Below are 72089 nucleotides of genomic sequence, written 5' to 3' on the forward strand. Positions count from 1 at the left end.
ATTAAACAGACGTGTTACAAGGAATGAAAAAAAAAAAAAAAAAAGAAATTACCTTTCATTTTGCAAATCGCGGTTACACTGTGTTCTGCTCTAGTTTCTCCGTCTGTTTAAATATGTTTTCGTGAGGTATGGAAGTTGTTTCAGACGATCGTAAACATTTAAACTGTCAAATGGGTGGCCAGTTGCTATTCATACGACAATCTCAAGCTTCCATAAAAACTGAACCCTCCTTTGTACCCCAAACTGACCTGTTGTTTCAGACGATCATAAACATTTAAACTGTCAGATGGGAAGTCAGTAAAAACTGAACCCTGCTTTGTCCCCCAAACTGACCTGTTGATTCAAACGACCGTAAAGACCAGTTGCTACGTGACACTGTGTTCTGCGATAGTTTTTTCCATCTGTTTAAATATGTTTTCGTGAGGTATGGAAGTTGTTTCAGACGATCGTAAACATTTAAACTGTCAGATGGGTGGTCACATGCTGCTCAGATGACATTGCTTTCTTAAAAAACTGAACCCTGCTTTGTTCCCTCGCCAGGTCTTAACGATGTGTGCGTACGAATGTGTGTGTGTGTGTGTGTGTGTGTGTGTGTGTGTGTGTGTGTGTGTGTGTGTGTGTGTGTGTGCGTGTGTGTGTGTGTGCGTGTGTGTGTGTGTGTGTGTGCGTGTGTGCGTGTGTGTGCGTGTGTGTGTGTGTGTGTGCGTGTCCACCAATAACTTCCCAATCCACGGTAGATAACGATGAAAATATCGAGAAAGGGCTTCCGTCTCTTCTTTCTTTTAGCTGAAATAAGCAGATATCACCCATTTCGTATCTGAATACAAATCCAAAAGATCCCTCCATCCCGTACGCTTCCAAGTCCCATTTCTCACGCAAAGACTCGGTCGGCGGCATCTGAATACGATTTAGAAACACTCGACTTTTTTGCGGAGCGTCAATGTAAGTTTTATTATTTTTATAAATCGACACAGGCGTTTCACTAATCATGACCGAATCGAACAAAGTCTTTACGCTAACGTATAAAGCTCCAAATAATGACTAAGCCTTACACCGCCCTTTTGTACCCCTCCTCTGCGTGTGTGTGTGTGTGTGTCTGTGTGTGTGTGTGTGTGTGTGTGCGTGTGTGCGTGTGTGTGCGTGTCCACATCTCCACACGTAACATTCCCAGCCATCAATACATCGAAATCTGGAAGTTGTTTCAAACGATCGTAAACATTTAAACTGTCAAATATATGGTCACATGCTGCTCAGATGACATTGCTTTCTTAAAAAAACTGAACCCTCCTTTGTTCCCTGTCAGGTCTTAACTCCACCCTCTTCCTGGTTTAACCACTCCCACCGCAGGTCTTAACTCCACCCTCTTCCGGGTAAGCCACACCCACTTGACCTTGACATTTGAACCTGACCTTTGACTTTGACCTTTAACCTTGACCCCTCATAAATCATTAACCTTTGAACTTGACCCCTCATAAATCATTGACCTTTGACCTTGAGGGGTCATAAATCATTGATTTATGAGGGGTCATAAATCACTTTTGACTAAAGGTAGGGACTTAAATTCTCTAATAAGTTATCATTAAATGATAAGAAAACTAAATTTATGGTGTTTAGTGGTGCAAGGACAAATTGTGAAGTAAAATTAAAGTCAAATCATGTGGAAATTGATAGAGAATTGATAGAGTATATGAAACTAAATTCTTGGAAACCACATATTGAATATATAAAAGGAAAAATATCCAAATCTATTGCTATTCTTTATAAAGTAAGACACATGCTGAATAAGACACGCCTGCATATGTTGTATTATTCTTTTATTTTTCCATATTTAACGTATTGTGTTGAAATTTGGGGAAATGTTTATAAAACAAACATAGACCCAATCATAAAACTTCAAAAAAGGGTCATTAGAATAATACACAAAGCCTTCTACTATGAACATACCAATCCCTTATTTATGAGTTCAAATGTGTTAAAATTTTCCGACATTGTGTTTTTAAAAACAATGGAAATTATGTTTCGAGTAAAGAACAACAGCCTTCCAGCTTGTATTCGCAGGCTATTTCATTTAAGAGGAGAAAACTATAATTTGTGATGCACTCATGCACTTCTTTGGTAAGGTTTAAGAAAACATTGAAAGGTGAAATAATTGAAAATTATAAAATATAGTCACAATTACTTTCATCCCATTGATTTTTGATTTATCTATTTTTTTATGTTGATGTTCCAGGCAATATAATTTTCTTTGAAGGTATAGGATAGGCAAATATAAGCTTTGGCTTCAGCCTATTCCTTTGTTGGTCATTCTTTTTCTTTTCTTTCATGTGTAAATGTGCATTATTGTATACATATAACATGTACTGTAAAACTGATCACACACAATGGTTGATTGATTTGATTTGATTGATTATATGACCGAAATAAACTTATTTCATTCATTCATTCATTCATTCAACCTACGTACAGTTTACAACCTGGTAACCTTTTTTTTTCTCTCTCTCTGACATTCATCGGGGGTGGACGCTTCCCATTCCTCTCCCTTATCTCTCCTGCTTGCTTCTTTGTCGTGTCTTAACTTTTTTTGTCTCTTTTTGCACTACTCTCCAAATCGAAACATTGGAACTATTTAAATGGCTTCAACGAAACTGACAAAATCTTGAGTTTGTCGTGACGGAGCGGTTGTTTCTGGACACGCGACGGACTCTTGGGAGAAGTAGTAGTGCTGCGTTCCTAGCGACCCTTCAGTCGAAGATGTGAAGATATCTGCCTATTCGGAATTATAACACCAGGGCATCTGCTGATTAGAGAAAGCGTTGCTTTGGTTTGTAGACAAATTGGAAGTTGCTGGCAGTCTTTAAATAACCCCAAAGCTGCCACAAATTATTGGAGGATGCTGTAAGAACTCTGAACACTCATGTGATTTTGGATCACATCAGACCATCTGCACTGCTAGATTTTCAGGAACAGTCAGACAATTTTTAATGAAGAGCAAATTTTATTTTCAGTCGTATAAAAAACATTCCAACATGGATTATTTCCCTGGCTTCGAGACTCTCGAAGGACAGCGCGGCGAAGACGCAACACACTCCCTTCTTGTCTCTCATGGTCACACACCTGTTGTTGTTGTTGACTTAGGACTTATCGGCTGCACGACATCAAGGCCGCGGAACAGAGACACACAGCAGGCTTACACACAAACATGCATCCACAAAAATATATGCAACACCCCATCCAACGCCCTCGACACAAATCTCATAGGGGTGATAAAATGATGGGCAGGGCCACCATTACCCCGCACTCCCTTCCCTCGGTTGCTAGATATCTTGAGATGTATGTTGTAATATGTATATGTGCATTGCTATGGAGGTGTTTTCCCACTCCAGACTGGGTTCCCTTAGGAGACCAGTCTAGATTGTTGTTTTTTACTCATCCTTCCCTAGCGTTATATCTTTTTCCCCATCTTTTATGGGGCGCCTTGTGGCGACCCATCAGCGTTCCTGTTTTGTAACCCTGTACACTGTTTGTTTGTCTAATCTTGAACGGGTTTGTGCTAAAAACAAAGTTTTTTCGTACTTGTGCAATGACAATAAAGACCTATCCTATCTTCGTAAAATGATATGAAATCTTTTGTTAATCACAATTTTTTTTTTTTTAACACATGAACCTTATACTCAAGCTAAGTACTTACCAAATATACTCCTAAATAACTGATAAAAAAAAATACAATTAACGGTACATACAATTACGTTGTGCCAAAATAAACAAACAAAATTGATAGTGTACATTTTTCTTAATTAAACTGTTAAAGTGCAAAAAAAAATCACAGCTTCACCATTTTAGTCATCATTTTTGCACTTCTTTGGGGAATTTCGCTTATAATTCACAATCATTAAAGACAATAATACATCTTCCTTGTTTCGTTTTTTTTACAATTTTAAAGATGATAAAAAAAACGCCTCAAAAATTAGGTTAATGGGACTTCCCCTTCAAAGCAACTTCAAACCCCTCCATCAACATTTTGTTTACATATATATATATATATATATATATGTAGGTGTGGGAAAAAATCACAAGACTACTGAAGTAGTCTTGTGATTTTTTCCCACACCTACATATTGCGCTCTACCACGGTATCGAGCACTATTCTCCGGATAATCCAATCAAGACATATATATATATATATATATGTATATATATAGATAGATATAGATATGTATATATGTATATAGATATGTATATATGTATATATATACATATATATATGTATATATATACATATATACATATACGTTCATAACAATATGTAATATGTACAACATTTACCACATTTTGATCATTTCAGGGACTGAATTTTTCCGTGCATTGATTTCTGTTTCCACAGCAGCGCACATAAGACTTCTGGGCAGAATGTGTGTACTTACTTCCAAAATCAAACACGAGTATGTTTTGTAATCATGGCGGATTTGGTAACAGACAACAAAGACTACTCTTTTTGCATAAATGAGGATTCACAAACTTATCTTTTTAAAGCTAAATATACTGCTGCTTAACCTAGCCAACACGAAGAAAGAGTGAGATGTTGGAGCAGATAGAAGCTAAGAGAGGGAGATGAAAGAGGTTTCGACACCATAAATATGGAACTTGGAGTCAAGCTATTTTGACATAAATGGATTGCTTACCGGAAATCAACAGAAAACGTCCCCAGACAGCTGGACCCAGACGAACAACTGTCCATCGAGTGAGTTACTTCAATATTGATCATGATACACGCACCCCGCCATTCGTGATGTTACAACTATAGTACATACACTGTCTGGCTAGCTCAGCTGTGTACAAACAAAACATGAAATGTGGGCTAATACGTCATAGATACTGTAATATGATTGTTCATGTTTTTTAGTCAGTACAAATTGATGTTGTATCACATTGTTGTGCATTACAAACTGAAACGCATTACGTGCTGACGTAGAAGATAGGTTATCTCTTGCAGTAGTTAGTTTTTGCGGCTAATACCGAAGCACAACGATGTGTTAGTATGCTAGAAAAAGAGTTCCTCAGTGTTACATCTTACAATAACAATGTCGTTACAGTTTGGTTATTATACAGTTACGGAATGTAAATTAAGTATTGTTGACAGTTTTTAACCGCATTTTTAAAGTTATTGGGAGTTAGAATTGATTGCTCCCATTAGCTACATTGCTCGCCACCTCGAAGGAGCCGATGTTTTCATGTTAAAATGCAAAACAACAAAAACCTTTTGTCTTCTTGTCTCCCATAATGATTGTAAACAATAGGCAAAGTATAAAAAAATAAATAAATAAATAAGTGCAGTTCCCCTTTGGGAAACTTTTCTATGACTTTAGCTGCAGACTTCTTCTGTTTGTTTGAGATTGTCACTACTGCCATAAGTGGTGGAAAAGTGTATTACAACTGAGTTGTTTTTTTTGGCAGCCCTCTCGGGGGGGCTCATGCCTTAACAATGGACATATTGCGATGACAATAACCCTTTGGATAAGCACGTGGCAGAATCCATATCAACTGCTTGTTAGAAGTCTTTCAAAATATACTTAAATTTTATTTTATTTTTTTAACTTTAAATCTGATGATCAGTCCTCCCAGGATGTCCCTACGGTGTCAATTTACCTAAATTCCAGCAATCTATTAGGCAAGGCCCAGCAACTTTGATCCAAAGCCCTTTGTCATTCATAAAACCGAAATTTTATTTAATGTTATTAAATAAAAATCAGCCTCGAAACATCTCAACTTTTGCTGCAACTTTCTTACAAAGCTAATTTGAACTCATACCATTTCAGCCACAACAATCGCAAAAAGGATGATACTGGATGATACACATACTGAATTACATAAAATGTGTACTTTATTACATTTTCTGTCAATGTTCCAAAGCTGAAGATGATTTATTGGAGTATGAGCACTGAAAGTAGTAACAAGAGTGAATTTTTAGCATAGAATCAGCAAATTGTACATACAATATTATGTTGACATACCCAGCACATTATTTTGATTCAACAAAAATAAACAACTGAAAAAAATTAAACAATTAAAATTAAAAACAAGTAATATAGGTAACTGGACTGTGCTGAGATACTAACCATAATCGTGGAATATCCAAAATAATATTCCAAACAGTTTTGCCATGTTTGTGTTTTCCTGTGTTTGGCATTTTAATTATTGTCCAGTGCTCTTATTTCTACTTTCTACTCCCTGTGTTTTTTGATCACTTCCTGTCCCGGTGCTCTTGTTTTGTCAGTATTTCCTGTAAGGTCTCTGTGTTTCAAAGCACCTTGACTTTTTGTTCCATGTCCTGCCGGCCCACTTGATTCACATTAATTAGTTTTATATAGTTCCACCTGGGTCCTTCCTTCTGCGTTGGATCATTCTGCTTGTTCGACGGTTTCCTGTGCCTCTCCCTGTTGCCAATAAATATACTTCTACCTGCACGCCGTCTGCTATTTCTGCATCCTTGGGGTCACGCTACAAGCAAAGCTCACCAGATCGTGACAGGTCAATTGTTTTGTGTGTTTTTTATAATAAATGTAAATTTTAGTCGGGATAATGAATACGGAACACAAATATTTAAAGCAGGGGTGCCCATTACGTCGATCGCGAGCTACAGGTCGACCGCGGAGGATGTGCACTGCGATCACTTGTGCACGCCAGATTTCCGAGCGATCGCTTGTGCACGCCAGCTTTCCAAGACTCTTATTTCGTTAGTGCAGGCAGCATGAAGCAGGGCTTTTATTGGGAAAATAGGAAATGTGCAGTCGGCCTTTAGAGTTTTGACGGAAGGTACGGCGCGAGAGTCCGTTGAAATAAAAAAAAATTCTCGCCTATCCTCTCGGTCATTTTTTCTTAATAATGATCTCACAAGATCTTCGAGTGCCGTGAATGTCAATCAAGCAAGCTACGGAATTTGTCGCCAATGTTTTTCTTGTAAAGTGTATGGAAGCTGGATAAATAAGATGCCAAAAACCAACCACTTTCATGTGGTATCGTACGGATAGGGGGACTTTTATTCTCCTCCATTCAAAAATGTGGGCGTTATCATCACTACCAACTTATATTCTTGTCTTTGTGAAAGAAAGACATCTATATGTGTTACACATGCTTGTATTATCATTAAACACATTTAACTTGTTAACAAAACGTCTCTTTCATAAATAAATAATTCTTTACCATGCTTGCTTGATGTACAGCTTAAGTTGTTCAACAGTCCGTGGTCTTGTTGTGTTATTTTACGCTTCATAATGCGCCACAAATTTTCGATAGGAGACACTGCAGGCGGGTGAGGAAAGTACCCGCACTCTTTTACTACGAAGCCACGCTGTTGTAACACGTGGCTTAGCATTGTTTTGCGTAAATAAGCAGGGGCGTCCATGATAACGTTTCTTGGATGACAACATATGTTGCTCCAAAACCTGTATGGACCATTAAGCATTAATGGTGACTTCACAGATGTGTAAGTTACCCATGCCTAGGGCACTAATACACCCCCATACCATCATAGATGCTGGCTTTTGAACTTTGCGCTTATAACAATCCAAATGGTTATTTTCCTCTTTGTTCTGCAGGACACCACGTCCTTTGTTTCCAAATATAATTTGAAATGTGGACTTGTCAGACCACAAAACACTTTTCCACTTTGCATCAGTCCATCTTAGATGACCTCGGGCCCAGCAAAGCCGACGGCGTTCCTTTGTGTTGTTGATAAATGGCTTCCGCTTTGCATAGTAGAGTTTTAACTTGGACTTACAGATGTAGCGACCAACTTTACTTACTGACATTGGTTTTATGAAGTGTTCCTGAGCCCATGCGGTGATATCTTTTACACACTGATGTCGGTTTTTGATGCATTACAGCTTGAGGGATCAAAGGTCCGTAATATCATCGCTTACGTGCAGTGATTTCTCCAGATTCTCTGAACCTTTTGATGATTTTACGGACTGTAGATGGTAAAATCCCTAAATTCCTTGCAATAGCTCGTTGAGAAATGTTGTTCTAAAACTGTTCGACAATTTTCTTACAAATTGGTGACCCCCGCCCCATCCTTGTTTGTGAATGACATAGCATTTCATGGAAGCTGTTTTTATAACCAATCATGGCACCCACCTGTTCCGAATAGGCCTGCACACCTGTGGGATGTTCCAATTAGGTGTTTGATGAGCATTCCTCAATGTTATCAGTATTTATTGCCACCTTTCCCAACTTCTTTGTCACGTGTTGCTGGCATCAAAATTCTAAAGTTAATGATCATTTGCAAAAAAAAAAAAATGTTTTTCAGTTTGTTTTTTGTTTGTTTTTTGTCCTGTCCAGCTTCTCAGGCAAATCATATAGTTGATGTAGATGCCCATATCGGCTGTTCAGATTTACTTTACAAAAGAGAAGTGTAGGATACTTCTTTTGTTGCCTTATTTCAATTTGACTTTATTAAATGTATTTATATTATCATTTGGTGCAGCCGGGCCAGAGCAGGAGGGAATAGAAAGAGAAAAAACGGAAGACAGAGAGGGAAATTGTTGGGATAAGAGGGGGATTAGACAGAGAGATAAAAACAACAACAACAGCAAACAACAATAACAACAAAAACAACAACAACAATAGAACATCACCAGCACATACGATATGTACAAATATTATTGTAAAAGTAATAGCAAAGAAGCAGTTAGCAAAATAAATAAAGCTATAGAAATGACAATAAGCATTTTTACACTACAACTGAGGCAATACAAATACCAATAGAAAAAGCGCTATTGATCATGAGCAATACAAAAAGTTTACCTCTATTATCAATTATACAGTTGTTCAAATGCAACATACATATACATAATGATAACTAGAGATCAAAATAAAATAATAAAATAAAAAATAAAAAATAAAAAAGGAATACCGAAAGATGGAGGGGAAGAGAGAGAGGTAACCTATATTAAGCTTGTAGATTGTTATAGTAACAGTGGTTTAAGCTTTGTCAGTGTGCCATGTGTTACCCGGTTTACCCTAGGGCAACAGCATTGATATATGTTTGATGAAACGTGATTATGTGCATGAGTGTATGTATGTATATGTACTTGTATATGTACAGAATGTGTACATGAATGTTTGTACAGTAAATGTATATGTACAGTATGTGTATGTTTGTACCGTGAATGTGCGTGTAGATGGACAAACTTGGAGTATGTAGGTATGTACTGTATTTGTGTATGTATGTGGGACCGTAGGTACTTATGTACAGTATGTACGTTTGTATGTATGAATAACGGTGTGTGTGTGTGTGTGTGTGTGTGTGTGTGTGTGTGTGTGTGTGTGTGTGTGTGTGTGTGTGTGTGTGTGTGTGTGTGTGTGAGTATATCTGTGTTTGTATGTACAATATATTTGACTCCCAGTGTGCATGGGAGCCAGAGTACAGCCCCAGCCGCCCAGAGAGTCCAACCCAAACAGCAGGTGTGGTGCCCAGGGAGCCAGGGACCACCGGCCCCACGCAGCCAGGCCGGCCAGCCCGGAAGAGCCAGCAGCAGGCCGCTGACAGACGCGCCCGGCAGACGCGCCCGGCAGACGACAGGGCACGAGAGAAGCAGCGGACGGCCAAACCCCAAGCCAGCAAGAGACCACACCAGAAAGGCGAGATGCCCCGCTGGGGATACCCAGAGACTCCCCCCCCCCCCCCCCCACACACACACACACACCAGCACCGGGGCGCCCACGAGCCCACCCCCAACCCCGAAAAGCACGGTGCGATCCACGCCAGGACACCCAACCCAAGTCGGCCGCCACAGGACCACCCGGCGCAGGGCCACGGGAACCATCCACCCACGTCACCTTCAGGGACCCCAACGATGGAGATGGAACAACCAGCAACAGCCCTGTCGAGGTTCCCCCTGAGGGAGGGGAGAGAAAAAAAATAATGAATAAATAAAAAATACATTAAAAAAAAAAACAATAATAATAATAAAAATTAAAAAGGAAAATTTAAATAAGATCACAGACATGCTGACACCTAAGATCACTACCCCAGCAGCTGGCCGACTAGCAGCAGCTCAGAATACCCTGCAGCACCAAGCTACCACAATTGATGAGGGGACTGGACACAGCAGACCCAACCAAGACGAGCACCCGGAAGGGATGGACGGCGGGACCCAGGAGCTCTAGACATGCAGCCCGGATGGAGTAGCCTGAGGCGCCGACCCCCGATTGACCAGCAGGCCCAGAGCGTATCCCCAGAAATATACATACACATATATATTTATATTTATATATATGTATATATATATATATATATATATATATATACATATACATACACATACATATATATATACATATACGTATATATCTATGTGGGGGTCTCTGTCCCAGATCCTTGTTTGTGTCGCGGGAAAACACCACACCCTTGCGCAGTCGTTACAATCAATTTAATGTTTTTCAACAATCAATGTTCAAAGTCTTTGTTGGCTTTTCAGCTCATGACCCCGTCATGTAAAGTGTTGTGGCTTTTCAGTTCTCTTGTCTACCAGTCTCACTCGCCTTCTCCAGCCTCCTCTCATGGTTTCTAACGCTGCTGATAAAGGGAACAGGTGATTAGATAACTCGTTCCAGCTGAGGTATCTACTCACCTGCTGCTTCATGGCCTCCTGCACACACCCCGCCCGCAGGGAACACGTGGACCACGCCCCCTCTCCACAATCTAAATACACACACACACACACACGCGCGCATATACCCATATACATACATACACATCCATACATATTATACAGATCCATATACATACATATCATCATCGGCGGTCACTCGTGGTCGAGTATGACTGTCCTCCTTCCTGGTCCTTGTGGGTCTTCAGGTGGGCGTGGAGGCCGATTCTGGACCCGATTATTCTGGGGCAATGTGGACAAGGGAATGTAGTGGTGGTGGGTTTGGGTTGGGCCTGTTTGATGGATGCTCTCTCCTTTCTTAGTCTGCGCTTGTCTTGTGCAGCATGGCGGAGGTCGCCATTATATTGCGCGGCACCCTCACGGACAAGGTTTCTCCACATCGTCCTGTCTGTTGCCTTGACTTCCCAAGACTTAAGGTCTATGCGACACTTTGTCAGGTTTGCCTTGATGTTATCCTTAAATCTCTTCTTTTGACCTCCCGGGGCCCGTTTCCCTTCAACAAGCTGGGAATAAAGGACTTGTTTTGGGAGGCGAAAGTCAGGCATGCGGACTACATGGCCAGTCCACCTGAGTTGGTTTCGGGCAATCGTGACAGTGATGGTGGGCAAGCCAGCCTCCTCCAGGACGCTGGTGTTGGTGCGTCGGTCCTCCCATCTGATCCTGAGGATTTTTCTGAGACATCTTTGATGGTAGGTCTCCAGTGCCTTTAAGTGCCTGCTGTAGGTGGTCCAGGCTTCTGACCCATACATAAGGGTCGGGAGCACGACTGCTTTGTAGACCAGGATTTTGGTCTTTGCTTGGAGGTCACGGTTCTCGAAGACTCGCTTCCTCAGCCTTGAGAAGGCCCCGCTGGCACAGCTGAGGCGGTGGTGAATTTCATCATCAATGACAGCTTTAGATGACAGGAGGCTCCCGAGATATGGGAAGTGGTCCACATTTTCCAGTCGGATTTTGTCAATTGAGAGGTTTGGTGGCAGGACAGGTGCACTACTGTTTGGTGGTGGTTGGTGGAGGATTTGGGTTTTCTTTATATTGATGGCAAGACCAAGCTGTTTGTATGCCTTCGCAAAAGCAGACAGAGTGCACTGCAGGTCTTCTTCTGAGAGGGCTACGAGGGCATTATCATCTGCATACTGCAGCTCCATGATGGATATGGTGGTGGTTTGACCTTTAACCCTGAAACGGTTGATGTTGAGGAGTTGACCGTCTGTTCGGTACATTATTTCGACTCCCTGGGGCAGATGTCTGTTTGTGAGATGGAGGATAGCAGCAACAAAAATGGAGAATAGTGTTGGAGCGATGACATATCCCTGTTTTACACCTGTGTCTACCCTAAAGGGTTCTGTTTCATCTCCACTGCCACTGAGCACTGTGGCTGACATGTTATCATGCAGTAGTCTCAGTACCCGGATGTATTTGTCTGGGCAGCCAATCTTGGACAGAACCAGCCAGAGGGCCTGACGGTTAACCGAGTCGAAGGCTTTGGTGAGGTCTATGAAGGCCATGTATAGTGATTGGTTTTGTTCCCGGCATTTTTCTTGCAGTTGTCGTGCGATGAAAATCATGTCTGTGGTGCCTCTGCTTGGGCGAAATCCACTCTGAGACTCAGGAAGCACGCTTTCTGACAGGGGGGTGAGTCTGTTGGCCAAAACCCGAGCGAGGGCTTTCCCTATAGTGGACAGGAGAGAGATGCCACGGTAATTCCCACAGTCTGCCTTGTCTCCTTTCTTAAATATGGAGACAATTAGAGTATCTCTGAGCTGTGCTGGGATTTCCTCTTTTTCCCATATTTTGAGAAGCAGGGCATGGATGTGCTTGGTAAGATCGGGCCCGCCTTTCTTCAGGACCTCTGCTGGAATGCCATCAGGCCCAGCAGCCTTGTTGTTCCTCATCATCCCAATGGCATCCTGCAGCTCATCCAAGGTAGGTGGTTCTCCCATGCTTTCATCTGTGGGTTGTTCTGGGAGTTGGTCAAGAGCCTCCATCTCAGGTATAGTGTCCCTGTTTAAGAGGTCCTTATAGTGTTCTTTCCACCTGTTTGAAATTGCGTCTTTGTCCTTCAGCAGCAGCAGATCATCCTTTGAGCGAAGGGGGGTTAGGCAGCGGTGGCTGGGACCATACACCGCTCTTGTGGCAACGAACAAGCCTCTCGTGTCTCCAGAGTCAGCAAACTGCTCGATCTCCAGAGCCTTCTTTGTCCACCACTGGTTTTTCAGTTTCCTAACCTGTGTTTGGACAGCTGCCTTCGCTTTGGCATGGGCTACTCTTTTCACTTTGCAGTGGATGTCGTTTTGCCAAGTGATGAAAGCTTGCCGCTTGTTGTCAATTAGTTGCTGGATCTCAGTGTTGTTCTCATCAAACCAGTCTTGATGTCTCCGCTTTTTGAGACCAAGGATATCTTTGCAGGATTTCATTATGGCAGTCGAAAGCGTGCTCCAGTGTGTTTCCGTATCCTCTGGGTACTTATGGGCAATGTTGCGCTGAAGGCCTCCTGCAGCTGTTGTTGGTAGATGGTGTCACTCAACAGCTCGATGTTAATTCTTGGTCGGCACTGTCTTTTCTGCATCCGTCTTTTCCGCATTAAGCGGATGGACATGATGGAGCGAATGAGGCGGTGGTCGGGTCCAGCATTCGTCTGCACTGGTCATTGCTCTGGTGTTTAGGACGTCGTGATGGTCTTTAGAGCGGACAATAACGTAGTCAATGAGATGCCACGGTTTGGAGCGAGGGTGCATCCATGATGTTTTGAACTTGGTTTTCTGACGGAAAAGTGTGTTGGTGATGACCAGGTTGTGCTCCGAGCACTTAGTTAGCAGTAGTGTGCCATTAGAGTTTGTATTTCCGACCCCTTGTCTCCCCAGCGTACCCCTCCATAGGTGGTGGTTTCGTCCCACTCTGGCATTGAAGTCTCTGAGCAGGATTAACTTGTCCTCCTTGGGGACTTCAGATAGAACTTTGTCCAGGTCAGCATAAAAGGCCTCCTTAACTTCAACCTGTGCATCAAGGGTTGGTGCATAGGCACTAACTACCGTGGCCATATGACTGCTAGCAAGCATAAGGCGTAAGGTCATTAGGCGCTCGCTGATGCCCACAGGCAGTTCATGGAGGTGGTTGATGAGGCAGTTCTTAATAGCAAAACCCCCACTGTGGATTTGTGGCTCATTTGCAGGCTTTCCTTTCCAAAAGAAAGTATATCCGCCTTTTTCTTCCTTCAGCTGCCCTTCATCAGCCAGTCCGGTCTCGGAGAGGGCTGCGATGTCGATCTGGAACTTCCTTAGCTCTCTGGAGATGATGGCAGTTCACCTTTCAGGTCGATCGCTGGCTTGGTTGTCCGTGAGGGTTCGCACGTTCCAGGCTCCAATGTGTAATTTTTGTTTTTTTAGTTTCTGACCGCGTGGTGGTGATCCCTCTGGATGCGGTATTCCAGACAGGATGTTGCGAGGCAGGCTATTTTTAGGGTACCTTTTCTAACCCCCTCCCCTACTGGGGTGAGCAGAGTGGATCCTGAATAGGGCTGCTCAGTCATGGGTGCAGCTGCCGAGAAGCTCTTCTGCCTCAGTCCATGAGCTTAACGACTGAATCTAACACCCACCGCCTGTGTGCCAGGTTGTGGCTAGGGACTGCCAGACTTCACTGTCCTGCCCCCGTTACCAATTCCCGGTCGCCAAAGGACTTTGAAGTATCCGGGATGTAAAATGGATGGGTTCCCATTCGGGAGGACGCCTGCGCGTGACGTCTTTTAGCGTGGGGAGACTGATGCGCCTGCAGCCACCACACGGTCCTTGGCAGGGAGGGGCCTTGATCCAGTGGCATGGATCCATGACGACTGGAGACCACCCTCTGTTGCAGCCTTCATCCGCCTTCAGTGCCGTTGTGACATGCAGTGTCATCCTCCGCCACTTCCACCGTTGAGGTCTTTGGACCGCACTTTGTCTGGAACCTCCCCCTTGACCTTACCGCCATGGTTAAACCTACCAGGAGCAGAAGCTCCCAACGGCATCGCTCTTAGGTTCATTGGAACACGCGAGGCTCTCCACCACGGCAAGGTGGCGGTCCATGGAGAGCACATACATATACACATACATATACATACATATATATATACACATATATATGCATACATACATACATATATGTATACATACACACATACATACACATATATACATACATACATGCATAAATATATACATACATACATATACACGGATAAACATACATATACATGTATACATACCCACATATGCACATATACACACACATATACACATCTGTAAACACACACATACCTGTAACCATACATTCACACACATATACATACATACACACATTTACATTCATCCATACGCACACACACACACACACACACACACGTACAACAACAAATCCATACACAGGCCGGAGGGACAGTGATTAAGTCCCGGCACCCACTGCCCACTGAGAATTAGCCCATCCCCCAAGCCCCACAGGTCCCGCCGCGTACCCAGGCCACCTGGGGACAACCCCGACAAGCCTGCCCCAGACAACGGTGCGAAACTGTGCGCGGCAGGGTGCAAAGGCACCCCAGGCCCTCACCCGACAAGCCAACCAACAAGTATGAAGCCGTCCAGTCCGTCAGCCCCGACAAACCACCACGAGTGCCCGCTACCACCAGTCCCTACATCAGCCAACCCCCTGCACCGGACCCAGCAGCCACTGGCGCCCACACCACAAACAAACGGTAGCAGAAACAGCAGCTGCAATAGCCCCAGACAGACAGCACCACCCCATCAAATCAAAGTGATTGGGGAAAAAAAAAAAACTGCGACCGGCAACCACACGCGAACAGGATCATGGAGAGCAGACCGCGCCAGTCCACCAGTCAGTCCAAACGCCAATATGCAAACAAGAGACATCAACACCTCCCCCACAAATAGACCCCACCACCCAACCCAAACCCGCACAAACACACCACCGCCCAAACAACCGAGACACAGCATCCAGACCAGACAAAGGGGCCGCGCTTCCACCGCATCAAGTCACCAACACTAACCCCACAGCGCAAGGACGGGCCACACGGGCATGGACCCCACTCAACAGGAAGCGAGACCTGCGGAACGCCCCACACAAATAAATAATATATATATATATATTTTTTTTTTAATAAATTAAAAAATAATAATAACAATAAAAAAGTACATAATAATAATAATAATAATATATACATACACACATATATATACTCTATAAACATACAGTACATATATACATATAAACACATACATATATACATATACAGCACATATATACATACACACACATATATAAATATATACATACATATACATACATACACATATACACATGTACAGTTGTGATCAAAATTATTCAACCCCCACACAATTTTGGTGTTTTAGCAAGTAGGACATTTATTCCGTATTTTGTTTATAGTCATATCAAATAAAGATGCATTAAATAGACAAATGCAACTTGAATTACAACATTATATTTTGTAACATACCAAACAGGGTCATTTCTCTTAATATCTCATTGACAAAATTATTCAACCCCTTGAAGATAATAACTGAAGAACAGAATTTGAATAAGGGCTTTTCAATCAGGTGTTGAAAACACCTGTAGATGTGATTAGAACCATAACGAGCAACAATTAAACTGATTGAAAAAGACTGTGACGCTCAGCTTCTTGTAGATGGTCAATGGTGTATTTGCAACATGGTGTGAAGTCCAGGGAGTGGTCTAAGAAGTCAAGAAAGGAGGTAATTTCTCTTCATAAGATAGGATATGGATATAAGAAAATAGCAACGACATTACACATTCCAAGAGACACATTTGGGAGCATAATTTGCAAGTTCAAAGCTAAAGGCACAGTGGAAACACTTCCTGGGCGTGGTAGAAAGAGGATGCTGTGACAACTGCTGTCCGGTATTTGAAGCGTACAGTGGTGAAAACCCCCCGGGTAACAGCTGAGGAACTACAACAGGACACACTACGAGATGAAGGCCTCCATGCCAGGACTCACAGGCGTACCCCACTTCTGACTACCAGGCACAAGGAAAATAGACTCCAGTAAGCCAAAAATCATCTGGACAAACCCCAAAGGTTTTGGGAAACCGTTCTATGGAGTGATGAGACAAAACTGGAACTCTTTGGGCCTATGAATCAACGTTATGTCTGGAGGAGAAAAAATGAAGCTTACAAAGAGAACAACACCTTGCCTACTGTTAAGAATGGTGGGGGTTAATCATGCTCTGGGGCTGTTTCTCTGCCTCAGGTACCGGGAATCTCCAGCGCGTTCAAGGCATTATGAATTATATTTCCTACCAGGATATATTAGCTGCAAATGTTATGAAGTCAGTGACGAAGCTGAGGCTTGGGAGACGTTGGACCTTCCAACAGGACAACGATCCCAAGCATACCTCCAAATCAATATCAGAGTGGTTGCAGAAAAAGGGTTGGAAGACTCTGGAGTGGCCTTCACAGTCGCCAGACCTAAATCCTATAGAAAACCTGTGGTGGGACTTGAAGAAGGCAGTTGCAGCACGCAAGCCCAAGAATATGAATGAACTGGAGGCCTTTGCCCAAGAGGAATGGGCTAAAATACCTGTAGATGGTTGCAAGAAGCTTGTGTCCGGTTATGTATCACGTTTGAAGGATGTAATTACTGCCAAAGGGTGTTCTACTAAGTACTAAAGATGCATGTAACTAGGGGGTTGAATAATTTTTGTCAATGAGATATTAAGAAAAATGTCCTTTTTGGTATTTTGTAAAATACAGTGTTACAATTTAAGTTGCATTTGTCTATTTGACACATCTTTATTTGATATGACTATAAACAAAATATGGAATAAATGTCCAACTTGCTAAAACACCAAAATTGTGTGGGGTTGAATAATTTTGATCACAACTGTATATACACATATACATACATACATATATAAATATAAAAAATAAAATAAAAATAATAATAATAATAATAATAATAGAATAAACTCCCTCATGCATGTGTACAGCTATACAAGTACAACCCTATTACCATTCCTTAACGACAGATTTCTTGCCACTTTGTGGTATATTTTTATTGGAAATTTCCAGTTACTTTTATAATCTATTATTACTCCGACATATTGTTTTACTCTTTCAATGTCTACAGGCGCAAATCTCTCAAAGTGGCAAACGACATAAAACAAATGAAAGTGTGTGAAAGAAGCTATCTATTGCAAACTCTCTCTAAACATGTCACACTGCAGTGAGGGAGTTCTTGTCTTGGTTTTTGTCTTGGTAATTTCATGTTTTAGTTTGAAAAGTAACTCTCCTCTCGTTTCAGGTCAACTGCCCTCCCGTTTGTGTCATCAGTCTGACGTCATCCCTGATCCCTGATTGTTTCCACCTGTTCCCCATTACCCCCATATGTCTTGTAGTCCGCGTCTCCCTTTGTTTTATGCCAGAATGTCTTGTTGCATCATGCATTTCCACCCTCATGCCCAAGCCTTGTCTCGTCTTGGTTTTGAGTTATCCCTTATCCTGAAATTCATTGTTGGTATTTTGAGTTTCTTTTTCTCCTCTTAAGCAGAGTGATTTTTGGTTTATAAAGTTTTCAAGTCGAAGTGGTGAGTTTCAATTTCTTACAGTTCTTTCTTTTCCTCTTTTTAGAGTGATTTTTTTGTTAATTATTTTTCTAGACCAGAAACAGTGTAGAAGTTCTATAGTCCATTGTTTCTCCCTCCTTTTGGAGCGTTTGTTGTTGTTGTTGAATTTCATAGTTATATTCCTCGCTAAGTATATTTCCACCCATCCATCCATCCTTTTTCTACCGCTGGTGTCTATCTCAGCTACAATCGGGCGGAAGGCAGTGTACACCCTGGACAAGTCGCCACCTCATCGCAGGGCGCTAAGTATAGTTAGAGATTGATATTTTTTTGTTTCCTCCTTTCGGAGTGATTTTCGGTTTGTTCACTTTTTGTGAAACCTTTTCGCCTAATTGTCAGTTTATAGCCGTTGTTGTATTGCCCTGACTCAGGAGTTGAAAAGTAAACATTTCAAAATAAAAGCCTGCCGGATTGTTCTTCACTCTGTATCTGTGTCCTATTTGTGATCAAGTCCTGACAAAACAGAGGTTTGCACTAACCTGACTCTGGCCAGATCTTTGTAGTTTGCTGAGCTCCACACAAGGATCTGGGACTTCTCTATAGGAGCTATATATCAAAAGGTGGGGCCTTGTAAAAAAAAGTAATTGTATGTGATTGGATAAACCACTTGTCTGTTATCTTGAATGACGTGCGACTTTAACCACTCACATCGAAATCAACCTGTGACGCTGATGAGAGCGACGCTGGGAAATATAGAACAGAACAGTCGACATATTGGATAACGACAGAGCGAAAAGTTACAGAACTTTTACTGAAACAACGCAGATATGTTAGTAGACGATCGATGTCGTATGTGCAAAGAAAATATGCAAATAAAAGGCTTCATTGGGAACAGCAAAAAAATATTGCACTCGTCCCCTTTCATTCACCACCAGTGGAGCGATTTGGTAAAGCAAGCTCTTGCCAAAGAAGAGTTAAAACATTCTTGCCACCAATAAATGCCTTCAAAACCGTTCTCCGTTAATCTTTTAAAGAATTAATACTCGATGGATTCGACAAAACAGTTGCAATAGCACAATCAATGTCAGCACACGACTCCTCGCTGCGTGCCACCATTGTTGTTTGAATCAAACAGTTGCTTCGGCGCTATTTCACATCTATGAAATCCCGCCCGGCGATCCTGATTGGTTCGTTATATTTTGCTATCTTGAAGGAGTTTGCATTGCCCTCGATCCCATATCCTTGTGTGGAGCTCGGCGAACTACAAGGATCTGGCGAGAGTCAGGTTAGGTTTGCAACATCACCTAAAAATAATAATAGTGTTGGAGCCACTATGGTTTGAACTTTCACAGTATCATGTTAGACCTGCTCGACATCCATTGCTTTCGGTCCCCTAAAGGGGGGGGGGGGTTGCCCACATTTGAGGTCCTCTCCAAGGTTTCTCATAGTCATCATTGTCACTGGCGTCCCACTGGGTGTGAATTTTCCTTGCCCACTGGGTGTGAGTTTTCCTTGCCCTTATGTGGGTTCTTCCGAGGATGTCGTAGTCGTAGTGGTTTGTACAGTCCTTTGAGACATTTGTGATTTAGGGCTATATAAAAAAACATTGATTGATTGATTGATTGATAGTACACTTATTTTATACAGTAGAATGGACTACAATAGAATTGACTATATTGTCATTACATTTGCATACAACGAGATTAAGGACTTCAACTTAAGGTGCGTGAGTGGGAACAAATATGGGATAAAAATAAATTACACAAGAGGTAATAAAGATAAAACTAAGAATTAAAATAAACAGACTACTATCCAATAAAAATAAGCAATCCTGTATAAAATACTAAATACTGTACAATATACAGAACAAGACAAGACGGGCAGCACGGTGGGACAGGGGTTAGTGCCTCTACCTCAAAATATGAAGGTCCTGAGTAGTCCTGAGTTCAATCCCGCACTCGGGATCTTTCTGTGTGGAGTTGGTGTCATGATTTTGGACTCTTCCGTTCCCTGGTTTGTGCACTTCCTTGTTTTGTCTGGTTACCTTGGTTTCACATTGGTCCCACCTGCCCTTGTTTTTACGCACACCTGTTTTTCATTGATTGCTTTAGTATTTAGACCTGCCTGCTACCTCACTTCATTCCAGTTGGTTTGTTTGCTTCTTGCAACACGCACGTTTGTTCCTCGTTTTTGTATCTACTATTGCTAAGTTTCGCCTTAGCTTCGCGTGCGCTCTGCACGTCTATGTTTTGGACTCTGCTCTCGTTGCTAAGTTTTAGCTTAGCTTACAGTGTGTTCGGCACGCCTTTTCTTTGTCATTTTGTATCAGTGTTATTTTATGTTTGTATTAGTGAAGTGAAGTGAATTATATTTATATAGGGCTTTTCTCTAGTGACTCAAAGCGCTTTACATAGTGAAACCCAATATCTAAGTTACATTTAAACCAGTGTGGATGGCACTGGAGGCAGGTGGGTAAAGTGTCTTGCCCAAGGACACAACAGCAGTAACTAGGATGGCGGAAGCGTGAATCGAACCTGCAACCCTCAAGTTGCTGACGGCCACTCTACCAACCGAGCTATGCCTAAATCTAGTCTTACCTGCAATTCCTCCCTGTCTTGGTCCTCGTGCATCCCTGGGGTGACAACGCGCATCCACCATGTGTCGCCAACGTGTCAGTTTGCAAGTTCTCTCCGTGACTGCGTGGGTTCCCTCCGGGTACTCCGGCTTCCTCCCACCTGTGTGAATGTGAGTGTGAATGTTGTCTGTCTGTCTGTGTTGGCCCTGCGATGAGGTGGCGACTTGTCCAGGGTGTACCCCGCCTGTTGCCCAAATGCAGCTGAGATAGGCTCCAGCGACCCCAAAAAGGGACAAGCGGTAGAAAAATGGATGGATGGATACAGAACAAGACAGAGTACCGGAGTAATAAATAATCAGTGTCGGATATATTGCACTCGAAACTATTTAATCGTCTGCGTACAACACAGCTCATTCCACAGTAAGAGTAGTCACTAACCAGTTGACTGTCCTATTATGAAGGACGGGCAAATTTTACATATATATAACATTATACATATTTTATAATGTTGGTCTATTGTGAGAACACAATAAGCAGACACAAGCAAACAATGGGAGAGAAAATGATGAATTCCAAAAGTTGTTATTTTGCTTAGGCGGAACCAAACCCGTTGATTTGTGTGCACGCCTCCTTCCTCCTCGCACATTTCCCAAACTAATTGTCTGGTGTCGCCGTAGTTCGTTCCGGCCTTTGCCAAATCCATTATTCTGGGAGCGGCTTCATCCCGTCAAAGATGCGTTATTAATTTCAACATCCGCGCTAGCTGGAACACGTGTTGGCGTCGACACAAGACAAGCGTATTAATATCTCTGCTAACAAGATCCCGCCGTAATAAACAGCAGCTGCGTCCATGCATAAATAAAGGCGACTTGTCTCACTGAATGGCGGCGGATTCAAAGCAGACAAATAGAATTCCTGGTTTATTTTGACAGGCTAAATTATAACTCCGCTTCTTCGATGACGCGTACGCTACCTGGAGCGGTGGCAGCTGCGCTCGGTGAAAACGACGCTTGCTTTTACATTCCACACCCTTGGGGAAGGCGTGCGTGTGGTGAATGCGCTTGATAGCCGGTGAATGGAAGCTAAATGCGCCTCTTAAGCACCTGACTTCCCTCAAAGCGCTTTTTAATGCTCCCATTTGTAGGAATTCAGAGGTGGTTGTTGAAGGCGCTCTTAAGCATGCGCACTAAAACTACACAGCAGATTGCATTTCAACTCGACTTTGAGGCACCGTGCTGATCTGCTGGAATGTAACCAGGAAAGAAGAAGAGGACATTTTTTATAAGAAGTGCGGCTTAAACTTGGGTTTATGTCGGAACTCGCAAGGAAACGCGTCAAAAGCAACGTTGGACGATATTCCAGTGAGCTGTGATGTAATATGCATGCCAGGCCACTTGGTGGCAAGGACGGCAAAGGGCTGCGGGGCGTCTAATCAGAGGTCATCCATTAATCTGCATATTTGAACATGATGTAAAACCACTTGAGTGGGGAGGAAAAAACTGCGCATTATGTTTTGATTCATAAGAAATGTGCATTATTATAATTTTTTAAACCATATTACAGTTTTTACAACTTAACGTGATTAAAAGTATTCATTATTTTTCCTAGACCGATCCAAGTGTGTGCTGATTTTGAAGATAATTTACACACTCTGAAGTCCGATATCACAACTCTTTCAAATTTTTGGAATAAGCCACAAGCCAATGGAAAATGATTTAAAGAACATGAGGACTTATTATTTGACTCTTTAAAGGCCTACTGAAACCCACTACTACTGACCACGCAGTCTGATAGTTTATATATCAATGATGAAATATTAACATTGCAACACATGCCAATACGGCCTTTTTAGTTTACTAAATTAAAATGTTTAATTTCCCAGGAGTTTCTTGTTGAAAACGTCGCGGAATGATGACGCGTACGCGTGACGTCACGGACTGTAAGGAAATATTAGCGCTGCACCAAACACGGCTAAAAGTCTTCTCTGTTCATGGCGTAATTACACAGTATTTTGGACATCTGTGTTGCTGAATCGTTTGCAACTTGTTAATTTAATGATGGAGACTATAAAGAACAATGCTGTTGGTGGTTAGCGGTGGATTGCAGCTGCCTTTAGCACCGAGACACAGCCAGGGTTTCTTTGTTTGTTGCGGTCAAGCGAACATGTTTTCTCTACGTCAACCAGCATGTTTTTGGATGGGGAAATTGTGATATATATCTTACCGGAGACATCAATGGATTATTCGTCGTCCTGCAGCAGCTGTCATGTCAAAAAAGGCAACTGTGAGCTTGGCTCCTCGGCTTCTCTCTGAGACACTGCCCGTTCACCGCAGCCATCCGACCTCAAGGTATGTCTTTACAATCTTTAAAATCTCACTAAAACACTATTAAAACAATAAGCAGATAAGGGATCTTCCAGAATTATCCTAGTAAATGTGTCTAAAACATCTGAATCGCTCACAATGCAATCGCCTTTTTTTTTTTTAACTTTTTTTTTTTTTTTTTCTAGTCCTTCGCTATCAATATCCTCAGCCACAAATCTTTCATCCTAGCTCAAGTTGATGGGGAAATTGTCGTTTTCTCGGTCCGAATAGCTCTTTTTGTTAGAGGCTCCCATTATAAACAATGTGAGGATGTGAGGAGCCCTCCCAGGGGTGACGTCATCGTCTGCGACTTCCGGTACAGGCAAAGCTTTTTGATTTAGCGACCAAAAGTTGCGAACTTTATGGTCGATGTTCTCTACTAAATTCTTTCAGCAAAAATATGGCAATATCTCGAAATGATCAAGTATGACACATAAAATGGACCTGCTATCCCCGTTTCAATAAGAAAATCTCATTTCAGTATATAAGTGTTTATTGAATGTAATCAAATCTGATGTTGTGTCTTCATGGCATATATGGAGGGTCAAATGGGACAAAATAAAATTAATAAAAGTCTGTAAATAATCCAATTAATGGTCTAAAATTACATTTAAAAACAGATCTACATAAATGTGTTATCAAATGTATTATTACTTTATTTGAGGTGAAAGTACATTTATTATATAATCATTTAAGGGGGGCAGCTCGGTGAAACCGGGGTTAGTACGTCTGCGTCGCGATACTAAGGTCTTGGGTTTGATCCTGGGCTCAAGATCTTTCTGTGTGGAGTTTGCATGTCCTCCCCGTGACTGCGTGAGTTCCCTACGGATACTCTGGCTTCCATCCACCTCCAAAGACATGCACCTGTGGATAGGTTGATTGGCAACACTAAATTGGCCCTAGTGTGTGAATGTGAGTGTGAATGTTGTCTGTCTATCTGTGTTGGCCCTGTGATGAGGGGCCAACTTGTCCAGGGTGTACGCCGCCTTCCACCCAAATGCAGGTGAGATAGGCTCTAGCACTCCCTGCCATCTCAAAACGGACAAGCTTTATAAAATGGATGGATGGATGGATCATTTAAGTTCAAATATTAAACGCATGCTCACCTCACGGTGACTTCTAAAAATGCAGTCCTGTCACTTTCAGTCCTGTTACTCAAAAGACTCATCAAGTCAATAAAGTCATCTGAGACGGGTCAATACATTTAGGGCCCGATCTACTAAAATCTAAATAACACGCACCAAAAAGTGTGTATAAACTATACAATTGTTTGTAGTATTAGTGGGGGTGTTGCGTGTGATCTACTAAGACTGTGAGTACAATTGATAACAAGTGCATAAGTGGTGCAACCCACTTTATTTAAACGGAAACAAATGCGAAAACAAACTTCTCTTACCTATTGGTACCTGTTTTAGTGTATTTGTGTCTCCAAAATGTGAAATCAAACCATGGTGGCATTGCAGAGATATTTATAAAACAACGTTGCCTTCTTTAATACTTTCTCCAAAGGCACTGTGTGGAATTTGCCCGACTTGTGACATTCTTCCCAGTTGTGAAGTCAGCAGATATACAGAATACATATCTCCATATATGGTAAAGATTTACCAGAAGTGCTTTGTGCAAGTCTACCATCGTAGTCCGACCTTGTTGTCAATTTACTGCCACCTTTTCTCTATCCAATTGTTGTGGGGTATCCTGGCTCATATATGCAAATGCACCCTCTGCTTTTGCCATTTCTAACTCAATTTAGTGTATAGTTCTCTTTTATCTGTCAGTATACTCCATATGGAAGCACTGAAAACTACAACATGGCTGACAAGGAGGATACGCAGTCAAAATGGAGGCATGTAAATAGGATCACCCATGAAACGGCACCCTGAAGAGCCGGTTAGAAAGTGTCTTGAACATGGTCTGTAAAACAATCAATAATAAATGTTGACTAAAGAACCACCATTATATGTTATGGAGACCAAAAGTATGTGTTTTAAATGTAAAAAAGTAATCATGTTATGGTTATGACGCCTTTAAATTATGTTTTTGCATCTACTAAGCGGCTTTAACAATGAAGACATTGATTTTCTGAATATCTGTTATCATGCTCCTGGATGTGGTGTTTTTACTATGATTTGAAACATGATGCGGACTATAATGCACCACTTATTATGGGCTTTTTAGAAGCAGTCCCCATCTACAAAGGAGCACACTTTTTTTAGCGCACTGAAGATTTGATTATGTCATTGGGGGAAACTCCTCTGCACTCTGCCGATAGTCAGCAGATCAGTCATAGTGGAAATACGCAAACATGGGAAAGATGTACTGTTATCATTCAAAAATGCCTTTTTCAAGACAAGAACACATACTGTATGTTTTTAATTTTTTTATGCATTTTAAATCGTTAATAAATGTTGGCGAAAGTCAGCTAACAATGGAGTCAACGGGGGTTCTTGTATCCTGCCCACAAAGCCTTCTAAATAACCACCCAAAAAGAGTTGATTCTCTATTTACATGTTGTGACATGAATATCAACCAAGTATTAGTGACATTGTTATTATAAGCGCAAATGCAGACGATCTATTTTTGATCACAGAACACTAAATAGCTTATGCTGCTATGCTGAGCCGGCCCGTGACCTGCTGCTGCTTCGCCTCTGAGTTGGTGAATCATGGCTCTCAGCTGGATATCAGAAGTTTTTATCCATAAACCGAGAGTTGGTGAACGCTGACATTCAACTTCAACCTGGAGATGGCATGAAAGACAAAAAGATGCTCATTTAGTGTATATTTATGTTGCCAGTTCTTTTAGTTCTTCCATTCCTTGTTTACTTTCCAGTTTCTAGGAGCACTGAGCTTCCACACCAGGCTCTATTTGGTGATTAGGACACGCCTGTTGCTAATCCTAAACATACCCCTTTTTATGCCAGTTTGGGTGTTCATCCAGCGCAGGACCATTGTTCGCTTTGTGACAGTTTGCGTTCATGTTAGCTTCATGATTGTTTTCATGCTATATTAAAATCTACTAGTTTTTAATTTTATTTTTCCTGAAGGAACTCTCCTGAAGTAATCAATAAAGTACTATCTATCTATCTATCCATCTATCTATGTATCTATCTATCTATCTATCTATCTATCCATTTAGTTTGCCTTATTGAAGGATTAAAAGACTTTCTTTAGCTGCACGCTACTTCATGTTTGTCAGGCGCATCCAGGGAAACACAACAGTCACGACGATGCGACCGGAACGTAAAAAACATTTATGGTTTTTTAACACTTTGTAGGGATTATGATTATTTCTTATTTCAAACACAGACATCTCATCAGTTGGCATCCCAGTGAGATTGTACAGTATGTGGTTGTTCTTTTATGTTCATAGCTTGTACTGTATTTCTTGTTCAGCACTTAGCAATACTGCTACATGATGCATAGTGTTTCACTAGAACTGTGTCTGTTTAGCCCAAAGGTTACCAACCTTTTTGAAACCAAGAGCTACTTCTTGGGTACTAATTAATGCGTAGAGCTACCAGTTTGATACACTCTTAAATAAATTGCCAGAAATAAACAATTTGCTCATTTTATCTTTAATAAATAAAAATAAAAAATAAAAATTATATATATATATATATATATATATATATATATATATATATATATATATATATATATAAATGGGTATTTCTGTCTGTCATTCCGTCGTACACTTTTTTTCCTTTTAAGGAAGGTTTTTTGTAGAGAATAAAATGATGAAAAAACACTTAATTGAACGGTTCAAAAGAGGAGAAAACAGGAAAAAAATTGAAATCAAATTTTGAAACATAGTTTATCTTCAATTTCGACTCTTTAAAATTCAAAATTCAACAGAAGAAAAGAAGGGAAAACTAGCTCATTTGAAACTTTTTGAAAAAATAAAAAAAAGAATTTATGGAACAGCTTTAGTAATTTTTCCTGATTGAGATTAGAATTAGAATTTTGATGACATGTTTTAAATTGGTTAAAATCCAATCTGCATTTTGTTAGAATATATAACACATTGGACAAATCTATATTTCTAATAAAGACAAATCATTATTTCTTCTAGATTTTCCAGAACAAAAATTTTAAAAGAAATTCAAAAGACTTTGAAATAAGATTTAAATTTGATTCTACAGATTTTTTAAATTTGCCCAGAATATTTTTTTTTTATTTTAATCATAAAAAGTTCGAAGAAATATTTCACAAATATTTTTCGTCGAAAAAACAGAAGTTAAAATCAAGAATTAAATTAAAATGTAATTATTATTATTTACAATAAAAAAAATAAATGTACTTGAACATTGATTTAAATTGTCAGGAAAGAAGAGGAAGGAATTTAAAAGGTAAAAAGTATATGTGTTTAAAAATCCTAAAATCATTTTTAAGGTTGTATTTTTTCTCTAAAATTGTCTTTCTGAAAGTCAGAAGAAGCAAAGTAAAAAAATAAATGCATTTATTTAAACAAGTGAAGACGAAGTCTTTAAAATATTTTCTTGGATTTTCAAATTCTATTTGAGTTTTGTCTCTCTTAGAATTAAAAATGTCGAGCAAAGCGAGACCAGCTTGCTAGTAAATAAATAAAATTTAAAAAATAAAGGCAGCTCACGGGTAAGTGCTGCTATTTTAACTATTTTTAGAACAGGCCAGCGGGCAACTCATCTGGTCGTTACAGGCTACCTGGTGCCCGCGGGCACTGCGTTGGTGACCCCTGGTTTAGCACAACTTCTAAAACTTGTAGCTCATCCTCCTTAGATTCAGGCTCAAAACACAGAGTTTTGAATCATTTGTCCCAAATTAGTCTCTGTCGTCTCTCAAAAAGTGTGCTGCAAGTAGTTGGTTTGTTGTTGTTGAAGTAAACTGTGGTCCCCCATGCACGTCACAGATCACGGGACAGCTCATGCTCATTATGCCTGGGTAATCTACGTGAGATTTATTATTTTGATCATACCTATTTATTAACAAATTTTAATAAGTCTTTTGGTGTTATAAATCAGAACTATGTGATAATCGCTTTAATATAGTCAACATGTTTTTCCATTGTACTGGTGCTTTAAGTCATCCAGCAGCTATAAAATAACAAAACTATACTGCTGAAAAGACTATATGTCCAATATTTTCATTTTTGACAGTCTGTATTGGTTGACAAGCCTACGTAGGACAGAGCTGCAACACAGTCGCTTCCTTTCCGCACAACTGCCACATACTTTTGAGACGTACTGAATAAAAACGCAATGAGTGGATGAGTGCATGAACATTATTTGCATATTCATGATGACAGACACAGGAAATGGATTGAGCAGTTTATTATGCCCACTTAAGAGATGCAATCTTCAGGACAAGCTTTGTCAATCAGCTTTGTGTGTACTATCAAGTTTGCATATGTTTTAATACTGGAAAAACCTTTAGTAGATTAAGCCCATAGGGTGTATTTTGAGACCCCGGGGTACTTGAACTCCTTCAATTGGAGCAGGGTCTCCCCAACCAGGAGATGGCACTCCCCTCTTTTCCGGGCAAGAACCATGGACTCGGACTTTAAAGTGCTGATGTTCATCCTAGTCGCTTCACATTTAGCTGCAAACTGATCCAGAGAGAGCTTAAGATCCTGGCTAGAAGAAGCCATCAGGACCACATCATTTGCAAAAAGCAAAGACCTAAGCCTGCAGCCACCAAACCAGATCCCCTCAATACCCTGACTGCTGCTAGAAATTATGTCAATAAAAGTTGTAAACAGAATCTGTGACAAAGGGCAGCCCTGGCGGAGTTCAACCTTCACTGGGAACGGGTCCGACTTATTGCCCGCAACGCAGAACAAGTTGCTACACCGATCATACAGGGAGGGGACCACGACAACCAAACAGTCCATATACTCTCTGGGTACTATACACAGAACTTCCTGAGGGACACAATCGGATGCCTTCTCCAACTCCACGAAACACATGTAGACATTTGGGCCACAGTTCCAGGACCTAGACGAACACCACACTGCTGCTCCTGAATCCAAGGTTCGACTGTATGGCGTAGCTTTCTCTCCAATACACCTGAATCGACCTTAACAGGAAGGCTGAGAAGTGTGATCCCACGATAGTTGGAACACACCCTTCGATTCTCCCTTTATAGATGGATGGATGATGGATCTTTATTGTCAGTTGGATGGGTGGATGGATGGCTCTTTATTGTCATTGCACAAGTACAACAAAATTTGTTTTTCAGCACAAACCCATTCAAGATTAGACAAACAGTGTACGGAACAAGAACGCTGATGGGTTGCCACAAAGCGCCCTATTAAAGATGGAAAAAAAAGTTGAAGGGGATGAGAACTCATGACTTGTAAAAGGCAAGGCAAAGCAACTTTATTTGTATAGCACTTTTCATACACAAGGCAGACTCAAAGTGCTTCACAAATAACAAAGTGAAATGAAAGTAATAAATAAATGAGAAATGGGTTGTACTTGTATAGCGCTTTTCCGGAAAAACCTTCAAGGTACTCAAAGTGCTTTGACACTACTTCCACATTTACCCATTCACACACACATTCACCCACTGATGGAAGGAGCTGCCATGCAAGGCGCTAACCAGCAGCCATCAGGAGCAAGGGTGAAGTGTCTTGCTCAAGGACACAACGGACGTGATGAGGTTGGTACTAGGTAATAAAAGCAAAATTAAAATGCAGACAATAAAAATAAAACAGTGCGGCTGTTAAAAGTTAAAAGATTCAAAGATTTAGCTGAAAGCTAAGGTGAACATCAATCAATCAATCAATCAATGTTTATTTATATAGCCCCAAATCACAAATGTCTCAAAGGACTGCACAAATCATTACGACTACGACATCCTCGGAAGAACCCACAAAAGGGCAAGGAAAACTCACACCCAGTGGGCAGGGAGAATTCACATCCAGTGGGACGCCAGTGACAATGCTGACTATGAGAAACCTTGGAGAGGACCTCAGATGTGGGCAACCCCCCCCCTCTAGGGGACCGAAAGCAATCGATGTCGAGCGGGTCTAACATGATACTGTGAAAGTTCAATCCATAGTGGCTCCAACACAGCCGCGAGAGTTCAGTTCAAAGCGGATCCAAGACAGCAGCAAGAGTCCCGTCCACAGGAAACATTCCCAAGCGGAGGCGGATCAGCAGCATATAGATGTCCCCAACCGATACACAGGCGAGCGGTCCATCCTGGGTCCCGACGAGCGGTCCATCCTGGGTCTCGACTCTGGACAGCCAGTACTTCATCCATGGTCATCGGACCGGACCCCCTCCACAAGGGAGGGGGGGACATAGGGGAAAAAAGAAAAGAAGCGGCAGATCAACTGGTCTAAAAAGGAGGTCTATTTAAAGGCTAGAGTATACAGATGAGTTTTAAGGTGAGACTTAAATGCTTCTACTGAGGTAGCATCTCGAACTGTTACCGGGAGGGCATTCCAGAGTACTGGAGCCCGAACGGAAAACGCTCTATAGCCCGCAGACTTTTTTTGGGCTCTAGGAATCACTAATAACGCAGATTTCTTGCGGGGACATATGGTACAATACAATCGACAAGATAGGATGGAGCTAGACCGTGTAGTATTTTATACATAAGTAGTAAAACCTTAAAGTCACATCTTAAGTGCACAAGAAGCCAGTGCAGGTGAGCCAGTATAGGTGTACTATGATCAAACTTTCTTGTTCTTGTCAAAAGTCTAGCAGCCGCTTTTTGTACCAACTGTAATCTTTTAATGCTAGACATGGGGAGACCCGAAAATAATACGTTACAGTAATCGAGACGAGACGTAACAGACGCATGGATAATGATCTCGGCGTCTTTAGTGGACAAAATGGAGCGAATTTTAGCGATATTACGGAGATGAAAGAAGGCCGTTTTAGTAACGCTTTTAATGTGTGACTCAAAGGAGAGAGTTGGGTCGAAGATAATACCCAGATTTTTTACAGAGTCACCTTGTTTTATTATTTGGTTGTCAAATGTTAAAGTTGTATTATTAAATAGAGGTCGGTGTCTAGCAGGACCGATAATCAGCATTTCCGTTTTTTTGGCGTTAAGTTGCAAAAAATTAGCGGACATCCATTGTTTAATTTCATTAAGACACGCTTCAAACTGACTACAGTCCGGCGTGTTGGTCAGCTTTAGGGGCATGTAGAGTTGGGTGTCATCAGCATAACAGTGAAAGCTAATACCGTATTTGCGTATGACGTCACCCAGCAGCAGCATGTAGATGCTGAAGAGTACAGGGCCAAGGACCGAACCCTGGGGAATTCCACACGTTACCTTAACATAGTCCGAGGTCATACTGTTATGGGAGACACACTGCACCCTGTCAGTAAGATAAGAGTTAAACCAAGACAGGGCTGAGTCTGACATTAAAATGTGTGTTTTGATACGCTCTAATAAAATATTATGATCGACGGTATCGAAAGCAGCGCTAAGATCGAGGAGCAGCAACATAGATGACGAATCAGAATCCATCGTTAGCAATAGATCATTAGTCAATTTTGCGAGGGCTGTCTCAGTAGAGTGATTTGCCCTGAAACCGGAATGAAAGGTTTCACATAGATTGTTAAACGCTGAGTGTTCATTTAGCTGCTCTGCAACAATTTTTTCGAGGATTTTCGAAATAAAGGGAAGGTGAAACACCGGTCGGTAGTTTACCATGAGGTTAGGATCGAGGTTAGGTCTTTTAAGGAGAGGATGAATAACCACTTTTTTGAATGCTAGGGGAACAGTGCCCGAGGAAAGTGATAAGTTTATAATATTTAGCACTGATGGACCTAATAATACAAAAAGGTCCTTCATAAGTTTCCCAGGAAGTGGGTCAAGTAAACATGTTGTTTGTTTTATTCCATTTACACGTTGTAACAATTCTTCTAATGTTATTTCATTTCAAAAACCGAGAGAAACTATTTTGGATATTTGCAGTATCCGCCGTATATACAGTCGTATCTGTGTCACTAGAACCCAGTTGTAACTGGGACGCATTGTCTTTAATCTCCTTTCTAATAACTTTAATTTTCTTATGAAAGAACTTCATAAAATCATCTGCCGAATGGGTGGAGCTACTGGAAGGAGTCCCTTGTTGGGTTAGCGATGCTACTGTACTAAACAAAAATTTTGGATCGTTTTTATTAATGCGGATGAGATTTGAGTAATAATTAGTTTTAGCTAAGGTAAGCATGCGTTTATAACTTATTAAACTATCACTCCATGCTTGATGGTGCACCTCAGGTTTAGTCGTGCGCCATTTGCGTTCCAGCTTTCTACATAATAATTTCTGAGCTCTAGTTTCTTCTGTAAACCACGGGGTATGCCTTTTTGGAGCCTTTTTTAACTTCAGCGGTGCTATACTATCAATGGTTTCGCGCAGGGCCTTGTTAAAGTTGTTAGTGAGGTTATCAATAGAGCCCACATGCTTTGGGAATGGTGCCATTACCGAGGGCAAGTAGATCAGCAAGAGTCGTCGTTGTGGCAGCATTAATGTTGCGGCTGCTATAGCAGTTATTATTATTATTAGCTTGCCGAACATGAGTCCGAACTTCGAATTTTATAAGGTAATGATCGGACATTACTTTAGTATACGGGAGTATCATAACTTTGGAAATGGTGATACCTCTGACAAGCACTAGGTCTATCGTAATACCGCTGCGATGCGTCGGTTCATTTATTATTTGTGTAAGACCACAGCTATCAGTTATAGTCTGGAGCGCCACGTACGGTGGGTCCAATGGGGTATTCATATGGATATCAAAGTCCCCCATTATAATTACATTATCGGCGTGCGTCACTAGATCAGCAACAATCTCTGAGAATTCACTAATAAAGTCCGAATAGGGCCCTGGGGGCGGTAGATAACAGCCAGGCACAGAGGCAGCGGTGTGGCAGACTTCATAGAAAGCACCTCAAACGATTTATATTTATTATTTAAGTTAGGACTAAAGTTAAAGTTTTTGTTGTATATTATGCGACCCCCCCTCCCCTTTTAAGGGGACGGGCAATATGCGCATTCGTATAGTTAGGAGGGGGTGCCTCATTTATCGCAAAAAAGTCGTCTGGTTTAAGCCAGGTTTCGCTAAGACCGATGACGTTAAGGTTGTTGTCTCTAATGACCTCATTAACTAATAACGTTTTGGGAGACAAAGATCTGATGTTTAGAAAGCCCATATTATAAGTAGTGGGCTGTTTTAAGGAGTTGTTGATAAAATTATCCTTAGTAGCAATATTAATAATGTTGCGTTTATTATGCGCAGTGTACTTAAAATAATTACGACCATATCTAGGAATTGATATGACGGGAATTTTCAGATTGTCTACTTGGTGCTGCGATAAACTGAACGCATCATAATTTGCCACCTCAGTAGAACGCATGTCTTACTCTGACGTAGTCATAGTCATAGCAGAAAAACCATTATGTGAGTTGTGTATTATTCTAAGAAAATTGCTATGTGTACAGGGATCATCCAGCCTGGCGCTGGCTAGTTCTAACTTAACTGACTCCATACCCATGCTAGCAGGCTCTGTAATTGCCTGTGACCGGGCTTGCTCTAGTGCAGTTAGTCAAATGTGGCTCAAAGCCAAGTTTTCAGTCTAGTTTTAAAAGTAGTCTGAGTTAGGGAAAGTCTCACGTCTTCAGGAAGTTTATTCCAGCTATTTGTTGCATAGTGACTGAATAATGCTCTCCCTTGATTTGAGTTTACTCTGGGAACCGCTAACAGACTGGTGTCAGAGGATTTTAGTGATCTAGACCAGTGGTCCCCAACCACCTGGCCGCATAATATTATTATATATATATATATATATATATATATATATATATATATATATATATATATATATATATATATATATATATATATATATATATTTATTTTTTTTAATTTTTTTTTTTTATTATTAAATAAACATAAAAAAACACAAGATACACTTACAATTAGCGCACCAACCCAAAAAAACTCCCTTTTTCATGACAAAATAATAAATAAAAGAATATCCCACACCCCACAACCTCCACCACCGACACCCATCCCCCCGCCGGGCCGCGGGACTAACTATCAAGCGTTGACCTGTCCGCAGCCACGAAAAAGTTGGGGACCACTGATCTAGAGGGCTTATATAGTGGGAACATATCATTGATATACTCCGGCCCTAGACCATGTAGTGATTTATATGTGAGTAGGAGGATTTTGAAATCAATTCTCTGATGTGCAGGGAGCCAATGTAAGGATTTAGTAATTGGTGTAATGTGCTCACATTTTTTGGTCTTTGTTAGAACTCTAAAAGAGCGGAGGGGCTATGGCGGCAGGCTGCTGCTATTCATGCGCTGCCCAGCCGTCAATCAGCCCAAAGGGATTCCAGCATCAAATGCGTAGGATGGGGGTGGGGTATGTGTGTGGCATATATTTTTTGTGCATGCATGTGTGTGTGTGTAAGCCTGCCACGTGTCTCCCTTCTGCGGCCTTGGTGTCGTACAGTCGCTAGTCAGTCCAAAGTCATCAACGTCATCAACAACAAGTGTGTGTCCATGAGAGACAAGTCTGGAAGCCAGGGAAACAATCCAAATTAGAATGATTTGTTTGCGAGCAAAAATAAAATTAGCTTTTCAGTCTTAATTGTCGGTTATTGGTCCTCAAACTCATCCAGCAGGGCAGACGGTCCGATGTTATCCAAATCACAAGCGTTTCTACAATTCTGCCCGCATCCTCCAATAATTTGTGGCAGCTTTGGGGTACTTTAAAGGCTTCCAACAACTTCCAATTTGTCGACAAACCAGAGCACCACTTACCCCAATCAGCAGATGCCCTTTAGTTATAATTCCGAATAGGTCTTCAACGTCCTCTACTCCCAAGAGTCCTTCATGTGTTCAGCAACAACCGCTTGTCAATTTCGTTGAGGTCAGTTTATAGTTCCAATGTTTAGATTTGGAGAGCAGTGCAAAAGCGGAAACAAGAAAGTTAAGACAAGAAAAAAAAAAGCAAGCAGGAGAGGAAAGCATTGTCAACGCAATGCTGCAGAGTCTTGTTAACCAAGACAGCCCCACAGAATCCACAGCCTTAAGGAACTCTGGGCGGATCTCATCCTGCCATCGAGGAGCTTCTTAACTAACTTGGGAACCTCAGCCCCAGAAATAGGAGGGCCCACCACAGATTCCCCAGGCAATGCTTCCTCATTGGAAGACGTGTAGGTGGGATTGAGGAGGTCTTCGAAGTATTCCTTTCACCGATCCACAAAACTCCCAGTTCAGGTCAGCAGCAGAGCGTCCCCACTATACACGGTGTTGACCCCGTACTGCTTCGACCTCATGAGGCGGCGGATGGTGGTCTAGAATCGCTTCGAAGCAACCCAGAAGTCTTTATCAATGGCTTCTCCGAACTCCTCCCAGTTTTTGCCTTTGCGACTGCCGAAGCCGCACACCCGCTGGCCGGGTGGGTACCTGTCCGCTACATGTAGAATAGAATAAAACATGCATTGATTCAAACTTAGTGTAAAAATGCTTCTGCTCAAGAAATGAGACAAATCCCACCAAAATCTTTTTTTTTTTGAAGCGATCATGACAAACATTGCGGTAGCAACATATTTGGAACTTGTTAAAGACAAAAACAACTTTGAGACAGTCCTGCATTTCACCAAATAGCTGTGTCTCAGTTCGAGGGCTGCATCCTTCCAAGGACCCAGCCCATGCGGTCGACAAAGAGTGGATCCTGGAGACAGTCCTCCAGCAGTGGTTGGAGAGATATGAATTGGGACGATCTCGCTTACGGGACACTTCCTGGTTACAGCAGTGGTCCCCGCTCTTCCTTTTAAGTCACATATTTGCTGCACAGTCAAGCGAGGTTGAATTATGGTAGACTTAATATAATTTTGAATTGATTTTTGTGTTCTCTTGGTCCTTTACCTTATTTTGGAGGAAGTGCCTAAACTCTACCGGGACCGCCGGCGTCTGGGGTTAAGCTGACTGATCATGGGAGATGGTTGTCATGGATATGTGTCACGTGTTGACAAGCATTCTAAAGCTGTTATTCCTAATTATTAGTTAATGATGGATTATCTTTTAGGCTTATGAATGGTTGTTGTATTCACACACATACCTTTAAAAACACACGGACAATCCAGAAGATGTCCCAGAAAGAGTCCTCACAGTCCATCCATACAGCAACACCACACAATCTGCAGAGCAAAAAAAACAAACGTTAAACACAAGATCATACGGAGCCCCTAAAGGGACATGGGGATTTTTTTTTTTTTAGACATGTATCTCGTGCGCACGAGAAACTATCTCGTGGCCACGAGAAACTATCTCGTGGCCACGAGAAAGTTTCTCGTGGCCACGAGAAACTTTCTATAAAAAAAATAAAAACTTCTTTTTTTTTTTTTTTTGGAATAAAAAGTTTCTCGTGCGCACGAGATAGTTTCTCGTGGCCACGAGATAGTTTCTCGTGGCCACGAGATAGTTTCTCGTGCGCACGAGATAGTTTCTCGTGCGCACGAGAAAGCATTGGATGCGTGCGTGTGGTTTGAGGTGTGTGTTAAAATGGCAGTTCAGGAGTTAATTCGGCTGTATTTCCAACTCGGACTTCATTGTAAGGACATTGCTGCTTTGCTTGCAAGTCGTCATCGGTATATTGTGTCTGAAAGACATTTAAAACGAATTATGAAGGCATGTAGTCTGTTTCGGCGCAAAGGATACACCTCTTTGGATCGCGTGGTAGATTTCATTCAGCAGCAGTTACAAACAAGTGGCCTGCTGTGTGGATATAGGTGGATGTACACTAAATGCAAGGAGGATGGATTACACGTAAAGAAAGAAGAAGTACGCTTAATTCTTAAAGAACTTGACCCGAGGGGTGTTGAACTCAGAGCAAGGAGACGGCTCCATCGTCGCAACTATTTCGCAAAAGGGCCCAATTATATTTGGCACTTTGACTCTTATGACAAACTGAAACCATTTGGTATCTGTATAAACGGCTGTATTGACGGATTCTCCCGGAAAATTATCTGGATGAATGCATTTACGACCAGCAGTGACCCAAAAATCATTGGAGGCTACTATATGGAGGCAGTGAAGAAATTTGGTGGTTGTCCGAGGATTGTCAGAGGCGATCGGGGCACTGAAAATGTTAAAGTCAGAGACTTTCAGCGTTTTCTCCGTCGCAACATTGATGACGGTTCTGGTATTGACAGCTACATCGAAGGGGCAAGCACAGCAAATCAGCGCATAGAGAGTTGGTGGGGTTTCCTCAGAAGAGAATCAATGGAGTTCTATATCTCTATGTTCACTGACCTGAAGGACCGTGGTTTGTTCGGTGGCACATACTTGGACCGAGGTCTAATTCAGTTCTGCTTTATGAGCTTCATTCAGGTAAGCGACAATGCATTGTTTTATCTATTTTCTGATGTTTTTATTGACTGGCATGCACACACATGTAATATAGCAAGTGCATCTCTTTTTTACAAGCGGGCTGCAGAGATGGAATGAATCAACAGTACAACAGTGCCATCTAATGGAAAAACTACTGAATTACATTTTCGTTTTTGTCTTTTAACATCCTTCCATGAGCAGACAGTGGGTGTGAATATTAGCACTTGTGTCTCATGTCTATGTGTCTTCTTAATTACTGTTATTGGTGTCCTACAATACCCTATTAATTCATCATCAGTGTCGGGGGGTTTGGTAGCCCTAATAACCCCCCCCCCCCCCCCCCCCCCCCCCGTACAAGCATAGTGGGCAGCAAACTGTTTTTATTCATTTATGTTTATTAATTTATATATTTATATTTGGCCTTTTCCACTCATTTTCTCCTAACGTCATCAAAAACCTCAAGATTTAACATAATTTATTTGAAGTAATCTCATAACTAAATTAAAGAGCACATGATGATAATAACAAATTGCATATTAATGTACTTTTCTTTCTCTCTGTACTGTTTTTCCAGGATGAATTAGACGAGACCATCAATGTGTGGGATGCACATGTCATCAGACCATCAAAGAATGACAGGGTGCCCAGTGGTCGCCCCCGAATCATGTACATGTTCCCAGAACTCTACACAACTTGTGATTGCATTTCCCCAGTGGACAGAGCTGATGTACAGTTGTGTCAGAGTAACTGCACATTTCGACCAGCAGTGCCATGTGACACAGACATCTACAACATCTGCAACATTCTGATGGCAGAGTCACAGCTGCATCTTCCAGCTGATGCTTATCAGGCATTGGATTTGTACCTTCACTTGAGGAATGAGATAACATCAACTCTCTAATTTGAGATGGATTTTTATTCAGATTATTCAGAGCTACAACATGTCCACACTGACTACACTTGAACAGTGCTATGCCACAAACATTAAGAACATTTTGCAGCAAAACTGAGGTGCAAATAGGATTGATATGTCACTATATGCACACTGACTGCAAAGAGAAACAAGGCAGGACATGAAAGAGGAAATGAACAGAACTGAACAACCATTAGAAATGTATTGTACTTGCATTGAACATGAACTTGTTTGTTGAATGATGACATAAATTCTGAACATTATTCAGAATAACAATTGTATAAAAGATGCACATGAAAATGTAATAATTGTACAAAAAGGGACATTTACCTATGAGAACAGACCCTGCTGACTTATCAAAATTATTAAACTGTCTTGTGGAAAAAAAACTGAATCTCAATGTACTAACAATTTACAGAAAAAAATAAGAAAATAAAACAATTTTAAAAATGTAAACGGTCTCTGTTTTAATAAGAACAATAAATGAAAATCTGTAGAAACAGTTTTGCATCAGACAAATGCAAAACTCAGTGTAGAAGATAGATGTGCTTTCCATTCACTACATAATATCCATTGTGAAGCAGTCACCAGACAAGGCATTATCAAATTCTTTGCGAAACTCAGGGTATGTGATGTAAGTGCATGGTAACTCAAGAACTGCTCCACATGTGTGTGCTACAGGCCTGCGACTTAAACCACACAATGTGTTAAAAATGACTTCAATTGTGTCTTTGCACAGCACAGTAGATCCTGTGCAGAAGCGTAAGAAAATCTCCAATTTTCTTTGGTCGATGCTTCTCACATACCGTAGCAGGTGGTTAAGAGCAGTCTGCTCTTGTGGATTTAGGCTTTCAAGTGATGATTTTATCATCTGGGCCACTTTCTTGTTAGTTGGCCTCTTAGATTCATATATCTCCATTATGTTGTCTGTGGTTATGAGCGTTGGCATAGCATTATGAACACTGGAGTGGAAACAGTCAATTATAAACTTTGGCTCTTGAAGAAGAGCTTTGTGGGCCATTGTTAAAATAGCAGCCCGTAAATTATTTTTAGGGGGCAGGCAGTGAGATCCCATTCTGGAGAAGACATCAAGTAAGTCCTCCTCAACAGTTTCATCAATGGTACCCTGTAGTGCTTTTTCAAGCGACACACGCTCATTTTCTGAAAGAAATCTGGCAAATGACATCATTAATAGTTCTTCATCCACTGAGCTAACTCCTTTACAACAGGCAAGAACAAAGGCTGGTGACAGTCTGATTGGTAGGATTTTGTGGTCCAGGTATCCTTTCAACCACACTCTTCCGAGCGCTTGCCATTTCTTCTCAGAATAGTCTGGTCGTAGCCTGGGTACTCGTTCATCTTCCCCCTCACACTGGTCCAAGAAGTGGTCCCAGAATGCGGAGTACGCCTCTCTTGACACACCATCACTGTCCATAGCTTTCTCATTTGTAAACTCCATTCTTAGACGAGCATTCAGTACTTTTGGATCCATGAAGACATTAAGGACATCATCAACTATGTTTACTCGTCTTAATTTCAAAATAAGGATTTCTTTGTCAAATGGATCTGGTGATGCTGGAAGACAGCTTGATGATACAGGACCATCATTGAATGTGGAATGCTGCAAGATATTTTAAAAAGGTAATTAAGTGTGATTATTGATTGATTAATCCTTTTGTGAACAGAAAAGAATCAAAGATTTTGACAATCAATGTATCAAATAGCATGCAAAAATGGTGATAATGTTGTGGTTTTAAATTTTCCGCTTTTCTATTTCATACAACGATGCATTAAATTACAAATGAGTTTTGGAATGGTTGGATGAAACATGAATCTAAAAACATATGCTTAGGATGAAAGATCTTCGGATGGTAATGTTACAGTTTTTGTACATTTTAAAAATGTAAAATGTAACAATTTTACAGGACTGTAAGACGTTAGTGCTACATTGTACCTGCATGCTGCTCAAGTCATGTGGATTCCAGGGAAGTGTGGTGTCTTGAGAATCACTATCATCACCAACAATGGGTCCAAACTTCACTTCAGAGTCCTCAAGAGATTGTTGAATGGCAGGATTAAGAGGGGAATCTGAGACATCACTTAACAACTGGTCTGCATCTTGACTTGGCACAGGCGTTAAACAGTCATCTTCAGATCCATGCCTTCTTGTTGACTGCTGAGTATGACTGCCAACATCCTCAGTAGGTTGTGTATGCAGGAGCTCTGTGTTACCCATCTCAGGAGTTGCTGATCTTGACTGGCTGATTGTCTCTCTTCTCTATTGATCATTTCATATAAAAAACAAGAAAACAAACAAATGTATTATCCATCCATCTATCCATTTTCTACCGCTTATTCCCTTTAGGGTGGCGGGGGGCGCTGGTGCCTACTCAGCTACAATTGGGCGGAAGGCAGAGTACACCCTGGATAAGTCACCACCTCATCGCAGGGCCAACACAGATAGACAGACAACATTCACACTCACATTCACACACTAGGGACCATTTAGGGTTGCCAATCAACCTATCATATTATCTATAGTTTGAATAATCTCATCCAAGCTGCCGGGTACTCCGGCTTCCTCTCACTTCCAAAGACATGCACCTGGGGATAGGTTGATTGGCAACACTAAATTGGCCCTAGTGTGTGAATGTGAATGTTGTCTGTCTATCTGTGATGAGGTGGCAACTTGTCCAGGGTGTACCCCACCTTCCGCCCAAATGCAGCTGATAGGCACCAGCAACCCCCGCTATCCCAAAAGGGACAAGCGGTAGAAAATGGATGGATGGATGGAAGCTGCTATATATATTCATGTGACTATAACACTCTGCACCTGAGTAAATTATTTGGTGTATGCATTTTTACTTAATGTAGGATAACATTTAAAGCATTCACAGACTTCCATCTTAACTGCAGATTTAAAACTAAAACTATAAATTATGGTTTCTTAAAGGCCATTTCTGTGCCCTCATATATTTCACCTGTGATTTATAATAGACATAGCTCCTGTGTCATGCAGATTTAATTTAAATGACACTACAGGAAACTATAACTATAAAAATATGTTTGAATTTTAATGAATACTGAACATTTTGGTACAATAAAATCTTCAGACAACACAAGTTCAGTACTGTTTAGCAAAGACTGGTTCCATAAAAATGCAATACGAGTGCTTACTTGTTCATGGTTTTGCTGCATTGAGCCACTTGGAGATAGATCTAAATCAGAGGAGCTCTCTGGATGATCCACTTCATTGAGTCTCCTGGTCTTGTTCCTCAAGGATCGTGTCTTCATTGTCCTAGACCTAGCCTATAAAACGGTGAGCAGCAAATTGTGAGCAGCACATTGTGAGCTTATACAGACTTGACATAGAAATAAGACACTAGATTTATCCTAAAAAAAAAAAGACATCTGTGAAAGTACAGATCACATTGAATAAGACCACAGGTAAGAAAGCAAACGTGAATATCAACATCATATCCGTCATATAAGACAGGTGTGGTACACAACCATAATCAGTATTGGCGCTAGGAATTTTCAAAATGGGGCCCCACACTAAATTTTGGGGGTTCCACTTTTTTGTAAGCTTTTTAAAACAAATGATAAATGTATGCATTATCCTGTTATATCTCACATTCTGTACTGTGTTTTGGAAAAAGGTTGTTATCGACGTTACTTAATCCATTAAACAAATAATACAAAAGAAAACACATTTTAATGCATATGTAAATGTCTTCAGTTATAAACATTCATTCACATTCTTCTTTCCTTCATGGATTCTAACTTAATTTGTTTCTGTATTATTATTTAATAAGTGGTAGGTGTATTTATTTCAGTATAAAAGTGTAAACACTTTTTTGCTTGGGTCATGAAATGATGATAATGGTGTGCCAGGGCATACATACATTTTCGTTTGTTTGTTTTATACCCTTTTTGTCAAACAAAACTATGTTTTTTTGTGGCAAACAAACATCCATCCATCCATCCATTTTCTACTGCTTGTCCCTTTCCGGATCACAGGGGGTGCTGGAGCCTATCTCAGCTGCCTAGGATAGTTCAATAATTCATAAAAACATACATTTTCATTCAATATTATGTTTTGAGCAATGACAGTTTTAAAGAAAAAACAGCTTTGTTTTATTAGTCAACAGTGCAGCTTTTTCTAAATTACATTTCACCTCTAAACTTTTTCATTCCACTTTTGTTATTTTTTGTTTATTTTATTAGTATTTTTAGAATGTGACGTGGGCCTTTAAAACATTAGCTGTGGGCCGCAAATGGCCTGCGGGGCACACTTTTGACACCCCTGCTAGAGATAATAAAACATTAAATCTGATAAGTCTGTGGATAAAAAGCAGAGCCTGGCGACGCATGCAATCAATATAAATGGAATACCTACAGTAATCTATGTATTGATATCACAAATGTGGCAGAGGATAATTACCTTCAGCGGCGTTTTCTGTGTTGGCTCCATGTCCGATGATTCATCAGAGAGAAGTAGAATGTTGTTAGACTTGGTGGCTGTGTAGACGCGTAGCATTTTTAGTTTAGTCTGTTCGTACAGCTGGCCCACCGTGACTTCACGGGGCACAGGACTGTGACTGTAATCACAAATGTCAAACTCGAAGTCTTCTATCAGTCCTTTTGATGAATGCCCATTTGCAAAAAACAAGCATTTGCCTGTCTCCAACAGTTCACCCATAGTCACTGATTTCTGGACCGACAGATTCCGTGTTCCTCCTCCTTTTCTCGTTCTAACCTGGTGATACATTCCACTCTCAAAGTGGAGCCAACCCATTTCAACCCGCCGGGTGATTTTGGCTGCATTTTTTGGCCAGTAGCGGTGCCTTGTACAGTATTAGGAGTTCTTAACCTGTCTCTTAATTTCTGCATGAGGGAGGACTTCACTGTCTCGGCTCCACCCGACTCTTCGTTTGTCACAGTTCTTTGACGGCAAAATGCTCTGAGCGCAAGTCGATCCCCATATCTTTCGATATACTTGCTTAACTCCTTATCTGTCATAATGCCTATGACATTGGTGTCGATCTGTAAAAAGCAAAACGTTTGCTAAATGGTATTTCCTACAGTAAAATAGCAACATTAAAAGTAGGCTATTTCTTACTTTATATAAAAGTTAATAAGTTTCCTCACCTTGTCTTCTTTTAGTTTGTTGATGACACTTTCAGGTATATTTCGCATTTGAAGGAACATGAATAAATCTACAGCAGCCATCTTTGTTTAATAACAGGTATCAAAACTGCTGAGCAACGGGAGATTATGGGCGAGGGAACGTCTTTGTTGGAAATAGAGCCGCATAAACTCCTAAACTGCCATTTTAAAACACACCTCAAACCACGTGCACGCATCCAATGCTTTCTCGTGCGCACGAGAAACTTTCTCGTGGCCACGAGATAGTTTTTATTTAAAAACATTTTTTTTAATTTTTTTAAATAAAAAGTTTCTCGTGGCCATGAGAAACTTTCTCGTGGCCACGAGATAGTTTCTCGTGCGCACGAGATACATGTCTAAAAAAAAAAAAAAATCCCCATGTCCCTTAAAAAAAAAAAAAAATCCCCATGTCCCTTTAGGGGCTCCGTAAGATCACAATCTTAATAAAAGGAAATATTTTCAAATAACCTGTAAATGTACACAAAAAACAGCAATAACTAATATCGGTACTTTGATGCACGTGTTTCAATACTTAATTATTCCAGTCACACATTAATAATACAATTAAGTCGACTTCTTATGGTGTGAAAAAGAAAATAAAAACATGTCAAGCTTTACTTCCAATGTTGAATAAAGCTCAGAGCACAAAGCGGTCTCCAATGGCTCTCCATCTGGGTAAAGAGATGGCCAAAGAATTTGGGTATCATTACAATAGTCGAGGTCTCTACTGACATCCCAGCTTGACATGTCTGATTTTAGCTTTTTTAAATAAATAAATAAACTATACTTACACTTTAAAGTCGCTCTTTCCGCTCCGCATAATGCCGCCATGTTGAAAATGATTTTCAGTGTTGCGAGCGCAAAGGATCTCGGAATATAAAATGTCGAAAAATGTACACGGATGCAACTTTTCTGCCAATTGGATAAAAGGAAATGTTTTACGGCCGGATTCGTAGGACACTTAAAACTTTTTGAAAATTGAGACAGCCTTTGTGCACCGCAATATAGGGTTGTACGGTATACCAGTATTTGTATTTTACCGCGATACTAATGAACCATTTTCGTTACTATACTGCCTATGAAACGTATCTGTCCACTAGCCCCCTGCACTAGTTGTGCGTCTCGTCACTCATAGCTTTTTTTGCTTACCGGAGTGCCTCTTCGAAATCCTAGACCACCGCTTGGACACGGACCTCCTACGCCTCGCCATTCGCTCTGACCATCTGCCTGCCCCCACAGACTGCCTTCATGTCTTGACCCTCCTCTCGAGTCAACACTTGGTAAAACACTCAGGTAATTACCCCCTAGTCTAACACCACACAGTCTTGGTTTTTAGTCACACTCCATTCCCTAGTATATATATACACACACACATATATATGTATATATATATATATATATATATATATATATATATATATATATATATATATATATATATATATATATACATATATATGTGTGTGTGTATATATATATATATATATAAATTGTATATATTGTGCATGTATATATATTAACACCAAGAGCAACATTGCCCCCTTGTGTCTGTGCCGTCAACTCCCTACTGCAAAACATAATAATTGGTTCTATACCTCAAAAAGGATCGCCCCTTGAAATTAATGAAAATCTCTTTAGTTCGTGCGTGCCAAAACATCACAGAAAAACTAAACTTTTATATAATAAATATTGGTAAATATTGGTTATTTAAGGTATACCTATTCACCGTTATTAGTTTCTTATTAACATGCAAATCAGTAACATATTGGCTCTTAGTCATTATTAAGTACTTATTAATGCCCTATTCTGCATGGCCTTATTATAGAAGTAGTGAGCCATTAACTAAGAATCTTCCTGAATCCTAACCCCAACCCTAACCCTAACCCTATGTTAATAAGCAACTAATTAATGGCAAATATGTTTCCCATACTAGAATGTTACCTAAATATTATATAAAATTCAGTATAATGTACCACTAACAACTACAGTAATTTATTGAAGTAATGTTACAATAGTATACCGCATTTACCTTGGGGAGTGAACTTATACGGTATCTCCTTCCAGCTGTGTTTATGGCAAACACACCATCAGCAGCGTTTGCATATTTTCCTTGATATATGGCGGCTGTCTTAAATTGCTTTAATATCCTTGGCTGGAATTAGACTCATTCTTCTTCAGTATGGTTCAGACTTGCAGTCATACACTGAAACAGATTCCCCAAACCGGCTACACACCAGGTCATGTTTTATTTGATCATGCTACACTTTGGGACATTCTTGGACCAATTGTCATTTTTTTGCGACATTCCGCCTGAGGATAAGAAGCTGCCCTCTATCAAACTGTGTGCAATTAGTAGCAAGCGTCTTATCCTTACACTGAATGTGGCAAAAAAAAAAAAAGACATTTCACCCTCTCTGAAACGTCACATATGTATTTATTTCATGGCATCGCATGATTATGTACACGTGCAGTTAGTAATTTCCAAAAAAAGACAAAATGTTTGCTTAACTATTCAGCTTTGAGCTTAATTCATATTCAAAGAGCATTAACAAACATTGTTGTTCAAAAAAGGCATCATCATTGGAGACAGTGTGTACTGCATATAGTACTAATGCAGTAGATGAGTGTTGCATGCATATTCTTAATGTCAGCGTGCACTATAGAAGCTTTTAAACGTTATGAGTGCTCCTTGTAGTCCAAAGTAAAGACTGCCATGCTATCCTTTTTTTGTGACCTCATCACTTGTGCTCCCCCACCGCACTCCTCCCATCTCCTTATCCTCTCGTCTCCATAACTACCCTCACTTACTCACATCCATCTTTTGAGTCCCCCACATCCCCACTGCCCTTGTGGCGCCTGTATTCCCATTCAAGACGGTGTTTCTCTTTCTAAAAAAATAAGGCACTTCTGCAATTCTTTGTTTCGCTTATCACTTGTTTTATTATGCAGGATTATCAGGTATTGTTTTAGTGAGGATTAGTACCAAGTATTAAAATATGCTCTCTTACGGAAGTTGTGACTCCACGATACAGGAGACAGCAGGCAGTATTTAATAGGGCAGTAGTTGTCAACCTTTTTTAAGTGATGTACCCCCTGTGAAAATTTTTTTTGATTCAAGTACCCCCTAGTCAGAGCAAAGCATTTTTGGTTGGAAAAAAAGAGATGAAGAAGTAAAATAAAGCACTATGTCATCAGTTTCTGATTTATTAAATTGTGTAACAGTGCAAAATGTTGCAAATTTTTAGTGGTCTTTCTTGAACTATTTGGAAAAAAATATATAATAATAACTAAAAACTGGTTGCAAAATAAACAAGTGATTCAATTATAAATAAAGATTTTTACACATAAAATTAATCATCAACTTAAAGTGCCCTCTTTGGGGATTGTAATAGAGATCCATCTGGATTCATGAACTTAATTCCAAACATTTCTTCACAAAAAAAAAAGAAATATTTAACATCAATATTTTTGGAACATGTCCACAAAAAATCTAGCTGTCAACACTGAATATTGCATTGTTACATTTCGTTTCACAGTTTATGAACTTACATTCATATTTTGTCGAAGTATTATTTAATAAATATATTTATAAAGTATTTTTGAATTGTTGCTATTTTTACAATATTTTTAAAAAATCTCATGTACCCCTTGGCATACCTTCAAGAACCCCCAGGGGTACGCGTACTCCCATTTGAGAACCACTGTAATAGGGTGTAGCCAGAAAGTGCATCAAACTAGCACAGGGAAAGCTGTACATCAAAAAATACAAATACACAAATGCACAGAAATGCTTACTGTCATAATAATTATATATATCACACATCTTTTATGCTTAAAGGCACACAACTTATCTTCCACTGCAAGTTAGGAGTGCCTTGCTGCTGTTGTTTGTGTCTTACAGGCTGCTAAAAGCCAAGGACGGACTTTTAGTACCTCAACGCAGACAAAACAGAGACTGGGCGAAATCACGAGGCTTAGCACATTTCCATTCTGAATAATCACGTATTGTGTCTACTTGGGCTGCTTGTATACCCCTCACTTTAGACCAGACCTGGGCAAATTCAGGCCTGGGGGCCACATGCAGCCCGTTAAGCTTTTCAATCTGGCCCGCCGGACATTCCCAAATAACTTTTTTAGATCTTTAAGATGGAAAGTATAGCTGCCATTATGATGTGCAGTGATGTTTTCAAATGACCATAAGTCTTGAACTATACTAAGTATTTCAATGATTGGAATCTGTGCGTTTTCATGATATTTTAGTGACTAGAGTTGTCCTGATACCAATATTATTTTGATACTTTTCGGTACTTTTCTAAATAAAGGGGACCAGAAAAAATTGCATCATTGGCTTTATTTTAACAAAAAATCTTAAAAGTGTGGCAGACCGGTACTTTTCCGAGGCGGTATGGTACCGAATATGATTCATTAGTACCGCGGTACTATACGTATATCCGTATACCGTACAACCCTACTAGTTACTATGGTAATCTACCTCACAGCAGGTCAGATGAGGCAACAAGCAGTGTGGGTGGGGAGTGTTTCCACAGAGTGTCTCCAGAGCGGCCAGCCTGAAATGCGGGTGTCAATGTCACGATCCGTGACTCTGATCGTTTATGGTTGTGCCCTTTTTATATGTCTTTGTTCATGTTTTGTTTCTGGACTCTGCCGATCCTTGTTTGAGCACTTCCTTGTTTGTGTTAGTCACCATGGCAACATATTGTGTCCCTCCGCACGGGCTTCTGTCACACACCTGTTTCTAATAATTATTTGTGTATTTAAGCCCACCTGATTCCTTAGTTCGTCCTTGGTCCATTACTTGCGTTTCGCAACACGTCACGTTTTGTATCCTGTCTCCTCTATTATTTTGTGCTAAGTTCCACCTTAACTTCACGTGCGTGTGGCACGTCATTTAATGTTTTGTGTTTCCTGCTACGTTTTTAGCATTAGCTTTCCGTGCATTGGCACGCGCTTTGTTTTTCCCCGGTTTTGCACCAGTGTTCTTTTGTTTTATTATATTAAAACTTATTCTTACCTGCAATCCTGCTGACTGGTAGTGTGTGCATCCACGAAGTGGCAACTCCGCGCAGCAAGTGCGCCGCGAAGCGTGACAGAATGGACCGAGCCAAAAGCCACTTCGCACTCCTCCAGCCCCACCAAGAACAGGTGTTCCTCTCCGATGAGGAGAAATCGGAGATCTTCCGGGAGCTCCGAGCACACTCTCGTCCATGGGAGAGCGAGGACGAAATAGAGCTGCCGGAGGAGGAGCTGCCGGCCGAAGCTGTGGTGGCGTGGGGGCTACTGATGACGAGGATAGCGGACGCGGAGGACCGCTTCCGCCCCCAAGCACAGGCCACCCCGACTTTCTCCTCAGTGCGTTGCCAGCCGCGCGGGTACGTGACACCACCGGCGAGGCGAGGGCTCTAGCGGCGACCAGGTGCCGCGTATGGGGCGTGCACAAAAGGAGTGCAGGACTTTCCCCTCAGCAGCGACTGCCAGGTGCTTTCCATGTGGCTTTTCCTCCCCGGCACCTGCTGTAAGTCTGCCTGAGGGACGCGTGCGGCGCACACGCACAAGGCCAGCTCCCAGGCTTCCAAGCGCCCACCCTCCCATGGCCTCGACTGCCTCCAAGCTCGCACAAATGCCCCCCCCACCAGCTCCATCTGGCATCTGGAATCTGCTTCCTGAGGGGGGGGCAAGGCTGATGGCGTGTCAGTGGCACAGGCAGACCTCCTTCCATTGAGGTTGCTGCCTGCCTTGCCGCTGGCTCCGCCCGCACCAACAGATGAGCCACCTGCACCAATGCTAGCACCTAGCCCAATGACAAGTCCATGTCCAAGGCTAGCCCCAGTGCCAGCACCACGTCAACCTCCAATGCCAAGTCCACGGCTAAGGCTAGTCCCAGTACCGGCACCACGCCAACCTCCCACGCCGGCACCACGCCGGGCTCGACCTCCAAGTCCAGGTGCAAGCCGGCCTTCCGAGTCCAAGTCCAGGTGCAAGCCGGCCTCCGAGTCCAAGTCCAGGTGCAAGCCGGCCTCCGAGTCCAAGTCCAGGTGCAAGCCGGCCTCCGAGTCCAAGTCCAGGTGCAAGCCGGCCTCCGAGTCCAAGTCCAGGTGCAAGCCGGCCTCCGAGTCCAAGTCCAGGTGCAAGCCGGCCTCCGAGTCCAAGTCCAGGTGCAAGCCGGCCTCCGAGTCCAAGTCCAGGTGCAAGCCGGCCTCCGAGTCCAAGTCCAGGTGCAAGCCGGCCTCCGAGTCCAAGTCCAGGTGCAAGCCGGCCTCCGAGTCCAAGTCCAGGTGCAAGCCGGCCTCCAAGCCGGCCTCCAAGCCGGCCTCCAAGCCGACGTCGACGTCCAAGTGCAGGTCGACGTCCAAGTCGACATCCAAACCGGCCTCCAAGACGACGCCCGAGTCCGAGACGACGTCCGAGACGACGCCCGAGTCCGAGACGACGTCCGAGACGACGTCCGAGACGACGCCCGAGTCCGAGACGACGTCCGAGACGACGCCCGAGTCCGAGACGACGTCCGAGACGACGTCCGAGACGACGCCCGAGACGACGCCCGAGACGACGTCCGAGACGACGTCCGAGACGACGTCCGAGACGACGTCCGAGACGACGTCCGAGACGACGTCCGAGACGACGTCCGAGACGACGTCCGAGACGACGTCCGAGACGACGCCCGAGTCCAAGACGACGTCCGAGACGACGCCCGAGTCCAAGACGACGTCCGAGACGACGCCCGAGTCCAAGACGACGTCCGAGACGACGCCTGAGTCCACGCCGGGCGCATCTCCCTCCGCGTCGGCTGTGGGTCTGGCCGTGCCCAGGTCGTCCTCCTCGCAGGGCACTTCCACCTCCACGGGTCTGGCCGTACCCCTGGCGTCCTCCTCAGCGGGTGCTTCCACCCCCACGCCGGCTACGGTGGTGGCCCTACCCAGAGCGTCCTCCTCGCAGGACGCGCCCTGGCCCTCGTTAGCCACGGATGTGGCAGCGGCGTCCCACCCGCCGCCGCCACTTATGGTGTCCTCGGTGGATTCGGGACACGGGACTTTCCAACCCTCCACCAGGTCCTCCCTCCGCCCTCCCTTCTCTTTTGGACTGTCTTGTTGTGGGGAGGGGTGGGTTCTTTGTACTTTGGGGTTTTTGGGGCATCTGGGATCTGCCCCTTAAAGGGGGGGGGGGGGGGTAGTGTCACGATCCGTGATTCGGATCGTTTATGGTTTTGCCCTTTTTATATGTCTTTTTTCATGTTTTGTTTCTGGACTCTGCCGATCCTTGTTTGAGCACTTCCTTGTTTGTGTTAGGCACCATGGCAACATAATGTGTCCCTCCGCACGGGCTCCTGTCACACACCTGTTTCTAATAATTATTTGTGTATTCAAGCCCACCTGATTCCTTAGTTCGTCCTCGGTCCATTACTTGCTTTTCGCAAGATGTCAAGTTTTGTATCCTGTGTCCTCGATTATTTTGTGCTAAGTTTCACCTTAGCTTCACGTGCGTGTGGCACCTCATTTAATGTTTTCTGTTTCCTGCTACGTTTTTAGCATTAGCTTTCCGTGCATTGGCACGCGCTTTGTTTTTCCCCTTTTTTGCACCAGTGTTCTTTTGTTTTATTATATTACAACTTATTCTTACCTGCAATCCTGCTGACTGGTAGTGTGTGCATCCATGAAGTGGCAACTCCGCGCAGCAAGTGCGCCGCGATGCGTGACAGTCAGGGACTGAGGCGGAAGGAGATCTTTACAACAAAGTTCTAAAGCTTAGTGATGTTTCAGATTGTAGATGTTTTTTGTTTTTTTACCCTTCGTGTTCATATTTTGCTGTTTGTTGCATTTGGCTTGATTGTAAAATATGTCGATGGAGAGGGGTGTGATGTTCATATCTTCTCAATATTCAGGGTTTTATCGTTCATAATAAACAATATAATTCCATTCTGTTAAGACGGTCTGTCATAACATTTTTAGAATTCAATCAGACTTTATCGTGAGGTTTTGTATTAGTTTTCCTAAAAATAGATATACCGACCTCCCAGTTACATTTTTTTCTCTAAATTTGGCCCCCGAGTCAAAACAATTGCCCAGGCCTTGTCAGAGTTATTTGTTGTTGACGAACCCCAAGATGCAGAGACGGAGGCAGGCATAGAATATGAAAAAATGATTTAATTAAAACTAAACAAGAACAAACAAAAAGCACGCACGTGGGCGGAATAACAAACTAAGAGAGCTAGCACTGGGAGCTAGAAAAACAAGAAGGAACTTTAGCATGGAAGCTAGAGGATGACAAACAGAAAAACTGGAAATAGCTAATGGCTAACAAAAACAACTTACCGCTACGACGACCAGGACAAGATGTATCACGACAGGTAATAGCTGAAATGATGCCAGACATGACAGGTAGCAAAGACAAAAGAGTGACATGAGGCAACGACAATACAATGATCCAGCACGGACTGGAGGAACAAAGCAGGTAAAATAGGAGCTGGCCGATTGATATCAGGTGTGACCAGATGCCAATCAGCCGCAGCTGAGTGAAAACAGGACACAGGGAGACAAACAGGAAGCCGAACCAAAATAAGAGCACGGGACAGGAACTAAGGACAGGAAATACTAAACACAGAGGAAACAAACAAATGCAGAGGAAAAACAGGCCTGCTGTAGAAGCAGCCTCAGCAATGTAAACTAGGGAACTCCTGAATAAAATGGGGAGCGCAGGGGCTGTACCTCAGAGCGAGGTGGGAGACTGTAACTGAGTGTGCAGCCCCATACGTTTCTCCTCATGAGCAAAATTGAAATCTGTCTCCGGGGCTTAAACCTGACACTCACAGAAAGCTATGTATGAAAAAAAATAAGCCTTTAGAAAGAGTTTAGAGCAGACAAATAATCTAATAATAATCTGAATACCGCTATCCATGTTGGTTTGTAACTCCAAACAATGATCCCACACCGACTAAGAAGCAGTGGCGGGCCGTGCGTTTCCCATCTAGGCCTTCGGTGATGAGCAACTTCAATAATTACCTCTTAAATACCATCATTGATGTCCCCACTTGACCATTACTGGGGAAATACTATACAGGAACACATTTACGTACTACTGGGCATTGTACAAAACGAGTTATTTTCTGGCGCATTTAAAAAATTAATAAACCCGCACCAGCAATAAAAACGTACCTTGCTGGCCGTGACGGCCCACCACTGCTAAGAAGTGACACTGGCTTTTAAAGGCCTCAGGAGATGCTTAACAGCAGGTGAAACAATTATTTGCTTATCAACTGCAGGTGATGAGAATGGCGCTTAGAAGCAAGGGTGAAGCTACTGCAGGACAACACAAATTGATCAGGGAGTAAGAACATAATAAGATCGCAAAACAGGAAACAACCAAATACTAAACAAATTCTGATTCATGGTGACAGGTCATGACACTCACCTCATAGTGGCCCCTCAGTGTTACGTTTTACATGGCGTCGGTTCTGTGCTCCCTCGGCTTGGCCTCTTGAAGGGTCAGAACCCGATTCCGAAAGTCCATTTTTGCTCCCGACCGACTCATCACTTTTATCAAACGTGACGTCAGCCGCCACTAAAAGCAATAACCACACTGGAAGGTTAAAATTCTTTTCCACGCGTGCGTGTGGGACAAAGTGGATTAAGACAGCCTCTTCTCACCCTGCAGGCGTTTAATGTGTGTGTGTGTTTCACTTTGTTTATGTATGCAAATGACAAAAGGAAGCCGCCCTACACACACACACACACACAAACACACACACACACTTAGACAGTACTTAACGTAACACCTGCACCAGCCTCGTGTTTGCAGCAATTCATCATCTCAGCCTGCCATCACTTCTAATTATGAAACCATTAGCCAACACACTACCTCACGCACACACACACACACACACACACACGCACACGCACACGCACACGCACACGCACACGCACACACACTCTAAACACCTCCACTAAAGGGATCGACCCTTTTGGTTGTGAGGTTGGTTTCATTGATCCATTTAAGCGTCCAGTAGGGTATTATTTGTTAATATGAGGAGGATCGAGATTGTTTGAGCCTGGAACAGATCATTTATATTTCCCAAAGAATAAAAATGTCTCCCAATTGGACATAAATGTAGCATGATAGTTGTCACGCCACAACACTACATGCTCTCCACTTAGCGGCAGTAAAACAAGAAGTATAAGGCGTGTGCATGAATAAACATTACCCACGCTGAGTCCTAGTTTTTATTTATTCCTAAATTCCTCCTCCCTGCTGACTTGTTGAGGATGAGGTGCAATGCGGTAATTGCTTCCAACACTTTACTGCTCTCCGTACATGTCTCTGAAGTATTGTGTCTGGCAGCACACACTTACACTCACGCTATTAGCTAACGTTTTAGAATGATGTACTTTAAAGTAGTCAGTGTACACCATTGTAGATATCTACCATCTAATTCAGAGGTGTCAAAGTCGTTTTCACTGAGGGCCAAATCACACTTATGTTTGGCCCCAGAGTGTTGCGTACGGCGGGGGAAAGAGACGGCACCACTGCAGGGATCACTTCACTAGGTTTATTGATACTGATGAATAGTTGGGGGGTGTATGCTACTCTACGTGAATGGTGCAAGACGATGTGTAGAATTGGAAGCACGGTGGAACAGGGGTTAGTGCATGTGCCTCACAATACGAAGGTCCTGAGTAGTCCTGAGTTCAATCCTGGGCTCTGGATCTTTCTGTGTGGAGTTTGCATGTTCTCCCTGTGACTGCATGGGTTCCCTCCGGGTACTCCGGCTTCCTCCCACCTCCAAAGACACGCACCTGGGGATAGTTTGATTTGCAACACTAAATTGGCCCTAGTGTGTGAATGTGAGTGTGAATGTTGTCTGTCTATCTCTGTTGGCCCTGTGATGAGGTGGCGACTTGTCCAGGGTGTTCACCACCTTCCCCCTGAATGCTTCTGAGATAGGCTTCAGCACACTCCTCGACCCCAAAAGGGATAAATGGTAGAAAATGGATGGATGGATGGATGTGTAGAATTAATAATGTAAATGTTACCAGAGTTTGTTGTATGTGCGTGTTGGATGAATCCTCCGTCAGACCAAAGGGGTAAGGCGAGAAGGCAGTCCATGGGCAAGCGAGAGGTCAGGGGATGGAGAGAGGCGACGAGGTATACTGTATGTCCAAGCGGGGGTGGAGGGTCGAGGGAGGCAGTCCAAAAGCACACAGCTCGATCACGGGTACCAGAGGGAACACTATGGGGAACACAGAAGACATAAGACACGGGCACAGGGAAAGCACAGAGAGAGCAAGTACGTATAGACGGAATGCTTACTACAAAGAGTGAACTACATTCGCTGGTCCTTATGCTGTCTGCCGTCATTAGTACCAGGTGCGCTGACTGATGATTACCTGCAGCCATGCAGGCGCGATGCGTGAAGAGCGAACAGGGGTGTGTCCCGGCGCACTTCTAGCGAAGGTGCCGGCCACGCTTGCAGCAGATGACATGCAGGATTGGGCATGCGCCGTGACACAGAGGGCGACTTCTAACAGTGAATACTATTATTAGACAATATTTTTATGCATTTTATTGATAGATTTTTTTTTAACTAAGATGTAAAAAAATATTATCTGAAAATGTATTGTATATTACTGTATATGGAAAAACTGTACTGCTGTTTTCATACTCGCCAACCTTGAGACCTCCGATTTCGGGAGGTGGAGTGGGGGGCGTGGTCGGGGGTGGGGTGGGGCGGGGTCATGATTAGGGGCGTGGTTAAGGAGGGAGTAGTATAATTACAGTTAGAATTCACCAAGTAAAGTATTTAATTTATATATATATATATATATATATATATTATATGTATATAAATATAGTTATATATGTATATGTATATGTGTATATATATGTGTATATATATATATATATATATATATATATATATATATATATATTTGTGTGTGTAAATATATATAAATACTTGACTTTAAGTGAATTCTAGCTATGTATATTTATTTATTATGTATCATTATTTATTTATTAAATATATATATATATATATATATATATATATATATATATATATATATATATATATATATATATATATATATATATATATATATTTATGTATGCTTTACGGTAGACTTTTGATTGATTGATTGAAACTTTTATTAGTGGATTGCACAGTACAGTACATATTCCGTACAATTGACCACTAAATGGTAACACCCGAATAAGTTTTTCAACTCGTTTAAGTCGGGGTCCACGTTAATCAATTCATGAAAACGTGACTGCTGATGTTGTGTGTTGTTAGCGCGCTGGGAGGACGTTAATGAAACTGCATAACAGTAAACCCACATAAGAAACTAAGAACTCCCCCTCGATCATTCTACAGTTATAACGTCATTGGGCAGAAACGCTGTTTATATTGAGGGAAAGCGGACGTGAAAACAGGCTGTCGACACGTCACTCAGGTCCGCATGGAGTTGGAGGGGGCGTGGCCTCTAGCTCCGCCTGAATTTTGGGAAATTTTCGGGAGAAAATTTGTCCCGCGAGGTTTTCGGGAGAGGCGCTGAATTTTGTGAGTCTCCCAGAAAATCTGGGAGGGTTGGCAAGTATAGCGGTTTTTATGGCTAAAAAAAAAAAGGCAGCTCAGTTGTCAGAATTTTACTGTAAAATTTACATTTGTTTTTTACTGTAAAATAAAAAACTGTAATTTTACAGTGAAATTTTGCCACCTGAGCTGCCAGTTTGTTTGTTTTTTTGTTTTTGTTTTTGACCGCAAATCAACCACAGTTAATTACAGTAAAAAAAAGTATCACTTTTTTTTCATATCTAGAAAAATGCTGTAAAAACCACAGTAAATTTTACAATTTTACGATAAAATCTATTGCTCTTTTTACATTGTACAATTTGATGGATAACTTGCTTTGAAATCATTAATAGAATTTATTTCTATTTAAAAATGGTTTGAATTAGACAATATTGAAGTTAACATTTTTTGCGATTACATGGAGTATTTTTTTTCTCCCAAAATAGAAAAAAATAATACATCTAGTAAAAAAAAAGGTACAGTATTTGATTGATACATATTATTTCCAGGTTTTCGAGGGCCAAATAAAATAAAATGGCGGGCCACATCTGGCCGCAGGGCCTTGTTCGACACCTGGGATCTAAGTGACAACCGCTCAATATTAGTCAACACAGAGTCAAGATTTTCTAAATATATAGCATTATATGGATGGGATAGGATAGAACACATGAAAACAAGAGGGAAACATTATAGAACACAAAAGACTTAGTAAGGAGCAAAATAATTGTTTCTGGCCTGCAATTAATTTGCCAGCACTGGGAGGGAGCAGTGGTTCATTTCAACAATACATTTTAATGCGAAAGCGTATTTAAACAGTGACACATGGTAGTATTAAACTATAGAAAGTAAACTTACATACAGTTGTGCAGTGGTGTGCCGTCAGGGCTATCACGGCCTTCTCTGCTGGCCTAACATAACCAGAAATGATGATCATAATTAAAGATACAATTATTTTTAAATTTACTTTCTCTAAATATCTAAAAGGTATTCATATTCTCTTCATGTCATATTATACTCCTTCCAGTGCTGTTGTTTTTAGTTTTAGTTTGTATCCAATCAGAATTCAGCCCACTTATTTTGCCATGCTCTACCAAATCTGCCAGAGGCTTTCAGAATCAACAATGTGGGCGTCTCTGCACTGCACTGTAAGTGAACGGGGACATACAGGTGATAGACAGTTAGGATAGCCAATCAGATCACGAGTTGTTGTCACTAATGCCTTCTAGATGGCCTCACGTTGAACGTGACATTTACACCTCCTTTGATTGGATACTCACTGTTAGTGGATGAATTTGAGAACACATAGAGATGAGAGACAGATGCGATAGCCAATCAGATCGCAAGTTGTTGACAGTAGCCTATCTAGGTTGCCTGATGTTAACAAGACTGTGATTGGATACTCACTTGTCATTCCAAAGAGAGTATCCATTCACAAGTTGCAATTCAGCAGGAAGCAGGAAGTGTTGTGCCGTAGCCATACCGGGATAGCAGAGAAGGAGAACAAAACGTTAATTAGGTGGCAGATATATATTTGCAAGGCCATTTTCAAGAAGGATATTTAAAGAGAAACTACATCATGTGAGATGATGTCGCCCAGTCCCGGAAGCTAGCTCAGCTGTTCTGGCGATGAAATGGGGAGATGCTAGAATAAGCCGATGACGAAGGGTACCACTGGCTTACACGGCATTGAATAAATCCTACTAATAGTGAGTTCTGATACAATATATTGCCAAAAATATTTGGCCATCCATCCAAATGATCGGAATGAGGTGTCCTAATCACTTGGTCCGTCCACATGTGTATAAAATCAAGCACTTAGGCATGGAGACTGTTTCTACAAACATTTGTGAAAGAATGGGTTGATCTCAGGAGCTCAGTGATTTCCAGCGTGGAACTGTCATAGGATGCCACTTGTGCAACAAATCCAGTCGTGAAATTTCCTCACTCCTATATATTCCAAAGTCAACTGTCGGCTTTATTATAAGAAAATGGAAGAGTTTAGGAACAACAGCAACTCAGCCACGAAGTCGTAGGCCACATAAGCTGACAGAGGGGTCAGTTACTACAGAGCTCCAAACTTCAGGTGACCTTCCATTTAGCCAACGTACAGTACGCATAGAACTTCGTGGAATGGGTTTCCATGGCTGACCAGCTGTGTCTAAGCCATACATCACCAGTGGTGTAAAGCAGTGGTCCCCAACCTTTTTGTATCCGCGTACCGGTCGACGCTTAATAATTTGTCCCGCGGCCCAGGTGGGGGCTGGGGGGATGTCCTTTTTTTTTTTTGTTTTTTTTTTTCTTTGTCATGAAAAAGGGACATTTTAGTCATGAAAAGGGGAGGTTTTTGTGGTTGGTGCACTAATTGTAAGTGTATATTGTGTTTTTTATGTTGATTTAATACTTTTTTTTAAAAAAAAATTTTTAAATAAAAATTACGAAAAAAATATTCTGCGGCCCGGTGGTTGGGGACCACTGGTGTAAAGCACGTCGCCGCTGGACTCTAGAGGAACACTTCTCTGGAGTGATGAATCACGTTTTTCCATCTGGCAAACTGATGGACGAGTCTGGGTTTGGAGGTTGCCAGGAGAACGGTACATTTCGGACTGCATCGTGCCAAATAGGGCTGTGAGAAAAAATCGCTATTCTCAGGTTGTGCAATTCAGAATCGATTCTCATTTTTTTTAAATCGATTTTTTTCTTTTTTCTTTTTTTTTTATCAATCTAGCAAAACAATACACAGCAATACCATAAAAATGCAATCCAATTCCAAAACCAAACCTGCCCCAGCAACACTCAGAACTGCAATAAACAGAGCAATTGAGGGGTGACACAAACACGACACCGAACTAACCAAAAGTAGTGAAACAAAAATGTATATTATCAACAACAGTATCAATATTAGTTATAATTTCAGCATAGCAGTGATTAAAAATCCCTCATTGACATTATCATTAGACATTTATAAAAATAAAAATAAATGAACAATAGTGTCACAGTGGCTTACACTTGCATCACATCTCATACGCTTAACAACACACTGTGTCCATTGTTTTCACAAAGATAAAATAAGTCATATTTTTGGTTCGTTTAATAGTTAAAACAAATTTACAAACCCTGTTTCCATATGAGTTGGGAAATTGTGTTAGATGTAAATGTAAATGGAATACTGTGATTTGCAAATCCTTTTCAACCCATATTTAGTTGAATATGCTACAAGGACAACATATTTGATGTTCAAAGTGATAAACATTTTTTTGCAAATAATCATTAACCTTAGAAATTTGATGCCATCAACACGTGACAAAAAAGTTGGGAAAGGTGGCAATAAATTCTGATAAAGTTGAGGAATGCTCATCAAACATTTATTTGGAACATCCCACAAGTGTGCAGGCTAATTGGGAACAGTTGGGTGCCATGATTGGATATAAAAAGCAGCTTCCATGAAATGCTAAGTAATTCACAAACAAGGATGGGGCGAGGGTCATCAATTTGTAGGCAAATTGTCGAACAATTTTAGAACAACATTTCTCAACGAGCTATTGCAAGAAATGTAGGGATTTTACCATTTACGGTCCGTAAAATCATCAAAAGGTTCAGAGAATCTGGAGAAATCACTGCACGTAAGCAATGATATTACGGACCTTTGATCCCTCAGGCGGTACTGCATCAAAAACCGACATCAGTGTGGATAGGATATCACCACATGGGCTAAGGAACACTTCATAAAACCACTGTCAGTAACTACAGTTGGTCGCTACATCTGTAAGTGCAAGTTAAAACTCTACTATGCAAAGCAAAACCCATTTATCAACAACACCAAGGAACATCGCTGGCTTTACTGAGCCCGAGCTCATCTAAGATTGACTGATGCAAAGTAGCAAAGTGTTCTGTGGTCTGACGAGTCCCCATTTCAAATTATATTTGGAAACTGTGGACTTGGTGTCCTCCTGGAAAAAAGAGGCGAAAAACCATCCGGATTGTTATAGGCGCAAATTTCAAAAGCCAGCATCTGTGATGGTATGGGGGTGTATTAGTGTCCAAGGCTTGGGTAACTTACATACCTGTGAAGGCACCATTAATGCTGAATGGTCCACACAGGTTTTGGAGCAACATATGTTGTCATCCAAGCAACGTTATCATGGACGCCCCTGCTTATTTTAGCAAGACAATGCCAAGCCACGTGTTACAACAGCGTTGTTTCGTAGTAAAAGAGTGCGGGTACTTTCCTGGCCCGCCTGCAGTTCAGATGTGTAGCGCATTATTAAGCGTAAAATATGACAGCGGAGACCCCGGACTGTTCAACGACTGAAGCGCTACATAAAACAAGAATGGTAAAGAATTCCACTTTCAAAACTTCAACAATTAGTTTCCTCAGTTCCCAAACGTTTGAGTGTTGTTAAAAGAAAAGGCTATGTAACACAATGGTGAACATGCCCTTTCCCAACTGCTTTGGCACGTGTTGCAGCCATGATTTTCTAAGTTAATCATTATTTGCAAAAAAAAAAAATTATGAGTTTGAACATCAAATATCATGTCTTTGTAGTTCATTCAATGGAATACGGCTTGAAAATGATTTGCAAATCATTGTATTCCGTTTATATTTACATCTAACACAATTTCCCAACTCATATGGAAACGGGGTTTGTACATTATTGCAATCAGTTGATAAAACATTGTCCTTTACAATTATAAAACTTTTTTTTCTTTTTTTTTTAATCTACTACTCTGCTAGCATGTCAGCAGGCTGGGGTAGATCCTGCTGAAATCCTATGTATTGAATGTATACAGAATCGTTTTGAATCGGAAAAATATTGTTTTTGAATCGATAATCGCGTTGAATCGAAAAAATCGATATATAATCGAATCGCGACCCCAAGAATCGATATTGAATTGAATCATGGGACACCCAAAGATTCGCAACCCTAGTGCCAAGTATGAAATTTGGTGGAGGATGAATTATGGTGTGGGGTTGTTTTTCAGGAGTTGGGCTTGGCCAATTAGTTTCAGTGAAAGTGACTCTGAATGCTCCAGGATACCAAAACATTTTGGACAATTCCATGCTCCCAACCTTGTAGGAACAGTTTGGATCAAGCCCCTTCCTCTTCCAACATGACTGTGCACCAGTGCACAAAGCAAGGTCCATAAAGACATGGATGACAGTGTCTAGTGTGGATGAACTTGACTGGCCTGCACAGAGTCCTGACCTGAACCCGATAGAACACCTTTGGGATGAATTAAAACGTAGACTGAGAGCCAGTCCTTCTACACCAACATCAGTGTGTGACCTCACAAATGCGCTTTTGGAAGAATGGTCAAAAATTCTTATAAACACACTGGCAACCTTGTGTACAGCCTTCCCAGAAGAGTTAAAGCTGTAATAGGTGCAAAAGGTGGACCGAAATCATATTGAACCCCAATGGGTTAGGAATGGAATGGCACTTCAAGTTCATATGTGAGTCAAGGCAAGTGGCCAAATACTATTGGCAATACAGTGTATGTTATTTTTTCACTTTAAATGTTTTTTGCCATTTTAATTTTGACAGTACCACATAAGATATGTTTTAATTGCTGTGACAACATGAAGCAAAGATTCATGCCCTCCAATTGGAAAAGTGCGCCACATGCTCGTTTATATTACAAAGTGTCTGTCAAAGGACAATACTATAGAAATTGATGTACTTTAGTCAGTGTAAAGCTTGTACAACGGTATGGATATACTTACTACTGAAAAGAAGTCATCACATAGATATTGACTACATTTCTGACAACAGAAGCAAGTTGTAAAATAATTGTGTCTTGCCTACAAGCATGGCGGTAGTAATGTGCACGAGTGCTACCAGTAATTGTGTGTGGGGGGCTGCGGTTACTTTCTGGGAAATATAAATTTCAACATCGATTGTGACACATTGGAAAACTGGGTCGCTTCGTAGCACAATTTTAAAAGTACAAGTTTTCTTTTCTCACGGAGCTCTGAAATGTCTGTGCGTGTGAAGATTGACTGTGAGCTAGCTTGGCGTGGAAAATGTGATTCTATGCAGCCGGCAACTGCTCCCTGAAATACATCAGCTTGCTCATTGTTAGCAAAGCAAACGTGGCCCGTGATAGCGAGTCCTAATGCAGCGTACCGTGGCCTAATTTTGGCATTTAGCGGGGTGGCCGCCTGCCGGCGCGCACCTTTGGCGACACAGATATCAGCAGGAGCTAATACCCAAATGTCAGAGCAGATATGAGGGATGGATTAATCAAGTATGGAAAAAGTAGTGGTTGAGGAATTTAAAAAAAAAAATACTGTTTTCAGCCACAGTCAAAAAAATAAATCACCAAGACTAGAATTTACACCAACTCTGCACTTTTAATAAAAGCTATATAGTACAAACCCCGTTTCCATATGATTTGCAAATCATTTTCAACCCATATTCAGTTAAATATGCTATAAAGACAACATATTTGATGTTCAAACTGATTTTTTTTTTTTTTTGCTGCAAATAATCTTAACTTTAGAATTTGATGCCAGCAACACGTGACAAAGAAGTTGGGGAAGGTGGCAATAAATACTGATAAAGTTGAGAAATGCTCATCAAACACTTATTTGGAACATCTCACAGGTGTGCAGACTAATTGGGAACAGTTGGGTGCCATGATTGGGTATAAAAGCAGCTTTCATGAAATGTTAAGTAATTCACAAACAGGGATGGGGCGAGGGTCACCAATTTGTAACCAAATTGTCGAACAGTTTTAGAACAATATTTCTCAACGAGCTATTGCAAGGAATTTGGGGATTTTACCATCTACGGTCCGTAAAATCGTCAAAAGGTTCAGAGAATCTGGAGAAATCACTGCAAGTAAGCGATGATTATACGGACCTTTGATCCCTCAGGCGGTACTGCATCAAAAACCGACATCAGTGTGGAAAGGATATCACCACATGGTTGCAGGTGTGTCTAGTGTCCGCCCCTCCCTGGAGGCTAACGAGCGGAGGAAACAAATCACAACGAAAAAGAAGGAAGGGAAATAAAAACATCACACTGTGAAGGCACCATTAATGCTGAATGGTCCATACAGGTTTTGGGAAAATCATATGTTGTCATCCAAGCAACGTTATCATGGACGTCCCTGCTTATTTCAGCAAGACAATGCCAAGCCACATGTTACAACAGCGTGGTTTCGTAGTAAAAGATTGCGGGTACCTTCCTGGCCCGCCACAGTCCAGACATGTCTCCAATCCAAAATGTGTGGCGCATTATGAAGCGCAAAATACGACAGCGGAGACCCTGGACTGTTGAACGACTAAAGCTCTACATAAAACAAGAATGAGAAAGAACTCCACTTTCCAAAGCTTCAAAAATTAGTTTCTTCAGTTCCCAAAAGTTTAAGTGTTGTTAAAAGAAAAAGTGATGCAACACAATGGTCAACTTGCCCTTTCCCAACTACTTTGGCACATGTTGCAGCCATGAAATTCTAGGTTAATTATTATTTGCAAATAAAAAAATATGTGTTTGAACATCAAATACCTTGTCTTTGAAGTGCATTTAACTGAATATGGGATGAAAAGGATTTGCAAATCATTGTATTCCGTTTATATTTACATCTAACACAATTTCTCAACTCATATGGAAACGGGGTTTGTATATCGGGGCTCGGGAACCTTTTTGGCTGAGAGAGCCATGAAAGCCAAATATTTCAAAATGTATTTCCGTGAAAGCCATATAATATTTTTTTATCACTGAATACAACTAAATGCGTGTCATTTTAAGTAAGACCAACATTTTTAGAGTATAATAAGTCTCTTATTATTTTTAATAACATTGTTATACTAAAGTTAACCAATAATAAGTATAATATTTCTTGCCATTTATGCGACATCTTGAACAGGTGCGATAGAAAACGGATGGTTGGAATGAAATGCATGAGAACAATTTATAATTTGAATGTTATTTTTAACACTGTAATTACCAGTTGAATTATTCATTACTTATCGTGTTAAGCAATGTTAGCTAAGATTTATCTGAAGAGCCAGATGCAGTCATCAAGCGCCACATCTGGCTCAAGAGCCATAGTTTCCCTACCCCTATTGTATATCATACACAACAACATAACATGGAGGTATGCGACAAATGGACTGGGCGAGTGTTGAAAGCTTTGGAGGCGGAAAGCTGTCGGTATTCCCAAGAGGTTCTGGAGAGTCTGAAGTGGGGCCCGGACAACCCACTCATCCCCATTGATTCCTCCAGATTGTAACAAGGTGCAAACAGCCTTTCCTTCCTGGCCGCTGCAGTTTGGTAATCCCATCACTCATTTCACCAAGAAGTTAAATTCTTAGGCCATTAGCCAGGACGCCAACCTGTCGCAGCGCGATGACTGCAGGTGCACTCCGTTGACGTCACGCTGCGCAGGAACTCTTGCTTGCTCGCCTGTACACACCGATATTCATGTTTTCCTGATCCCATGAGTCAGCCACCTCCAACAGACACAATGGTAACACTGGCTGACTATCAGGACATTATTAACATCTAATGCAGCAAACCAGCTGCCGCCTAACATTCACCCTCAAGCTCCGCCCCCAAAAGAACAAGCTCCGTCCACTTCCCCAATCTCCCCAAGGCTCAAATCCGGCTTCCAAGACCGCTCCACGCTCACTCAAGGCTCCTGCTCCATGGTGACTTCCTGTGCCTGGACAAGCAAAAACATTCGTCGGGCACGAACATAGCCAGTCCATGGGTGTCTCTCGCAACATCAGCAGCGATTCCTAGGACTTGAGCGTGGACCAAAATAGGTGCTGAGGAGTTAATCCCACTCCCCCTTCTCTTCTGCTGCAGGGTTGTTCAACTCGCCGCTGCCACCAGACTCGTTCCCGGTGGCTTTTGGGACACTTGACCTAGCGACCCATCGCCAACTTCTCCCTCGACACTCCTGTGGCCATGGACTCATCTATTTCTTTGGGACCTCTGGAATCTGTCCCTTGGCAAGATGGGTGGCTGTTATGGCTTGTCATGTCAGGTCATATTATTTTTTTGTTATTATTTATGTTAATTTCTGTTCCAATACTCTCTTGGTTTCTATTATTAGTTTTTTTTTGCACCTGCTTCTGGTTAGTGTTCAGGACCCTCATCTGCTCCTGATCACAAATCAGAGGGCTATTTTTACCTGCCTCGCAATCCACTCAGCCTGGCAGTCTTGTCCGATACACGCGGCGAGTATGTTGGTTGTCGACCTAAACTACTAGTTGAGTCCTGTTCCTTTTGTTCTATGTTTGTTACTAAGCTAAGTTTGGGTTTTGCATATGGAGAATAAATCATGGTAAATGGGTTATATTTGTATAGAGCTTTTCTACCTTCAAGGTACTCAAAGCATTTTGAAACTATTTCCACATTCACCCATTCACACACACAGTCACACACTGATGGCGGGAGCTGCCATGCAAGGCCCTAATCACGACCCATAAGGAGCAAGGGGGAAGTTTCTTGCTCAAGGACACAACGGATGTGACGAGGTTGGTAGAAAGTGGAGATCGAACCAGGAACCCTCAGGTTGCTGGCACAGCCGCTCTCCCAAACGTACCACGCCATCCCCTAAATCCTCTTAGCTTTCTGATGTCTTTCTGCATCTTGGGGAGACGACTACCGCAAACATGTGACCCAAACGCAACATTGGTACTGGTACTAAAATATTGGAATCGGGCCCAGGAATGTACAGTACAGGCTAAAGGTTTAGACACACCTTCTCATTCATAGTTTTTCTTTATTTTCATGACTTTTTACATTGTAGATTTTCACTGAAGGCATGTACTTCACAAAAAAAGGTGAAATAACTGAAAACATGTTTTATATTCTAGTTTCTTCAAAGTATCCAACCTCTGCTCCAATTACCTTTTTGCACACTCTTGGCCTTCTCTCATTGATCTTCAAGAGGTAGTCACCTGAAATGGTTTTCACTTCACAGTGTCATAGTTTTGACTTCAGTGACAATCTAGAAGGTAAATAGCCATGAAAATAAAGAAAACACATTGAAATGAGAAACGTTCGGCCTGGACTTTATATCATTAAGATGTTGTCGATACGATACCCTTGCCGATATTCCTATCGATACACGATGAGATATTAATGTAAAAGTAATCGTTAAATATTTTTTTGCTGCCTTGTCACTTTTTATGGTAAGTACTTTTGTATGTACTAAATTAGTCTGATTTGTCAAACAATTCAGTTTCTTCCATTTCCACACCTACATGTGAAATTCTAGTTTCCATGGTCTTATCTCTAATGTGACTTCTGGCCATACGCAGTGTGCCTCTCGTACACTAGGAGGCGATTGTGGTCATTTCAGTTTGTTTAGCTCTGCTAGATGTTAATACATTAGAAGAAAATGCTATGTGCTAAAAAGCCAACACTAGTAACTTTAAAGCTACAGATTTAACAGATAAGTACAACTTTCCACTGCTTTTAATGTTGTTGCTGACGTTTTAATGTGTTTGACACTTATGGTTATTAGGATCATCAGAAACATGTAAATAAATCACTTTTTTGTCAACTGTTCAGTTTCTGTTCAGCAGTTCTCTCAAACAGCCGAGATGTGCTTGTGTCATATCACAATGTGAAAGGGTCTTTTTGGGGAATTTATCAACACTTATTAAACCAGTAAATAGGTTTATATTTCATCATATTTTAAAAATACTGACCTATTTCAGCTTCCTCTAGCTGTACGTTGATTGATGAAATGGAATTAAAACGTCACTTCTGCTAACGTTGGATAGGCCAAACAGAGTCATGTGACAGTGCTTGCCGGAAGCAGGGTTGCTGACATAAGAATTTGTATTCCATCCATCCATATTCCTCCGCTTATCCGAGGTCAGGTCGCGGGGGCAGCAGCCTAAGCAGGGAAGCCCACACTTCCCTCTCCCCAGCCACTTCGTTCAGCTCCTCCCGGGGGATCCCGAGGCGTTCCCAGGCCAGTCGGGAAACATGGTCTTCCCAACGTGTCCTGGGTCTTCCCCGTGGCCTCCTACCGGTCGGACGTGCCCAAACACCTCCCTAGAGAGGCGCCCGGGTGGCATCCTGACCAGATGCCTGAACCACCTGATCTGGCTTCTATAGATGTGGAGGAGCAGCGGCTTTACTTTGAGTTCCTCCCAGATGGCAGATCTTCTCACCCTATCTCTAAGGAAGAGCCCCGCCACCCGGCGGAGGAAAGTCATTTTGGCCGCTTGTACCCGTGATCTTATCCTTTCGGTCATAACCCAAAGCTCATGACCATAGGTGAGGATAGGAACGTAGATCGACCGGTAAATTGAGAGCTTTGCCTTCCGGCTCAGCTCCTTCTTCACCACCGATCCGCCTGTCGACCTCACGATCCACTTTTCTCTCACCCGTGAACAAGACTCCGAGGTACTTGAACTCCTCCACTTGGGGCAAGATCTTCTCCCCAACCCGGAGATGGCAATCCACCCTTTTCCGGGCGAGAAGCTTGGACTAGGACTTGGAGGTGCTGATTCTCATCCCGGTCGCTTCACACTCGGCTGCGAACCGATCAAGTGAGAGCTGAAGATCTTGGCCAGATGAAGCCATCAGGACCACATCATCTGCAAAAAGCAGAATTTGTCTTTGCGAGCTGTATTCGATAATTATAAATAATTGTGATATAAATTAATGTAACGATCGGAATGAGACTCAATGTAACTAATTAAAAGTAGTGTTTCGATCTAACAAAGGTCTTAACTCATTCTCCTTCCATGCCACATCAATAAGGAATGCACTCCCAACAGGTGTAAAAGAAAGCGTCTCTCTAGCCTCTTTCAAAACCAAACTAAAAGAACGCCTCCAGGCAACTACAACCCTAGACTAGCACCCTCCCCCCACCACATCCCACCTCCCCGGATTGTAAATAATCAAATGTATATACTTGTTTTTATGCTTTCTGAACTCACTATGTTCACTGCTCGCTGTACATATCCTACCAAGTCGGACCTACACTGTTTCAATGTCCATTTCTCAGATGATATTATTGTTGATGATGAAGTGCTGATATCAACCAACCCCCCCCCCCCCCCAACCCCTCCACATCCCACCCCTGGATTGTAAATAATGTAAATAATTCAATGTATATACTCTGATGATGACTAACTTTCATGATGGCTGTATTATGCTGATAGTATATATTCATACCATGAATTGATTAACGTGGACCCCGACCGACTTAAACAAGTTGAAAAACGTATTCGGGTTTTACCATTTGGTAGTCAATTGTACGGAATATGTACTGTACTATACAATCTATGAATAAATGTCTCAATCAATCAATGAATTTTTCCTATAGTGTGTATTATATAAATAACAAGACTCAATCCCCCAGTTTGTAGTCAAGTAAGAAAGAACTCTAACACATTTAAGCAAGATGTGATTTGCACACAAACACGGCGCAATGGCGTGACGTCAGACTGCAACCGGAGACCTGTCAGTCACAGCCGATGCTATCTTGCGTCAAAACAACTTTATGGATTATTATATTACCTCAATGTAAGGTGCGTTCACTTCAAACTGACACAGTGAGCGTGATTTTGAGGAACTTTTGAGGAGAAAATATACTTGTGTCACAAACCTTTGTGTGGTGATGCTCCCTTATTTGTCATTATCCAAAGCTGATTTTAATGAATATCAGTGACAGCTGAACTGAATATGACAGTGTGTCATAATAATGTTGGTCAGCTAAAACAAAAAATACAGATAGGAGTGTTGTTAGTCCAGAATCTTCACGGTCTTGATGGACCGACGGAATTAGGAACCGGTACCAAAAAATACTGGTAATCGGTATACAATGCGATCAACAAGGCCAATGTACACCAATGGATCTACAGATGGTCGCGCCACTTTTGAACAAGCCAGTATGGTGATACTCCGGGGACAAGAAGTCTTTCAGATATGGCACGCACCGACCAGGTGTTCATAGCAGTTCCTTCTAAGCAGAGAAAGCAGCACTTGAAGCTGCTTTAACCTGGCTTAAGGGTAGAGACAATTGGATCTCAGCGACCATCGCCTGTGATTGCAAATCACTCGTTGAAGTCATTGGTAACCCAAAACAGCAAAATGCAATTAAAGTCCAGCTCCAAAACTCAGCCAATCAAATCGCTTCTAAGAAGACACTGCAAATTGTCTGGGCAATTAAAATCTTTAGAATAACGAGATGGCAGATGAGGAGGCAAAATTGGGGTGCCATTTTTCCAATCTGCCGAGGTGGACCCGGATCCTTTTACAAACACTGTTTCCATAGAAGTTGGGAAATTGTGTTAGATGTAAATATAAACGGAATACAATTATTTGCAAATCGTTTTCAACCCATATTCAATTGAATGCACTACAAAGACAAGATATTTGATGTACAAACTCATAAACTTTTTTTTTTTTTTTTTTTGCTTATAATAATTACTTAGAATTTCATGGCTGCAATACGTGCCAAAGTAGTTGGGAAAGGGCATGTTCACCATTGTGTTACATCACCTTTTCTTTAAACAACACTCAAATGTTTGGGAACTGAGGAAACTAATTGTTGAAGCTTTGAAAGTGGAATTCTTTCCCATTCTTGTTTTATGTTGAGCTTCAGTCATTCAACAGTCCGGGGTCTCCACTGTCGTATTTTCCGCTTCATAATGTGCCACACATTTCCGATGGGAGACAGACGTGGACTGCAGGCGGGCCAAGAAAGTACCCGCACTTTTTTTTTACAAAGCCACGCTGTTGTAACACGTGCTGAATGTGGTTGGCATTGTCTTGCTGAAATAAGCAGGGGCATCCATGAAAAAGACGGCACTTAGATGGCAGCATATGTCGTTCCAAAACCTGTACGTACCTTTCAGCATTAATGGTGCCTTCACAGATGTGGCTTTTGAACTTTGCGTTGATAACAGTCTGGATGGTTCGCTTCCCCTTTGGTCCGGATGACACAATGTCTAATATTTCCCCCAAAAATTTGACATGTGGACTCGTCAGACCACAGAACACTTTTCCACTCTGCGTCACGGGCCCAGAGAAGCCAGCGGCATTTCTGGATGTTGTTGATAAATGGGTTTTGCTTTGCATAGTAGAGCTTTAACTTGCACTTACAGATGTAGCGACAGACTGTATTTAGTGACAGTGGTTTTCCGAAGTGTTTCTGAGCCCACTTAGTGATATATTTTAGAGCAGGGGTGCCCATTACGTCGATCGCGAGCTACCAGTCGACCGCGGGGGGTGTGTCAGTCGATCTCCAGCCAGGCTTTTAAAAAAAAATAGACCTAAAAATTAGTGATCATCAATCTTCACCAAGACGTCACTTAAATGACATTCACGGTACCGGAGGGTCTTGTGAGATGACGCTGGCTGCTGCAAGATCATTATTATGAAAATATGACCGAGAGGAAGGCGAGAAACACTTTTTATTTCAACAGACTCTCGCGCCATACCTTCCGTCAAAACTCTAAAGGCCGACTGTACATTTCCTATCTTCACAATAAAAGCCCTGCTTCATGCTGCCTGCGCTAACTAAATACAGAGTCTCGGAAAACTGGCGTGCACAAGCGATCCCTCAGAAAGCTGGCGTGCACATCACTTGTGCATGCCAGCTTTCCGAGACTCTTATTTTGTTAGCGCAGGCAGCATGAAGCAGGGCTTTTATTGTGAATATAGGAAATTTGGAGTCGGCCTTTACAGTTTTGACGGAAGGGACGGCGCGAAAGTCTGTTGAAATAAAAAGTGTTTCTCGCCTTCCTCTCTGTCATTTTTTCATAATAATGAACTGGCAGCAGCCAGCGTCATCTCACAAGACCCTCGGGTGCCGTGAATGTCAATCAAGCAAGCTACGGAATTTGCCGCCAATGTTTTTCTTGTAAAGTGTATGGAAGCTGGATGAATTAGATGCCAAAAACCAACCACTTATATGTGGTATTGTACAGAAAGGACAACTTTTTTTCTCCTCCATTTGAAAATGTGGGCGTTATCATCATTACTGTCTGATTCCAATCAATGAAAGTCATCAGAATCAGGTAATACACCTACTTATATTCTTGTCTTTGTGAAAGAAAGACATCTATATGTGTTACACATGCTTGTATTATCATTAAACACATTTAACTTGTTTACAAAAATGTCTCTTTCATAAATAAATAAATATAAATGATATATATAAATGAGGTAGATCCCCTCGAATTGGTCAATTGAAAAGTAGCTCGCCTGCAGAAAAAGTGTGGGCACCCCTGTTTTAGAGATTGATGTCGGTTTTTGATACAGTGCCAACTGAGGGATCAAAGGTCACGGTCATTCGTAGATGTTGAAATCCCTAAATTTGAGAAACTTTGAGAAATGTTGTTCTTAAACTGTTTGACTATTTGCTCACGCAGTTGTGGACAGAGGGGTGTACCTCGTCCCATCCTTTCTTGTGAAAGACTGGGCATTTTTTGGGAAGCTGTTTTTATACCCAATCATGGCACCCACCTGTTCCCAATTAGCCAGCACACCTGTGGGATGTTCCAAATAAGTGTTTGATGAGCTTTCCTCAACTTTATCAGTATTTCTTGTCACCTATCTCAACTTTGTTGTCACCTGTTGCTGGCATTAAATTCTAAAGTTAATGATAATTTGCACAAAAAAAAAATGTTTATCAGTTTGAATGACTGCAACTCAGGGAAGTAAGACTCTGGCGTCTATCAACTCTGTGGAGAAAAGGTTGAATATTCAAAGCATCTTTGGCTGAGATGTCCTCCTTTTATAACCAGAGGTGGGTAGTAACGTGCTACATGTACTCCGTTACATCTACTTGAGTAACTTTTGGGATAAATTGTACTTCTAAGACTAGTTTTTATGCAACATACTTTTACTTTTACTTGAGTATATTTATAGAGAAGAAACCCTACTTTTACTCCGCTCCAT

General features: G+C 41.6%; 2 protein-coding genes across 2 annotated transcripts; one reads left to right on the forward strand and one right to left on the reverse strand.

Annotated features, from left to right (window-relative positions):
* Positions 1-36635: 36635 nt before the first annotated feature.
* On the forward strand, positions 36636-38909 carry LOC133553081 (uncharacterized). The gene is made up of 2 exons (XM_061900903.1): positions 36636-37540; positions 38115-38909. The coding sequence occupies exons 1-2, from the start codon at positions 36713-36715 to the stop codon at positions 38439-38441; spliced, it is 1155 nt and encodes a 384-aa protein (XP_061756887.1). The 5' UTR covers positions 36636-36712; the 3' UTR covers positions 38442-38909.
* On the reverse strand, positions 38439-43940 carry LOC133553080 (uncharacterized). The gene is made up of 5 exons (XM_061900902.1): positions 43605-43940; positions 42898-43499; positions 41631-41762; positions 40408-40731; positions 38439-40074 (listed from the first exon to the last, which is right to left on the reverse strand). Exons 2-5 carry the CDS (start codon positions 43249-43251, stop codon positions 39013-39015), a joined length of 1872 nt encoding a protein of 623 aa, XP_061756886.1. The 5' UTR covers positions 43252-43499; positions 43605-43940; the 3' UTR covers positions 38439-39012.
* Between the last annotated feature and the right edge of the window lie 28149 nt (positions 43941-72089).

This window comes from Nerophis ophidion, linkage group LG05, assembly GCF_033978795.1.
Source record: "Nerophis ophidion isolate RoL-2023_Sa linkage group LG05, RoL_Noph_v1.0, whole genome shotgun sequence".
Lineage (NCBI taxonomy): Eukaryota > Metazoa > Chordata > Actinopteri > Syngnathiformes > Syngnathidae > Nerophis > Nerophis ophidion.

Coding starts and splice junctions, on each gene's coding strand:
- LOC133553080 (XM_061900902.1), bottom strand. CDS start 43,251: ATGGGTTGGCTCCACTTTGAGAGTGGAATGTATCACCAGGTTAGAACG. Junction 40,732..41,630: donor TGCAGCAAAACCATGAACAA/GTAAGCACTCGT, acceptor AATGATCAATAG/AGAAGAGAGACAATCAGCCA. Junction 40,075..40,407: donor ATGACTTGAGCAGCATGCAG/GTACAATGTAGC, acceptor AATATCTTGCAG/CATTCCACATTCAATGATGG.
- LOC133553081 (XM_061900903.1), top strand. CDS start 36,713: ATGGCAGTTCAGGAGTTAATTCGGCTGTATTTCCAACTCGGACTTCAT. Junction 37,541..38,114: donor GCTTTATGAGCTTCATTCAG/GTAAGCGACAAT, acceptor CTGTTTTTCCAG/GATGAATTAGACGAGACCAT.